General features: G+C 52.2%; 3 protein-coding genes across 3 annotated transcripts; 1 reads left to right on the top strand and 2 right to left on the bottom strand.

Annotated features, from left to right (window-relative positions):
• Positions 1-12,935: 12,935 nt before the first annotated feature.
• On the top strand, positions 12,936-22,792 carry LOC128420642 (interleukin-12 subunit beta-like). Its single transcript, XM_053402321.1, has 6 exons — positions 12,936-13,011; positions 15,631-15,885; positions 17,545-17,656; positions 17,889-18,127; positions 19,328-19,494; positions 21,246-22,792. Exons 1-6 carry the CDS (start codon positions 12,936-12,938, stop codon positions 21,363-21,365), a joined length of 969 nt encoding a protein of 322 aa, XP_053258296.1. The 3' UTR covers positions 21,366-22,792.
• A 5,162-nt stretch (positions 22,793-27,954) lies between these two features.
• LOC128420618 (alpha-internexin-like) lies at positions 27,955-33,368 on the bottom strand. The gene is made up of 3 exons (XM_053402286.1): positions 32,223-33,368; positions 29,845-29,969; positions 27,955-28,930 (listed from the first exon to the last, which is right to left on the bottom strand). Exons 1-3 carry the CDS (start codon positions 33,237-33,239, stop codon positions 28,864-28,866), a joined length of 1,209 nt encoding a protein of 402 aa, XP_053258261.1. The 5' UTR covers positions 33,240-33,368; the 3' UTR covers positions 27,955-28,863.
• A 2,282-nt stretch (positions 33,369-35,650) lies between these two features.
• Positions 35,651-39,076, bottom strand: TLX2 (T cell leukemia homeobox 2). The gene is made up of 3 exons (XM_053403217.1): positions 38,180-39,076; positions 36,569-36,806; positions 35,651-35,980 (listed from the first exon to the last, which is right to left on the bottom strand). The coding sequence occupies exons 1-3, from the start codon at positions 38,580-38,582 to the stop codon at positions 35,764-35,766; spliced, it is 858 nt and encodes a 285-aa protein (XP_053259192.1). The 5' UTR covers positions 38,583-39,076; the 3' UTR covers positions 35,651-35,763.
• Between the last annotated feature and the right edge of the window lie 13,572 nt (positions 39,077-52,648).

Raw genomic sequence — 52,648 nt, 5'->3', positions numbered from 1 at the left:
CCAGCCCATTCTCCAAAGATGCCGGCATCTGCTTTGCACGCAAGGGTCCCCCAGTGTTCATCCAGACGCTCCCACCATCGCTACTGGGGATTACTTGGGTAGGGGGGAAGACCTAGGCAGGCAAACGGTCAGCCGCAGGGAGCCGCGAGAGGGCCAAGGGGGAGAAAGCTCTGGTTTAGCCCGGACCAGCCTAGCCTGGGGCGCCTCTACCGAGGCTACTCCGGCGAGGCTCCCGCCCGGCTCCCCTCCCTCAGCCCCAAAGCGAACAGGACGGGGACGCTGCCCTTCGCGGCCGCGCGCGCAGGAACCGAGACCGAGGAGCCCGGGACGCGGACGGAGGCGAGAGCAGCTCTGACCCCTCGACGCCCGTCGGGGAAGAGGGGCTGCGGCGCCCCGAACCGGGAGCGGCAAGAGTCGGAGCCCGGTGGGAGGCGGCACGGGGGCAGCCCAGCGTCCTCCCCGGGACTCCCCTTTTGCAGGGGGCGGGGGTCTCCCGGCAGTTCCTTCGGGGCTCCGGTGACGCCTTGGCAGGGGCGGCGCGGGGTTCCCCAACCTGAAGCGGGGCAGGCGAGCCTTTCGAGGAATCCCGGCCGAGGGAGCGGGTGAGTCACAGCCGCCGCCCCGCCAGGAAACCCTCACCAAGGCGGAGTCTCCGGATCCTCGGCTGCAAAAGGACGGGAGCGGGGCGGCTCCTCAGGATTTGTGATTTAAGCACCCCGAAGTCTGCCTTGGCCAACACGCGCCCGCACCTTGGCCTTCCGCTCCCCTCGGCTCCTTTCGGGTGTCTTGGAGGACTGCCTCGCTTCCCGCATTGCAGGGGGTTGGACTAGATGACCCCTGGGACCCCTTCCAACTTTTCTTGTTTAGTCGTTTAGTCGTGTCCTCTCTTCGTGACCCCCTGGACCAGAGCACGCCAGGCACTCCTGTCTTCCACTGCCTCCCTCATGCTGGTAGCTTCGAGAACACTGTCCAACCATCTTGTCCTCTGTCGTCCCCTTCTCCTTGTGCCCTCCATCTTTCCCAACATCAGGGTCTTTTCCAGGGAGTCTTCTCTTCTCATGAGGTGGCCCAAGTCTTGGAGCCTCAGCTTCAGGATCTGTCCTTCCAGGGAGCACTCAGGGCTGATTTCCTTCAGAATGGAGAGGTTGGATCTTCTCGCAGTCCATGGGACTCTCCAGAGTCTCGTCTCTCTTAACTTCCGGAGTGAGCCCCTTTAGGCTTCAGTCCCCTTCTGCAAACGGGAGCAGCAGCGTCCGGCTTCCTGCTTTAGGACCACGATGGGCCTCTGACCGCGAGCAAACGGCGGGCAGAGAATGTCTGCCACGTATTGGTTGATTTGTTCGTTTTTTGAAAAAAAATCGCAGCAGTTTTTCCCTGTGCCTGGCAAATGTAAGATCGAAAACTGCTGTGAAATTTCAAACGCAACGGGCAAGAACTCTGCAAAATTCGCTCGCTGCTCCGAAAAGCCTGTCCGAAGTGCGCGCCTTTAAAAAAATGTCAGTGCAATTGGGCCCCGTGAGGAAGTCAGTCTGCCACGGAGGATATTCCTGGAGGGGCGGCTGGGAGTAGCCAAAGGGCACTCTGGGGGGGGGAGGGTCCTCAATAAATGAACTGCTCCATAGGAAAACGGGGGGAGGAAGCCTTCCCTGTCTCTCCCTCCAGTCCCAGAACACTGGGAGCTTCCTAAGCCACGAGTGGGACCTCGAATGGCTCCCAGGGAGGAGGTGGGAGGAAAGGAACCTCTCTCTGGTGAGCTGCTGCCAGTCCAAGTAGGCAATACTGGGCTGGGTGGGCAAATAGCCAGACTGGGTATATTGGGAAACACTGGCTTGCAAGCGCTCCAATTGGAGAACAGCCTTGACCAAAGGTGTCCTGGGCTTTGAAGACACTCGAACTCAGGACGCAAGGGAGAAAGGTGCTAAGAGGAAGGCACACTTGGCAAACCCTCACCATGATCAACTCCCACCTGGAAACCTATGTCTCCAATGTAGGAGGACATGTGGATCCAGAATCGGCCTCCACAGTCACTTACAGACTCACTGCTAAGACCATGTTCATGGAAGACCATCTTACTGGGCTAGGAAGGATCGCCAGAGAAGAAGAAGAAAAGATAAGATGGCATATTCCATGCATGTCTTTAATTACCCAGTGGTAATTAACAGAATGATAATAGGCTAAATATTTTGGAAAATTGTTTGTTTGTTATTAACTTGGACACCTCTTAAGATATAACAAAATTCCAGAAATTATTTTAATCTTCTTAACTATTTTAACCCAGAAATTCCTAGTTTCAGGGGACGCCCAGACTTGTGCCTCCTCCTGAGCCACATCTTCCTCACGTATCTGTCACACAGACACTTCTCATGCATGGGAATTAGGGGGGTGACCTGTCCTGGAGGTGGGCGGGGGGGGTTGTAGAAGAGGTTTGTAGCTTGGGGGCCTCCTGGATTCCAACTTGTCACGGCAGTCCCCATCCTTGGGGCACTTATGCCCAACTACAGTCATTTCTGGATTGGAATTGCCTGGCCTCCGTTGTCCATGTGCTGTTGACCTGCTGTCTGGACCACTTCAAAGCCCTTGAAGGGAGGCCAGAGGCTGCAGCTGGTGCCGAATGCAGCTGCTAGGTTGGTAAGAGGGGCAGCCTGTTCCTTCATGAAGAAGTAAGAGTATGAGACTAGCAAAGCCCTAAAATACTCAAATACTCTTAATGTTTGTGGATGTTTTATTTTATTTTTAATTATGTTGCTTTAGCATGCAATTAATTGGCAGTTGTAGCAATGAGCTCATCTATGTTTATATTCACTTGCTTTGATAAAAGGAAACTGACTTGGGCTCTGAACCCAGAAAGGGGAATTACCTGTAAGACTTGGGTATTTGCCACCTTTCCCCTCATCTGCTCAAGTGAAATGATAGAAAATCCTAGCCAAAGTGACGTCTGCTGCTTTGTGTATCAAGAATGTCTGGATGTTTTCTTGGGCCTTCTCTTGGCCGTGTTGTCCATCCTGTGCCTGGGAGACCTGACAGGCTGAGTGGCTGTAAGTCTTACACCGTTCTCTTAATAAAGCACTAGAACTGATCCCTCTGGCCTTTGTTACATCCCTGCCCCCACCACTCCCATGATGAGTCACAGTTTAAACTATGTCCTGTGTGAAGAAGTTCTGCACTCTGGCAGCCGGCAACTGCACACACCTCTCTTCCTAGCATGGGCCCGTCTGGCTCAGTCTTGTCTGCTCCACGCTAAGTCAGACCAAAGGCCCATCTGGATTCCTCTTTGCTGTCACAGATGCCAGCCAGCGATCCCATGGAGAAGCTCACCAGGGGACAGGATGAGACCTTTCAGTGGCTCTCCAGGGTTTCGGACCTCCAGATCTTCACCAGCTCTACTTTGAGTTTCCAGAGGTTGAATCTGAGACGTTTAGCATGCAAATTTTGGGGGAACATTGTTTTTGTGCAAAAACCATTTTCCTCCCCAGAGTCTCCCTAATTGTTTGGCTCCCCTTAGTCTTGCCATTTGAACGCATTTGTTCTTCCATAACTCCATGAACTCCAAAGAGAATGTCATCCTATTGGAATGTCAGTAATATTTCTACATGTGCCTTGATTATCTTCAATAAATCTATGTATGATGAGAGCTTTGTGGAGTTTTGTTGAGTACTACCCAGTTTGAGAGAGAAGTCTCCAGACAGAACAGTAAGAAGGAATGAATGCTCAGCCCTCTTTCTCTCTGACAAGAATGTGCATCTTCTCTGTGCATGAGGACAGCAGCTGCTTGCATGTGAAACCAGCCCTGTCTTCTTCCTGCAAAGGAACTGTTTGGTCTCCTAGAGCAAATTTGCAAATGCATGCAATCACTCCTACAGTCTGCAAACAAAGTTCTCAAAGTCTCAGCCTGCAAGCATGCTAGCCCTGGGATTTTTCCCTACCCTCTGAATTGAAGAAAAGGGCAAATCTCTAACTCTGCAGACATCTTGCAACTCTGTAACTCTCCTTCACCCAGTTGATTAGCCTCTCTAAGCCTTCTCCCTTGCAATTCCATTGAAGTGCTAACTCTCCACTGCAAGCCCACCCACCTTCTCAAACTGCTAAACTGAAAGATTTCAGGAATACAACCTTAGAGAAAAAGGCCGCACCGCAAATCCAGGGTCTCCGGCTAAAGCAGGGGTGAAAGGCAAACTCTGAAGGAAGGCACTCCTATCTTTCTGCCACAGCTAAGAGCAGGGGTCAGCAACCTTTTTCATCCGTGGGCCGGTCCACCGTCTCTCAGACCATGTGGTGGGCCAGACTATTTTTTTTGGGGGGGGGAATTGAATGAATTCCTATGCCCCACAAATAACCCAGAGATGCATTTTAATTAAAGGACACATTTTACTCATGTAAAAACACGCTGGTTCCCAGCCTGTCCGTGGGCAGGATTGAGAAGGTGATTGGGCTGCATCCAGCCCACAGGCCTTAGGTTGCTTCCCCTGGCTGAGAGAATCAAGGACTTTGGGCAGCAGCTCCACCTTGTGGCTCAAAACTACTATTGCAGCTTTGTATTCTAATATACAATTATATATATATTATATAAATATATAAAACAATATTATATATAATATATAATACATAATAATAATAATAATATACAAGGCTGTATATTGTTTCCCTGCTTATTTAACTTATATGCAGAATTCATCATGCGAAAGGCTGGGCTGGATGAATCCCTAGCTGGAATTAAGAATGCCGGAAGAAATATCAACAACCTCAGATATGCAGATGACAAAACATTCATAGAATCATAGAATCATAGAGTTGGAAGAGACCACAAGGGCCATCGAGTCCAACCCCCTGCCAAGCAGGAAACACCATCAGAGCACTCCTGACATATGGTTGTCAAGCCTCTGCTTAAAGACCTCCAAAGAAGGAGACTCCACCACACTCCTTGGCAGCAAATTCCACTGCCGAACAGCTCTTACTGTCAGGAAGTTCTTCCTAATGTTTAGGTGGCAGAAAGTGAGGAGGAATTAAAGAACCTTTTATTGAGGGTGAAAGAGGAGAGCGCAAAATATGGTCTGAAGCTCAACATCAAAAAAACGAAGATCATGGCCACTGGGTCCATCACCTCCTGGCAAACAGAAGGGGAAGAAATGGAGGCAGTGAGAGATTTTACTTTCTTGGGCTCCATGATCACTGCAGGTGGTGACAGCAGCCACGAAATTAAAAGACGCCTGCTTCTTGGGAGAAGGGCAATGACAGGCCTATACAGCATCTTAAAAAGCAGAGACATCTCCATAAAGAAGGCTGATCGCCAAATAATTGATGATTTTGAATTAACCCTTGTTAGACTCACCCCTCCCTGAGGGGGTGGAGTCACACTGTTGTTTTATCCAATGCCTAAGCCAATACCTCTCACATGCTGTAATCAATAAAGTTGTGGCCTTTTTTTAGCCCATTAACCTAATATACTGTGTCCATGTATCTTTCTTGTCCCTAAGCGGGTGGCGGGTCCTTGAATCACAAAGGCTTCTGCAGCAGCCAACTCACCCAATGTGACATTGCTACCTAGTGTTGAAACATGGTACTGCAGACTTCCAGTTTAGGTACAGTATATTTGAACTCTGGAGAGTCCCATGGACTGCAAGATCAAACCTCTCCATTCTGAAGGAAATCAGCTCTGAGTGCTCACTGGAAGGACAGATCCTGAAGCTGAGGCTCCAGTACTTTGGCCACCTCATGAGAAGAGAAGACTCCCTGGAAAAGACCCTGATGTTGGGAAAGATGGAGGGCACAAGGAGAAGGGGACGACAGAGGACGAGGTGGTGGGACAGTGTTCTGGAAGCTACCAGCATGAGTTTGTTTTGTTTTGTTTTTTATAAAATATTTATTAGGGTTTTACAAAAAACAGAAATTTACAGAATAAAAAAAAAAGAACAAGAAAAAGAAAGAAAAAGAAAAATACTTTGGCCGCCTCATGAGAAGAGAAGAGCCCCTGGAAAAGACCCTGATGTTGGGAAAGATGGAGGGCACAAGGAGAAGGGGACGACAGAGGACGAGATGGTGGGACAGTGTTCTCAAGGTTACCAACATGAGGGAGGCAGTGGAAGACAGGAGTGCCTGGCGTGCTCTGGTCCAGGGGGTCACGAAGAGGCGGACACGACTAAACGACTCAACAACAACAATATTTGAACCAATTCATAAAGGAAATAGGAGACCATTCTGAAAACGTAACTGAACAGGGGATGAGACAGGAAGTAGCTTCTGATACAACTAAGGGTGACAGTCTTTAGGTCAAAACAGACTTGGGAAGCCGACCCCCAAGATGAGAGGCAGATCAGGCCGGAATAGCTCCCCCTCTTTCTCTCTGGGTCGGCAGATGGGCGGCGGGGGGGGGCGGGGGACTAATTTCACCCTGCTGTTGACGCTAAGGAAGTGACAATCAGATCTGGGGTAGCTGAGGGAGAGCGAGCGATCTGTGGGCGGGGAAGCCAGTGATGAGTCGTGACTCAAGCATCCTCGGCAGATCGTTATCTGTTACACATCAAATTCTGCATGCGACATCAGAGCAACTTGGAAAGAGCAGAACGAGAAAGTGGCGACCCAAGAACGAAATATTTACTTGGCTGGCCGCTTGGAGAGCAATCACCAAAAATTAGGAAAGTGCAGAAATTTTGATGTTTTATGACCTTTGACAGGTTACGAAACGAGACTTGAGTGCAAACTCAAGTACACAGCGAAGCACACAGAAAATCTTGGGCAAGAGGCATTTACTGAGCCAGATGAATAACATAACATAACATTTGTTGTTGCTGTTGAGTCGTTTAGTCGTGTCCGACTCTTCGTGACCCCCTGGACCAGAGCACGCCAGGCACTCCTGTCTTCCACTGCCTCCCTCATGCTGGTAGCTTCAAGAACACTGTCCCACCATCTCGTCCTCTGTCGTCCCCTTCTCCTTGCACCCTCCATCTTTCCCAACATCAGGGTCTTTTCCAGGGAGTCTTCTCTTCTCATGAGGTGGCCAAAGTCTTGGAGCCTCAGCTTCAGGACCTGTCCTTCCAGTGAGCACTCAGGGCTGATTTCCTTCAGAATGGAGAGGTTTGATCTTCTTGCAGTCCATGGGACTCTCAAGAGTCTCCTCCAGCACCAGAATTCAAAAGCATCCATTCTTCGGCGATCAGCCTTCTTGATGGTCCAGCTCTCACTTCCATACATCACTACTGGGAAAACCATGGCTGTAACTATACGGACCTTTGTTGGCAAGGAGATGTCTCTACTTTTTAAGATGCTGTCTAGGTTTGTCATTGCTTTTCTCCCAAGAAGCAGGCATAACATAATAAAATGTTGGCAGTGCGGGACAGAGGCCGATGGTGTCGTTAGGAGGGACCCTGTTCTAGTCCTATGTGCAAGAAGGAAGCCCTTCGATTGTGTCATTGCGCAGTTTAGCCACTAGGCGGCGAATGGCAAGCGGCTCTTCCTCCGCGTTCCCGTGGCAGCTGCGGGCGCGAGTGGGCACCACCCGGTGCAGCCCCAGCCGAGAGGGCGCTGCCGCAAAGGGAATTCTCCTCCCCGCTGAGCTTCCTCTTCTGGCAGGAGGCAAAGCCCAGCGGGGCCAGAGAGAGCCGGGGAGCCCCCTTTGGCTCAGAGGAACTCCCAGCGCGGGAGGGAGGGTGCCCGGCCCGCCTGATGGCTCGTCTGTGGCATTTCCAGCCCACCTTTTCCCCCAAGGAGCTCAAGGGGGCTCTGCGTGGCTCTCCCCCCCCCCTCCTGCAACCCCACAACCACCCTGAGAGGCAGAGAAGACAGCAGTTGGCCCAAGGTCCGTCAGGGAGCTCAGGCCACACGCAGCAGCAGCATTGCGGGGGGGGGGCTGCAGTCTCGCCCCTGCTGTGTCAGGCATGATGGGGGGGGAGCTGCCCCTCCCTCCTCTCTAAAACCTCCCCTCCCAGCTGTTTTCTTTGACTAAAACGGCCTCCCAATCCCTAGAGGTTGCCCCCATGTGTTGTGCAAACACACAGAATGGCAAGGACCATAAAGGGGGGGCCCTATAGACAGCCCCTTACTTATTTAAACGTCCTGGCTGCTGTGCAGGTAGAGGCAGTGGGGCTGATTCTTCCAGGCTGAGCAGGATGGGGCCAAGCCTTGAGCTTGGGGGTTTGTCTGCCTCTGCCCTAAGCCCCTTCCCTTCCCACCAAGAACAGGAGAGAGCAGGCCTTCTCTGTGGTGGCTCCTCACTTGGGGGATGCTCTCCCCAGGGAGGCTCACCTGGAACCTTCCTTACGTTTCTTTAAGAGCCAGGCAAAAACATCCCTCTCCTCCCAGGCCTTCGGCTAATTAAACAATTTGTGGCTTTTTAAACTGTGCTGGTTTTGTGAGGTGCAAGTGACTCTCAGGCTTTGGGAAACTGGTAAATAATAAATAATCAGAGCCTGCAGGATCAGGTCATTGGGGGCCCATCTAGTCCGGCATCCATGCAGATGCCCAGAAGCAGCATTCCAGCACACGAGGCCCCTCCCCTCCTGTGGCTTCTGGCCACATTTATTCAGTAGCATGTGCTCCTTCTGACCCTGAGATCAGGGAGTAGCCACCCCAGCCAGTAATCACAATCCCTGACCTGACCTTTAAAGGATCTTAATGGGTGGATGTTCTGCGCTAGGAGCTGTTACCAGTCCAGCTTCACATAAGCCCCCCTCCCCGCCTTGTAGCTGGTCTTGCTGGTCCTTCTTCAGCCGTGGGACCTTGGCCTGGGGCTTGGGGGAGTCACAGGGCAAGTGACTCAGAGCATCTCATGGCCATTGGGCATCTGATGAAGGCAGGAGTGAATCAAGCATCCCTTTGACCCTGGTGGGGGCTGAGCTGGGGATCACACCCTCGTGAAACATGGCACTAAGTGGAGAGATGAGAGAACCCCACCCCCAACCCACTCCCTGTTGCTGCAAAGGCTCAGAGGAAGGAGGAGTGTGGCTCTTTGTTCTCACCCTCTAGGCGGGGGGGGGGGGGCAGGTGTGCTTATTATTTAATGTCATAAAATTTATACACTGAGGTCCAGCATCGAGGGCCTCCCTGAGAGAAGTGAGGTTACAGGGAACCAGGCAGAGGGCCTTTTTGGTAGTGGCCCCCGCCCTGTGGAATACCCTCCCATCAGGGGGAAATAAACAACTATCTGACTTTTAGAAGACATCTGAAGGCAGCCCTGTTTAGGAAGTTTTTAATATTTGATGTTTGATCATGTTTTTAATATTATGTTGGAAGCCGTCCAGAGTGGCTGGGGAGGCCTGGCCAGATGGGGAGGGTATAAGTAATAAATTACTAGTACTGCTACTACGCAATGACAAACCTAGACAGCATCTTAAAAAGCAGAGACATCACCTTGCCAACAAAGGTCCATATAGTTAAAGCTCTGGTTTTCCCAGTAGTGATGTATGGAAGTGAGAGCTGGACCATAGAGAAGGCTGATTGCCGAAGATTTGATGCTTTTGAATTATGGTGCTGGAGGAGAGTCTTGAGAGTCCCATGGACTGCAAGAAGAACAAACCTCTCCATTCTGAAGGAAATCAGCCCTGAGTGCTCACTGGAAGGACAGATCGTGAAGCTGAGGCTCCAGTACTTTGGGCACCTCATGAGAAGAGAAGACTCCCTGGAAAAGACCCTGATGTTGGGAAAGATGGAGGGCACAAGGAGAAGGGGATGACGGAGGACGAGATGGTGGGACAGTGTTCTCAAAGCTACCAGCAAGAGTTTGACCAAACTGCGGGAGGCAGTGGAAGACAGGAGTGCCTGGCGTGCTCTGGTCCAGGGGGTCACGAAGAGGCGGACACGACTAAACGACTAAACACTACTACTACTACTAGTACTACTACTATTACTATAATACACTGCTAGATTAAAAATACAACAACCTCAAAGTGGTTTACAAAAAGATAAAATAATAAAATTGAGGGAAAAGCACAACACTTTTAAAAACATACAAAAAATCAAATACTAAAACAGATTAAAATTCACTGGCTTTCTAAGCGTCTAGACAGGCTTCTCAAAAAAGGAATGTTTTTAGCAGGCACTGAAAAGATACAGCAGGGAGTTCCAAAGTGCTGCCGCACTGAACAACCGAGTTATTACAGATGTAGAATTGGTATTTGTATTTGAAGAAGTGTGTATGCACATGAAAGCTTATACCAAGAACAAGTTTAGTTGGTCTCCAAGGTGCTACTGGACAAATTTTATATTTTTTTATATATATTGACTGAGTCAGAGCAACACGGTTCCTTACCTGAATCTGGTTTTACGTTTGTGGCACCTGCAGCAGTGCCAGTTCTGCTGATCAAAGCAATTGAGTGGGCACCTGTGGGGGGCAAGGCCATCTCATAGATAAAACTGTTCCCACGTGGTTAAGGGCTTTATATATGAACAATAACACCTTGAACTTGGCCAGGTAGCAAACAGGCAACCAGTACAGATCTCTGAGCACTGTGTGCGTTGTGCAGGTGAGGGCACAAAGGGCACTGCAGCAGACGGGCAGCCCTGAGCCACCCACACCCAGACCCTGCTCCATTTGGGGCCAGGGCTTGCTTGGCGTGTGGCTGTAGGTGTGGCAGTTCCTCCAGAGCTGAGTCTGTCCTTCCCCTGGGAAGGAAGGGGGCGATGACTGGCCTGTGGGTGGGTGTGGGTCCAGAAGTGGGCGGTGATGGGTTATCTCTTCCTCCTCCTCAGCTCTGTGGTCTGGGGAGATTTTCCTTGCCACTCACTAACCTCCTCCCTGCAGGACCGGCAATATAAGACAGGTCTCCTTCTCAGCCCTCAGACACACACAGCAGCAGCCTGAAGGTAAGGGCTCTCTTTGGGAGGGGCGGTCCTGGGTCTCTGGGCTGCAACCTGCTTTGGGAAGGGGGCTTTGTGAGGCAGGCAGGGCCGGATTGAGGTTTGATGAGGCCCTCAGCTACTGAAGGTAACGGGGCCCTTTCTATGTCCAGCTGTCCTTCGTCAAAAACAAATTGCAGCTGTTTTTTGTGTTGAATAGATGCTATATGGTAATTGATGGACCTAATAGGTATCTCAAGCCATTTGCACATAACAAAATATGTATTTTATCAAAGTAATTGTTGAGCTGAGATACAATTAATAAGAAGTATATTAATAGTGAAATAATTACTAAACTTTAACTTAAAATGATTTTTTATTCATAACGAAACAATGCAAACACATTGGCATTTGGCAATAACAAAAGTTCCTTTAGAAACACAATTTACAAAGACTCATAATCTATTTTATTTGTCTTTTATCTTATATTTTGGAAATGTACATCCAGGTTTTTTCCCCTATAATTTTTTTGGGGGCCCCCAAAAGAGTGGGGCCCTAAGCTACAGCTTGTTTATCATACACGTAAATCCGGCACTGGGTGCAGGGACTGTCCAGTGGGAGCACTGGCTTCTGGGGTACAGGCTTTGGAGGAGGGCTACCCAAAAGGTTTGGGGGGAACTGGCTCTGTGGGGAACTCTGAGGGCAAAGGTCTGAGCGACATTTTGGAGGCGGGCAGCAGAACCCCAAGCCCCCAGGGAGGTTCATGGGTAACTCAGCAGGACAAGAAGAGGGCAAGAAGGAAGTTGTCTGGGAAGAAAAGGCAGTTGTGGGGTGGAGGCTTAGGATCCGTGGGGCCAGGAGATGAGGCCCCCAACCTGCAGCTGTGTCCAGCCACAGGGAGCCCCTTCAGCAGCCTCCTCTCAGGACAACCAGCCAGAAAGTCCTTCACGCAGCGCAGAGTTAACCTATGGAGCTTTCTTCTCCCGTGGGAAGCAGGGGTGGCCACCAACCGTGATGGCTTTAAAAAGGGATTAGACAAACTCATGGTGTGGTGGGATTGTCTGTTAGTGAATGAATTTTGGAAACAGATTGGTATAGAAATATCGGGAAATGTGGGAAGAACAAGGAAATAACTAAATTAATGGCTCTTATTACCCTGAATAGTACCGAGTTAAAAACAAAAGAGGAATGCAAATGGCTAAAATTGATCTTAATTGCAGCCAGACAGGTTATAGCGAGTGATTGGAAAAATGCAGAAGAGCTAGGCGTGAACCAATGGAGGAAAAAACTGAATAATATTATAATTTTAGAATACCTAACTGTGAAGATAAATAGAAAGGGTTTAAGGTCAGTGAGAAAGAGAAGGATTGGTTTGAGAAGATATTGCATTATTTGAGTAGGTTTGAACAATTTGGGGCAATTAAAATGTTAAAAGTTAAATAAACCTTGTGGAAGGAGGAGTGTTGAGGTATATAGAAGTATACATATGGTTAATTTGAATATGTTATTATTGAATATTATTGAATATGTATATTATTGAATATTGTCTACCCAATGTCTCAGCCACCTGGGGGGTTTCACTGTTTGTGTTTTGGTGGTTGGTAAATATATATATATATATATATATATATATATATATATATTAAAAAAAGACAAACTAATGGTGAGGAATAGGGCTATCAATGGCTACTAGCCAGGATGGCTCTGCTCTGCGCAGCAATGCTTCTGCATGCCAGTCAGTGGGAGCCACAGGAGGGGGGGTGTTGGTCTTGTGCCCAGTCCTGCATGTGGGTTCCCATTAGGCTGGCACTGTGTGAACTAGATGCTGGACTAGTTGAGCAAGTTCTTTTGATGCTCTTAGGAGACTCATTTCCTGAAGGGGGGAGAGGGGGGTGCAGAGCCTTTGCTCCCAAGAGGTGGCTGGAAGCAAGGGCAGGCACCCCGTTGGGCAGTGGGTTTTCCATGCCCCCAAGAGAGACAGACAGGGAGTCGGGTCAAGATGCTGCTGGAAATCTCTGGCCCTGACCCTGGTGGGCTGCTGGTGGTCCCTGTCTGGAGAGATTTGGGTTTCCCCTTTGGTCATTTTGTCTTCCTTCCTGGGCAGGATCCTCTCCCCTTAGCCTTCACTGCCCTCGTCTCCAGCGGAGTCTCTCCTCACGCACAGCCTGAAGATGATGGCCATGACATTGCTGGCCCTTCTGGGCACGGCGCTCATCGCAGAAGCCTCCGTGGCTTTTCCCGCCAACTGTAAGTGCCCCAGAGGCAAGCCCCATCTCAGGGGCCCAGAAGGGAAGGGAGAGGGGTGGAGTGTGGTCCACAAAGGGCTGTGTGTCTCTGCTTGAATCTGCGCACAGAGATGCACAGAAGGAGGGAGAGAAAAGCAGGCTGCACCCGGATGTGCTGTGTAGCTCCTGTGCGTGCCCCCCATTCCAGGAATTTGGGGGGGGGCTGTAATTGCTCAGTGGGACTTCCCTCATACTTGATCTGGAACCTGCAGTTAGGGCAGAATGCTGCAGCACAATTGCTGGCAAGAGCGTGGCCTTGTCAGCATCTAACTTCTGTACTCAGAGGTCTGCACCGGTTTAATAATAATAATAATAATAATAATAATAATAATAATAATAATAATTTATACCCTGCCCATCTAACTGGGTTTCCCCAGCCACTCTGGGCAGCTCCCAACAGAATATTAAAAAATAGAATCAAACATTAAAAACTTCCCTAAATAGGTTTGAGGAATGTGGGTGGCGCTGTGGTCTAAACCACAGAGCCTAGGGATTGCCGATCAGAAGGTCGGCAGTTCGATTCCCCAGAACAGGGTGAGCTCCCGTTGCTCAGTCCCTGCTCCTGCCCACCTAGCAGTTCGAAAGCCCGTCAAAGTGTAAGTAGATAAATAGGTACCGCTCTGGCGGGAAGGTAAATGGTGTTTCCATTCACTGCTCTGGTTCACCAGAAGCGGTTTAGTCCTGCTGGCCACATGACCCGGAAGCTCTCTGAGGACAAACACTGGCTCCCTCAGCCAGTAAAGCAAAATGAATGCTGCAACCCCAGAGTCATCTGCAATCTAACAGTCAGGGGTCCCAGTTACCTTTAAACAGGTTTGGGCCAAGTTCAAGGTGTTACTGTTCAAGGTATTACAAAGCCCTTGAAAACTTGGGACCAGTTTACCTGTGAGATCGCCTGACGCCACAGGTGACCACTCAACCACTTCAATCAGCACTGCTACAGATGCCACATAATACCCCCATTCCTAAGAATGCAATCATTTGGTGTGGCAGCACCTACACTTTGGAACTCCCTGCCTATTGACATCAAGCAAGCGCCTTTCTTTATTCTTCTTTCTGCGCCTTTTAAAAACATTCTTGTTTAGACAAGCCTACCAAAATAGGTAGAGGGTTGACCTAAATTTTAAGCTGCTTTAGCATTTTAAACTTTTTGTATATTTTAAAGCATTGTTGTAAATTTCTTTCGATTTTCTTGTTTTATCCTTTTGTAAACTGCTTTGTGAGTTTGCTTTTGCTTTTTTTTACAGTCAGGAGCTGCATAAATTTTATGAAATAAATAAATACCATATTTTTCGCTCTATAAGATGCACCAGACCACAAGACGCACCTAGTTTTTGGAGGAGGAAAACAAGGGAAAAAAAATTCTGAATCTCAGAAGCCAGAACAGCAAGAGGGATCGCTGCGCAGCGAAAGCAGCAATCCCTCTTGCTGTTCTGGCTTCTGGGATAGCTGCTGTCAGAGGCTCAGGAGCAGAAGAGCAGGGGAGAGAGCAAATAGAGAGCGGAGGAGAGGAATCAGAGGGGAGCGTAGGGGAATATGACAGTGACCCGAGAGATTCCATGAGCTTCTCCAGCGAATCAGAAGATTCCCAGGAGGGGGCGCCTATGGTAAGGAGAAGGGGGGTCCCAGGGGGGACGCTCCATAAACAAGGGACCAGAGGGGACTCCCAAGGGAGTAGCGGAGGATCAGGACCAGTTCCCCCACCAGAGCACAGGGGGGGGGAAGAGTCACATGAGTCAGGACCAGCTTCTCCTCCATCGGGGAGTGGGGAAACGGAGGGAAGGCCAGGTCCAGCTAGCCTCCCCGAAGGAGGGAGCAGTGACAGCAGTGTAACGGTCAGAAGGAAAGTGGGAGGCTGCGCGCGCCAAGTTCAAATGTGGAGGAGCGCGGGACAGCAGAAAACCCGGATTGGGAGCCAGGTCCTAAAGCCCGAAGGAGGGGGGGAGAAGAGTCAGGGGACTCAGCGTCAGAGGAATCTAGGAGGGCTGAGATTCCGACTAGCAGGAGGACCCAGAGAAAGAAGGAACAGAGGAAGAGGTGGAGTAAGGCTAGAGTCTTAAGCTGGTGTCAGGGGGGAGGAGATTCAGATGGGACTTCTACGGTCTAAGGCATAGACGTAGCGTTGCGCGCTGCACGTCTGGAAATGAAACTGAACTTCAATAAAGACTTTTTTACTTGAGGAAGAGGCAGCGTTGGTCTTGTGTGAGCTGGGACCTTGGGCAGCGCTGACAGCTGCACAGCCTGCATTCGCTCCATAAGACGCACACACATTTCCCCTTACTTTTTAGGAGGGAAAAAGTGAGTCTTATAGAGCAAAAAATACGGTAAATAGGGCGGGAGCTGCCCTATAATAATAATAATTTTTTTGTATGTCACCCATCTGATTGGGCTGCCCCAGCCATTCTGGGCTGCTTCCAGCCATTAGAAGACCACAGTGCCCTGGCCGAGGGAGGGGGGCACCCTCAGTGCAGTCCTCCCAGCCTGGCAACTTGGCGTCCCAAACTTCTCATGAAGGGGCGCTTCCCCACCGCAGCCCTTCTGCCACCGCTTCCTCCCCAATTCTCTCTCTTCCCGTCCCCAGTGCAGGTTGGGGACATCAACGAGAAGGTGAACCTGACGTGCGACGCCCCGGCGGGGCAGCGGGTGAGCTGGGAAGTGGAGGATGGGGCCCTGGTGGAGATGGAGGAACTGCCGCCCTGGGGGCACCTTCTGCGCGTCGGCCCGCTGGACCTCGCCTCCGCCCGCAACTACACCTGCCGGGGAGCTGCAGGACAGGTGCTGCACAGAACATTTCTGGCTGTGCGTGACCCGGACTTCCCCCTCTTCCTCCGAAAAGGTGAGCGGGGGATCAGGGGCCCCTTGGGAGCCTTCGCGGAATCTGCGCCTTCGTTGGACTCCGACATTACAGCCGGGGCGGGCGAGTCGGGACCTGTCTTTGGCCATTTGGATCATAGGATGGTTATAAGAAATGGGCTTGGCTTGAACAGCCTAACTCCAGCCAAGGAGTTAGAATCCCTTGAGGTCAGCAATCGCTCAGAGATTTAAACAGGGGCTACGCGGGTGGCACTGTGGGTTAAACCACAGAGCTTAGGACTTGCCGATCAGAAGGTCAGCAGTTCGAATCACCACGACGGGGTGAGCTCCCGTTGCTCGGTCCCTGCTCCTGCCCACCTAGCAGTTCAAAAGCACATCAAAGTGCAAGTAGATAAATAGGTACCACTCCGGTGGGAAGGTAAACGGCGTTTCTGTGCACTGCTCTGGTTCGCCAGAAGCGGCTTAGTTATGCTGGCCACGTGACCTGCAAGCTGTACGCCGGCTCCCTTGGCCAGTAAAGCAAGATGAGTGCTGCAACCCCAAAGTCGTCCGCGACTGGACCTAATGGTCAGGGGTCCCTTTACCTTAACTTTACAACCAGTTGAGAGGAAGCAAGGAATCTTTATTGCACCTGCTGCAACCAAGTCTCCCCCCTCACCCTTGCAAGGAGGTGAGGAGCCCCCAACACACATGTGCAACAACTTAAAAAGCCCATAAATTATCCGCCCCCTGGGCATAAAGACCACCTCAAAATGGAACATCAAGGTAATAGAAAAGGGTTGTCCAAGAAGCCCTGAGCAGGCGCCAAGATCCAGCTTGTCAATGAAGATACTTTGTTAATGGCTCTTCCTGGCCTGTCTGATACATTCTATCCCTTCCTTTACATATGGTAAATACTCTTGGCCCCTGAGCCCATTGACGCAAGCCTTGCCCCAGTCATAAACAAAGGACCTTCATGTTGACAGGGCTGCCCTTCTTGGACTGGTCCAACCAGTTTGCAGACTGGCGACCATCCGCACTACGTCTAGGCCAAAGAGGGCCAGATTTGATGAAGTGAAGGGCCGTGAGGGCCGAAGTTGTTGAGCTTTATAGGATTGAAGTTGTCAAGGTTTCTTTCGGGATTTTACCCCAGGAAATAAAGTGCCACAGGGGCCAAATTAAACCGACCGGAGGGCTGGATTAGGCCCTCAAAACGGACTTTGGACATGCCTGATCTAGGCGTTCCTGCCTAAAGAAGTGGTCAGAAGAGATCAGCGAGTCTAAACATGGCCTTTCCACTTCCTATAATATTTCGGCCCCAGCTTCATTCCTAAATTGTAACTTTTCGTTCATAAAACCCAAGGAAGGGGCCGTAGATGGACTATTTCTCACGGGCGCTCCTGCAAGCCTGCAGTACCAGCGGGCGCTCCTGCAGGGGGCGCTGTTGCGCAAGTGGAGACGCGTAAAAGGCTCTTGGTGAACCTGCGCCACGAAGCCCGATTGTCCTGTGACAAAGCCATAGAACTGTAGCGCTGGAAGGGAACCCCAAAGGTCATCCAGCTCAACCCCCTGCAATGCGGAAATCAGAGCTCAAAGATCCCCGACAGGATGGCCTGACAGATCACTTGGCTCCTTCTCCAGCAGCGGGAAGGGCAAGGCAGTCGCCAGGGTCCCTGTTAACCACTCTGCCCGCTCCCTGCAGCTGGAAAGGCAGAAGCTGAGGTGACCTGCGAGGCGCCGTCGTACAGGGGCACCTTCAGCTGCTGGTGGAAGACTCAGCACCCAGCCGCCTTCCGTGCCCGCCTGCGCCGCAAGTGAGTACCTCGCCTCCCCTCCTCGCTTTGAGGCAGGACCTCTCTGAAGGGCCTGGAACATCTGAAGCATCAGGAGAGATGGGGGGGAGGGCGAGAGGGCTGACCCCACCCCCTCACAGCCACCAGCCAGCCAGGCACCGCCTCTTCCGAGCGGGGTTGGATGCAGCTTGCAAGCTGGCAGCTTTGAGCCCCAGGACCTCTCGCTAGGACCCCCTCCCTCTTAGCGTCATAGGGTTGGAACAGCCCCTCCCAAGGCTCCTTTCTGGCTTTTCTGTCTCCGCAGAGGACCGGGCTCTGCGCGCTGCCCCGCAAGAGAAGTGTCTGCTTCTCCGGGCGAGGTGCGCCTCCTGCTGGAGGACTGCTCCCCCTGCCCTTTCGGGGAGAAGACGGAGCTGGAGCTGGCGCTGGAGGGGCTGGGCGAAGACGGCAGCTACAAGGCTCTCCGGAGGGACGTCGCCATCCAGGACATCGGTAGGACGCCAGACCAGACCAGACCAGCCCTCCCCACCCCGCTCCAGAATCCAAAGGAGGCAGGAGGAGAAGCCCAGCAGCTGCCTTTGGAGGCCAAGCAAAAGGACACCCGCAGAACTAGGGCAGGATCACAGTGTGGGAAGGGACCCCCAAGGGCCATCTAGTCTGACCCCGGCACTGCTGGGGCTGCTAAGTAACTGGGGCAGTTGGGACTGCCTGTATGGAATGGCTCTATGGGCAGGGACATTTCAAAGGGACATTTCCTCATTGAACTTCTGAGCAAGAGCCTCCTGAGGCTTCAGACTGGTCTCTCCCCCCAACACACGTTGGACTACAACTCCCAGCAGCCCTTGCAGCCAGTGCGGCTCTTGTTGGCTGGTGCTGATGGAAGTTTAAATCATGGGGGGGGGGGGCAGCAGCTTGGGAGGGGGCAAGGTTGCTTTTAAGTATGAAAAGCAGACGATGTCAGTCCCTGCAGTTCTGCTGTCAGGGATTTCTCTTGCTGCTGACCTTCTGTACAGCTTATCCTGCAGGGGAGCTGTGGTCTTGCAAAGAGCTCTGCTTCCACTAACAGATCATATTCTGCTTTTTTTTGAGGGGGGATTAACTGACAAGCACCTCACTGGCTGGGAATGTCTCAACCAAATGATCAACATCTGCTGATAGTTCCCAAAGTGGGTGGGATTTTAGAGGGATTCTAAGGGGTAAGGGGGCAGCTAGGGGGCAAATGGCTCTCAGACTTTGAAAAACTGGTATCACACTGGATCAAATGAATTCTGTTGAATTAATCAAACTAAATTTTTAGTTATTAAATTCATATACCACCCTTTGTCCAAATATCACAGCATGACAATACAAGATTAAAACACAAAATACATAATAAAAACTGGGGGCAGGGGAGCAATTGTTGACGGTTTTGAATTTAATTGTGTTATCTTCCTCAGTGGGTTGTACAAACCGCTATTTTGAGAAATGCTTTTCATAGGTTGGGTGGTGCTGGGGATGAGTTTGTGGCACCAAAGTGGCAGCAGCCTGAATAATATTTGGGAACCTCTGATCTAGATGATCTGGGCCTCTCAGTAGTGAAAGGCAGTAGCAGAAGGCTGGTCAGAGGGGCCCTACTGTGGCCCCTCCAAAGGCAGAGGGAGGGAGGGGGCCCTGGGGGAAGCCTGACGGCTCTTCTCATCCCTCCCCTTGCAGTGAAGCCAGACCCGCCAGAGAAGCTGACCATCCACAAGGAGTCGGGGGCCAAGCTGAAGCTCAGCTGGGCTCCCCCCTCCTCCTGGCACTGTGCCTCCGCCTACTTCCCTCTGCGCTACCGCCTGAAACTGGAACATTACGATGGCACCCAGAAGGAAGTCAGCAGCGTAAGTAACAAGCTGGTTTTCAATGCCTGTGTCTTCCCTCATGGGCTGGTTTCCAACCAGATTGGTCAAGGAGATGGAGCTCCTCTCCATGAAGGAAGGTTGCAAAGTTTGGGAGGTTTTACTTTAGAGAAAAGGCAAGTGAGAGACAACATGATACAAGTTTGTAAAATTATGCCTGGTGGCCTGGAGAAGATGGATACAGCTGTTCCCCCTTCTCTCATAACACTAGAAGTTATGGGCATGCGATGAACCTGAACGTAGGGAGATTCAGGACAGAATCATAGTCTATGCAGCACATAGTCAGCCTATGGAACTCCCTCCCACAAGAGCCAATGATGGCCTCCAACTTGGATGGCTTTAAAAGAGGATTGGACAAGTGCATGAAGGAGGAGAGGGCTATGGAGGGCTACTAGTCATGATGGCTGAGCTCTGCTCTCCACATTCAGTAAATGCTTCTGAATCCCAGTTGCTGGAAGTTGCTCTTGTGCTCCAATCCTACTTGCAGGTTTCCTACAGGCACCTTGCTGTGAGAACAGGATGCTGGACTAGATGGGCCACTGGCCTGATCCAGCAGATGCTCTTCCTACGTTCTCTGCTTCTTCATAATGTTACATATCAGGATGAAGTTCCAGGCACTTACCCGGGGTCTGTGCTTCCTTTGGAAAAGATGGCACTGTAGAGTCTGTGGTGTCTTTATAAGGTTCATCTAAACGCATTTACAGGCTGTGCCTAGATGGAGAGAGTTCATTCAGCTTCTGAGATGGTCCTGTTCTTTCCACTGCTGCAGTTTCAGATTCCAAGAGACCCCAGACATCATGTCTGACCTTCTCTAAAGCATAAAACAGACTTCCTGCCTTTGTGCTCCCCTCTCCTCCAACGTGCAAAAGCGACACTTTTTTCCTCTTCAATTCTCTCATTGCTCACTATAAGCCTGGAAATTTCCACCTCCCAAATCCAGATGTGTCTTTTACCCTGTTGATGGCTTTCACTGTGGGCTAATGACAGGCCACCAGCAGCCTTTGTTGTTCCAGTGATGCCCATCTCAATTAGATTTAATTATAATTGTTGAATCCAAGAATTATGGAGGACTTGCACCCACAACATCTGGCACTCAAAACCTACAGCAATAACACAACCAGCCACTTTCCCACATGCTCAAGGGAGGTGAGAATGGGTGAGATCTCCTGACCACAAAGACCGTCCCCTTCCATCATCGGGACTCCCCCACTCACGGCCAAAGTCAAGGGCTCCTCCAGCCCAACAGTCTAATCCCAACATCTTCCAACCAGTTGCCCTCAAGTGAGGCACAGTAGCCTCAGCTGACTCCCCTTCTTCTGTTCTTTGTCCCCAGAACCTGACCTTGGAAGGTATACTGCCCTTGTGCAGGGAGGATATAAGGCAAAAGTAGTCAATGTGGCAGCTTCCATTTGCTGCTGAACTCCATCTCCCAGCATCTAGCAATGGTCAAGAATGATGGAAGTTGGAGTCCAGCAACAGCTGAAAAGCTACAATTCCCCAACCCACATTCTCTGAACTTATCCTGGCTAAGAGCCTCTTGCAAATGGGTTCGCAATACCAGGGCTCAGTAGGTGGCCTGGGAGCACCACAGACTCTAGCCATGGCCAACGAGAGAAGCTGGGACCCCTCTGCTCTGTGGGACCCCCACATCAGAGAGCCTCCCTCCTCCCCCCAGCAGGCCCTGGCTCTGCCCCTCTTCCAGCCCACTCACACCTGGTTTGCCCTCCTTACAGGACCAGCTGGAGGAAACCATCAAAGATGCGGAGGCTGTGCATCGTGTGAAGATTCGCTGCCAGGATCCTTTCACCAATTCAATGTGGAGCCTGTGGTCACCCTGGGTCACCCTCCACTGAGGGCATCTGGGGGGATGCTCCTGCAGCCTCTCTTGGGGGACCCGGCCAGAGGCCTCTCCACAGCAGCCGCCTTGCAAGCCTCTCCAGTGAGCTTCATCTTCCTCCTCCTCCTCCTCCTCTGCTTCTGCACCTCTCCTTTCAGCTGGGGGGCTACTGGTGGGGCAGAATGTATCCTTGTCTCCATCTTGATGCCTGAGAGGTGTGTTTTCAGGAGCCTGTTCCTGGGGCTGCAATCTGTTTCAACTGTTTTTAATTCTGAATCTTAAATCCAGTCATTCATTTATAAATACAGTGGTACCTCGGATTAAGTACTTAATTCGTTCCGGTGGTCCGTTCTTAACCTGAAACTGTTCTTAACCTGAAGCACCACTTTAGCTAATGGGCCTCCTGCTGCTGCCATGCCGCCGGAGCACGATTTCTGTTCTCATCCTGAAGCAAAGTTCTTAACCCGAGGTACTATTTCTGGGTTAGAGGAGTCTGTAACCTGAAGCGTATGTAACCTGAAGTGTATGTAACCCAAGGTACCACTGTAAAAATGTTTTATCTCCTGCTGTGCAGTACAGAAAAATACTAAAACTGTTTACAGCAATAAAAATGCAAAACCTTAACCGTTTTGGAAGCGTGTGCTCTTAATTGCCTGGGGAGGCTGGTGGAATAGAAACTGCTGCAGCACCCCCTGGAGCCTCCTGACAAAGCAGAGGTAATAAATTTACCCCATCCCAGGCCAGTGGGGGGGGGGGGAATCAGTCCCAATGTCAAGAATAAAGAGCTGGTCTTCTTTCGTGGCTTCCAATAGATAAGCACCTCCTTCCGCCAGATAAACCTGGACCCATTAAGTGTGGGATATAGGAATTCTGGAACTCTGAACTCACTACTGGAGGGTGATAAGAGGAATAACAAAGAAATATGGGCTTGACTCCGTATGGTCTTGGTCTATATCACTTATTAACAGCGGTACAAAAATCTCCCTCCCACCTCTGTCCCAGCAGCCACTATGGAGAAATTATCTTAATGATTTAGATGGAAGTAAACTCTGTGGATGGGAGCTTAATCAATACAGTGGTACCTCGGGTTACATATGCTTCAGGTTACAGACTCCGCTAACCCAGAAATATTACCTTGGGTTAATAACTTTGCTTCAGGATGAGAACAGAAATCGTGCTCCGGCGGCACAGTGGCAGCAGAGGGAGGCCCCATTACCTAAAGTGGTGCTTCAGGTTAAGAACAGTTTCAGGATAAGAACGGACCTCTGGAACAAATTAAGTACTTAACCTGAGGTACCACTGTAATGTAAAAGACTTTCCAAATCTGTTTTGATGCCATGTGCATGACTGCGTACAAGACTTATCATCTGTACATGCATTTTTTTCCTGAAAGACAGCACTTTATGCTTGCAATTGTTTTTGAAATTCTCAATAAAGTTCATGCATGAAAGGGGAAGCCTGAGCCCTGAGCTCCAGTTGTCAGAGTGAGTGTGCCTTAGCAGGCTCTCAGCAGGCCCTGCTCCCACCCTCCACCCTCCCACCTCTTTTTTCCTCTCCCTCCTTCCTGGAGCAAGTGAACTGAATCTCTCTAAAAGGGTTGCCAACCCAAAGACTGCATGATCCCTTTTATAAGGAAACAAAGCACTTTTATTTTTAAGTCATTCTGGAAACTTTTCATATTTGCTTTACCACCAGCAGATGGAGACTAGTTCACCGTAACATCTAGAAACTGTAAAATTTCACTTGTCTGCAAATCTAAACGTCTGTGATTTATTCTAGCCTAAGCATTGTTACAAAAGTTGGACACCAGCCCCCACTCTCTGCCAAGCAGTAGCAAGATTCCCGGAGGGTTCCAGGCACTAAACCAGGGTTGTGTTCCTATTGGGAAGATTGAGGTGCAGCAGAGGCTAGTGTCTTTCAGAAATATGGTTTATTGACACGTTTCTACACCTATAAGTCTACAATGGGGGGGGGGTTGCAGAACATTATGCACCAAGAGAGCAGGATCTGGTTCAATCTCCAACCCAGCCATGATGCACAGTAAAATCTAGTGCTCTGAACTGGGGCGGGGGGGGAGTGGTACCCTCTGATGTTTTGTGTCAGCCTCCCTATTGTTTCTGGAAGGCTACTTGGGTCATGAGATAAAATGGGGGTGGGGATGTTTTTAATATTTAACGCTGTATTGTTTTTAACATTTGATTGGGAGCCACCCAGAGTGGCTGGGGAAACTCAGCCAGATGGGCGGGGTATAAATAATAAATTATTATTATTATTAGCACATGACTTTCATGAAGACCCTCCCCCTTTGCCCTATAATTCAAGCAGCAGAGACCTACCTTGTCAGACTGTTGTGAGAATAATGTGAGATTTCTCCTCTGCTGGAAGGATGAGTTGCCAAAATCAGAGCTCATGTGATGCCAAGGCACAGAGAGAGATTGTTCTCAGCAACCAGATGCAATGACAGAAATATACCAGGAGTGGGCAGGGCAAACCCACACAGCCCAGCCAGAGGGAGAGAAGAGGGGACCCCTTCAGGTGGTCTGCACAAAGAGCAGCCCCTGGCTAGCACCCAATTAATGGATTCTTTTGTATTTTTACTGCAAAGGAGGGGATGGAGGACTTGGAGTTTGCAGTGCCAAAAAAGCTCGCATGGCCTTGGGTAACTCTGTACCTGCTCAGAGTGTAGGGACTTTATTTGCTGCTGCTGCTGCTGCTGCAGAAAAACCACCTGAAGCCAAGCCTGAGCAACAGAGGCATCTCCCACACGGAGGTCTGGCAGCAAGAGAAGCTCTTGAGGGCCACACTCTCTCCAGGGCTGGGCTGCTGTGGTTTGTGGGGACGGGAGCCCCTCACCCGAGGGGCTGCAGCTGCTTGCAGCACTGCAGGAGAAAATTAATTTTTAATAATAATAATATATTATTTATACCCCACCCACCTGGCTGGGTTTCCCCAGCCACTCTGAGCAGCTTTCAACAGAATATTAAAATACAATAGTCTATTAAACATTAAAACCTTCCCTAAACAGGCTGCCTTCAGATGTCTTCTAAACGTCAGATAGTTGTTTTATTGCCTTGACATCTGATGGGAGGGCGTTCCACAGGGCAGGGGCCACCACCGAGAAGGCCCTCTGCCTGGTTCCCTGTAACTTTGCTTCTCACAATGAGGGAACCGCCAGAAGGCCCTCGGAGCTGGACCTCAGTGTCCGGGCAGAACGATGGAGGTGGAGACGCTCCTTCAGGGATACTGGGCCAAGGCCCTTTAGGGCTTTCAAGGTCAGCACAAACACTTTCAATCTTCAAATGTTGAATTGAATCGTCAGGAGGCACCCTGAAGATTTGATCCTGTCTGCAATGCAGACACTGGGCAAGTTCCTCCAGAGAACTGGGGAGACCAAGAGTTAGAAGAGATCCTAAGGGACATCTAGTCCAACCCCCAGAAATCCAGGAATCTCAGCTATAGATTTCCTGGCAGATGGTCCTCCAAACTCTGCTTTAAAACCTCCAATGAAATAGAATCACAGACTTGTACGGTTTCCAGGGAACTGCAGTGGACTAGATGACCGGGGGGATTTCCAGGGATTCTATGAAACCCTGGAAAGCTGCTGTCTGCCAGTGTAGGAGACACTGGGTTAGATGAGCCAATGACCCCCCCACTCTTTCACCTCCCCCTCAAACCTCGGGTTCAAGAGCCTCAGGCACACATAATTTCACAAATATTTATTGATCCGATTCTGTCACAGACATAAAATGGGAGCAGCTGGTGAAGCGAAGGGGACTGCAGGCCTGATTCTGCCTCTGTGTGTGTGTGTGTGTGTGTGTGTGTGTTGTGTGTGGGGGGGTCTTCATTCCTTGCCCTTTGTATTTAGCTTCACCTCCCCCTCCCTTGTGCAAAAAGAGCCCCACCTGCCTCCCACAACCCACCTCTGACAAATTCCCTCCCCCACCTAGTTATGCCCTTTTAAAATGTGTTGAAGGATTAGTGGGTTTCTCGTTTTTGTTTTTATTATGTATTTTGTGTTTTTATATTACCGTATTGACCTGAATATAAGCCACACCTTTAAAATTGGAGGCGAGAAAAGGATATATATATATATATATATATATATATATATATATGCCACTCCCTTCCTCGCTACTTCTGTGTTGCCGGGGGCCTTTCCCTTTCCTTGCTCTCTCCCTTCCTGGACCAACAGAAAAATTATATAACAAAATAAAAAAAAATCCCTTCCAGTAGCACGAAAGCTCATACCAATGACAAAATTAGTTGGGTCTCTAAGGTGCTACTGGAAGGATTTGTTTGTTTGTTTGTTTCGACTACGGCAGACCAACACGGCTACCTACCTGTAACTTAATTAATATTGATATTGATAACAACAATAATAAACCACCCCCCTTTCCCATAATCCACATCCTTTGCTTGGATCTCCACAGCAATTATTCAAGGCCAGCCCATTTTTCTAAGGAGTCCCATCCATACAGCCCAGCACCCTGTTCTCACAGTGGCTGACCAGATGAGGGAGCCCACAAGTGTGGCACAAAAGTGAGGGGTGGGAAGAGTGTGCAGAAAGTGCTTTGGAGAAGGGAGACCCCAGGAAAAGAGGGTCTTGAGCCAGAAGCAGCCCCTAAGGAGTGGGAGGATGTTCCTTGACAGCAGGGGATGTGCAGTGATCAGGTGGGATTGCTATGAGGAATTAGAAAAAATATGGAGCAAGCCATTTGTGTCAGCAATGAAAGCATTGCATTGACTGGGTTTGAGCCATTTTGATATGATTTCTGATCAATCCACGCCTCTGCATCCCTGTCCTATTTCTCTTGCTTGACAAGTCACGTACACAGCCCAGGAGGAGGAGTTTGGATTTGATATCCCACATTATCACTACCCAAAGGAGTCTCAAAGCGGCTAACATTCTCCTTTCCCTGTGAGGTGAGTGGGGCTGAGAGACTTCAGAGAAGTGTGACTGGCCCAAGGTCACCCAGCAGCTGCATGTGGAGGAGCAGGGAAGCGAACCCGGTTCACCAGATTACAAGTCCACCGCTCTTAACCACTACACCACCAGTTGCCAGTTGCTTCATCAGGCATCCTCAGTGCATAAAGATCGTAGGTTACCTTGATGTAGTTTAATCTTTAGATAGATCTTAGAGGCCAGGAAGAGAGTTCACAAGGAGATGGCAAATACTCTTTCCTTGCCATCCTTTCATCCTCTCCTGTTTATGACCTTCCTAAAAGCATTCCTCTTCGCTTCCTCTTTTATTTACTCTGAATTGCATATGCATGCTCAAGTAGGAAATTAGCTCTTTGTAGTTTTAACTTTAACTTTGTCCCCACGTGGGGTTTTTTTTAATGCTCAGCGGAAATCTGATTGGTTCTTACGAACACTGTGTAAAAAGTTCTTTTGTGAATAAAACGACCTGGGCCGGAGGGTGGACAGGAATTATTATCATACGCACTCTTCCCAGAGTCTTGCTGCTTCAAGCCTCTGTGTGTATTCTTATTATCAGAGTCCAATCCTTCCTTTACTTTGGGAGCGCCTCAGGGATGGGAATGGAAGAGGCAGGGGTCTTTAGGACCACTGCAAATCCTGCCCCCAGCACACGTTATTGAGGAAAGGGGTGAGGTGGGGTGGGAACGCTGTATCCAGGTTTGCAAGCTTCCTGTGCCGGGAACTGGGTTTCCCTGTGGAAGGTCAGCCTGGGGGGGGGGGAGAGAAAATAAAGGGGAGCTCTCCTCACCCTGCCAGGGTCAGCAGAGGAAGGGGCTAAGGGACCTTGCAGGTTCCCCAAACAGCAACATCCTCACACACACCCCCCCCCGCGTTAGGAGGCTGCAGCCTCACTGGTCTGCTGGCAGGTGGGGGGGCATTGTGGGAATAGAGGGCAGCTTCTCATCCCAAGGGTGGGGGGCTGCAGCCTTCCCAGAGCACCCCTGCTATTGGGGTGCTTCTAAGGACACAGCCCCAAACAGGGCGGTCTGGGGAGCAGGCAGCATCTCTCCCTCAGCCCCGGCTGCATTGCCTGGGAGGGGGCTGGGGGGGTCATTGCGTGCAGTTTCACCCCCCAGTATCCGGAGGGGGCCAGGGTGCGTGTTTATATTTGAGGCTCTGGTTTCCCAGGGCGCAATGCTTGAGCAGGAGAGGGGGCAATGGGGTCATCCCACCCCCATTGATCTTGAAGGAAAACTGGGCAGAGGTGGGGCTGTTTATTCCAAGTTCAGGAGAGGGGAGGGGAGGGGAAATCCCAGGTTATTATTATTATTATTATTATTATTATTATTATTATTATTATACCACCCTATATCTGCCCCATGCACGTATTCAGGGGTAGGAGCAGCTGCTTCCAACTTAGAAAGAACAGCAAGTGTTGAAAACTCCCTTTTCTCAAACCTTTGGCTCTTCAGTCTGAGGAGGGGCTTCTTAAAGGTGGGGATTCCCTCTTAAGAACAATCTGTGCCGTGTTTCTCTTCCACGCTCAGTCTCAAAACCCCTTGAGCAGGTGAGCCACTTTCACCAACACATTTTACACATTCTGCAAAATGAAAACTGTGTGTTTCTGTCCTCTTCCCTTTTTTGTCGTGTCTCTTAGATTATAAACCTGAAGGCAGAGAGAGACTGTATTGGTTTTTTGTTTGTATACAGATTTGTGACCAGTTCTGAGAGCCTTTTGGACCCAAGAGCTGGGCTGGATTAAGCCCTTGGCTAATGGCAGGGGGGACCAGTACTCCACCCTCAACTCTGAACCCACACATATGAAATATTCCTAATAATTAAATGCCCTTCTTTCCCTGGAAGCCCTGCTAGCCCCCCCCCATCCCAATTCTGGGCAGCCCCTACTGGCCCTGTTCCACAGTCCCCATGGCGTCCACACTGACTCCACCCACAGGCACTGGGGGGAGCCATGCAGCCCTCAAAGGGGGAGCAGCAGTGCAGCCCCTTCCCCTTACAGAGACCCCTTCGCCCAGCTAAGGCAAGGAGGCAGCCCCGACCCTGACACAGCCGCCCCCCCCCACTATGTGTCCCAATTAGCCCAGACCTTGCTGAAAACACAACATTAATTAAGTAGTACAAAACGTAAGACCCCTCCGCCGCGCACCCAATTTCAGGTGCAAGGCTGCTTGTTTCCTGCTTATTATCCTCCAAAGGTGAGGGGCTTAAAAGTGGGGGGGGGGAGGCAGCCTCACTGCAGGGGAAGGGGCTGCCTCTGGAGCCAGGAGGGACACACACACACACACAGAGAGAGAGAGAGAGAGAGAGAGAGAGAGAGAGAGAGAGAGAGAGGCGCATCTCATGGTGGATGAAAAGAGCAGAGCCGGATGAGCAGGGGGTGAGGCTGGCCTGGGGAACCGGCTCCTCCACCCTCCCTAGAGCCATGGGGGGGGGCCAGTTCCAAGGCCAGCTGGGCACCAGCCCAGCCAATGAGGGCGCAAGCAACTTGATGGGGAGGCAGGGAGGTTCAAGGGGCGAGGACGAGAAGGAGGGTGGTCATCAGAGAAGGTTCCTTCGCTCCCGACAGAACCATCTCTCACTTCATCAGGGGTGGCAAGGAGGAAGAAGAGGTCCACCACATCTCCTCCCCTTCCAGCAGTTTCCTGAAAAAGAAAGGGGGAGGGCAAAGGGGTTGACTACACCTCAGCCTCGGACAAGGAGCTCAGCCACAGAACACAAGCTTTGAATGCAAAGGATTCTAGATTGTATACAGAGTAGGCCAGAGCTTATTTTGGGGTTCAGGGACAGATGAACTCCAGTCTCTTATTAAGTGCACCATTTGAGGCTGTTTTAAACTTTGGCGCACAGAAGGAAGGAGACGGGAACCAGATTCAGCCTTCTTGGAACAATTTGACTGCCCTATTAGATATTTCCTATTCTAATTAATTCAAGAGGGTCCTGGAAGCTTCTCTGTGTGAAAGAAATAAGCAGAAGGTTCATGATGTTTGGGTTATCGCTTCAGAGAAGCTGAGTGCAGAAGCTGGCTTAAACTGGTCCCGTTATCTTTTTCTGTCAAGGTCATGCTGACCATAATAGTAAGGCCAGAAAACCGGGGTTTCACTTGCTCTTTCTGTCTCTCTTGTTCTGTGTGGTGTTCTGTATGCTTAGTGTTAAGGTTTAGTCTTCTTATAAGTTATTGTAAGTTAAGTTTGCTGCAACTGGATTTCTTATGGACAGTGCCAATCCTGAATGTATATGGATTTGTGACCACTGTGCTCATTTACTAGCAGTAAAGGTCTGCTGGATGAAATATTCATTGCCTCTGGTCTATTTTTTGGGAATCCTGCAACATGTTTAAGTTTTTGCTCTGATAACTATACGTTGGAGTTCTGCCCTGGATCAATATTGAGTAGAACACATGACACTTTCTCCGTTTGCCACAACGGAGAGCATATTTCATTGCCACTCATACACAGGTGGGCAAAGGCATGGGACACCCAGGGAGTCAAGGAGCACCCAGCCCTGCAGCCTCAAGCTCAGAGGTGCCTGATGGGGGTGGGACTCCTGCAACCCTTACCTGTATGCAGCGATCTCTATGTCCAGGGCCATCTTGACGTTCAGCAGCTCCTGGTATTCACGCATGTAGCGAGCCATTTCTTCCTTGGCTTCCGAGATCTCCTGCTCCAGTTCTGCCACTCTCTCCTGGGGGTGGGGTCAAGGGAAAGGGGGAGACTGTAGGCTGGAACTGATGAGAGCCACCCCCTGAAAGAACAGAAGTCCCCACCTCTCCCGCTCTCTCACACACAGCCCTGAACCACAGCTGGAAGCAGGAGTTTCTCTTTTCCCATTCCTGCAAGACTGCCAGGACCACCTTCTCCAGAGAGATCACCACTGTTGCAGGAATTTATCTATAGGTTGGGGGGGTTGCCCCTCCAGCAGATATCATGCACATGCAGCCCACTACCAAAATCAGCACAATCCCTTTTGTGACTTTTGTAATTTGTCCCCACAAAACACTTCATCACAGTTTCTTCCTATCTATTCAAAGGGCCTTTGCTGCATGATACCAAATGTAACAATTCACTGATAAATGTCTCTATGTACTGGCTCACTGGGGAAACTTCAGAAATTCATCTAGACATGTGAGCTTAGCTACTCAGCAGCCCCTCTGCCTGAGGGATAATCCCTGGCCTCCTGATACCTGAGTGCCAGACAGGTAGCCATTCCAGAAATAACAAACCCAGAGGAAGACAAAAGGGTGTGATGAACTTGGCTGGGAAACAGGGAAATGTAATTATCTCTTTTGTTTCACTTGATGGGTGTTTGGTGGAGGGCAAGGGGAACCATGGGGCAGGTCCAGGATGCTCAGATTACGGCCACCAGACCTCCCCTTTCATGATGCAACCATGATGTATGAGTGATGTAGTTTGGGGGGGTGTAACATGGGGATTACAGCCGCTAATAAAAGTTTGGGGGCTCTTTTGTTGGGGCTTCCATCTTGTTCCACCTTTTGACAGGTGGCAGTCCTGTTGCGAGAGTCTTCAATAAGGATCAAGCCTACTGGCTGCTGTTTTGCTCTGGTCTTCCTGGCTGATGTCCTTGTTTCTTGTCCAAGGGAGCCCTCCGATTTCTCCGCTAACACCCCACCACCACCACCCTGCAGTCCCTAAGAAGGAAGGGTGGGAGGGGGACGCCAGCCTCTTGCACTCCCATAAACACAGAATCGTAGAGTTAGAAGGGACCCCCAGGGCCATCTAATTCCCTTGTCTCCAGGATATGTGGGAGACCTCCCAGACTCATTTCTCCCCTTGACCTCCCCCCACCACACACAACCACCTGCCCTGACCTTCTGATTTCTGCCTCTTTGCCTGCTCAGCCACTCTTCTTTCCTCCAGGTCCTGTGGGAGATTTTAATTTCAGCCAAACTAGCCTCTCATTTCTCACCTTGGCTGGGCATTTCATGCCAGGCAATTTAAATGTTAAGTGAAGGTACAGAAGCCCAGGCAGCATTGCAGGAAGGGGGGGGGCATTCAAAGCCAGCCAATTCCTAACCTAATAGCCACTTAATCTGCTACACATGGGAGGTTTAACCTGGCAGGCCTTCATCATTAAATCAATCTGCCTATTAATAATAGAGGAGCTGTAAGTGGTTTCGGGGCCATCCTGCCAGGGCACCTCTGCCTTCCCGCCCTGAACAAGCCAGTCCACAGAGGCAGTGCCATTCCCATGCCCTCCCATCACTCAAGGGCAGGAGCAGGACTTATACTGAAGAAGAGGCGAGTGGAGGCAGGAGAAGGACCCCCGCACCTTCACCAAACTCTGAAAGAAACTGGGCAAGGGCCTAAGAACCGCCACAGACACTGAACAGGAGTCTGGCATAAGGAACCCCCTCCCCATCCATGAATCTGATGTGCAGCAAGGGAGACAGAGGGACAGAAGAAGGAGGGGGCAGAGAAGAGAAGATGCCTGGAAGACAAGAGCATCCCCAAGGGCTCCTGGAAGGAGGACCTGGGAGCCATCTTGGACCGACTGTTCAAACCTCTCCTCCGAGACGTTCATGTCATCGACAGCTTTAAAATGCCCCACAGAATTGTGCTGGCTGGAGATTTTGGCGCTAGCGAGGCCGAATCCGGAGGAGGCAGCAGAAGGGGAGGCCCTTCTAGAGTTGCCAACATGGCGCCCTCTAGATGCTGCTAGGACTCCATCTCCCAGCATCCCAAGCGTCAGACATATGGAGCCCCCCCTTGACTCCCCCTGCCAGATGAGCAGGGTTCCCAGCCCTTCCGGCGGAGATGGGGGTCAAGTCGCCGCTTTCTCTTCCCCTGGAGGGACCCCAGGGCAGGCGCCGAGAGCAGGAAGAGCGCCAGCCGGAGCCCCCGCCGCAGAGAGAGAGGCGCATCGTGACCCGCGGGCTTGGAGACGAGAGCGGCGGCCCCCTAACCCTCCCGGCCTTACCTGGCAGCGGGCCACCTCGGCTCCCTGCTGGCCCTCCAGGCTCTCCAGCTGCTTGTGGAGGGAGTCGATGGCGCCGCGCAAGGTCTCGATCTCCGCCGAGCGGGTCTGCAGCAGTCGCCGGTACTCGACGGTCTCCTGGCGGATGCTGCGCACGGCCTCCTGGTTGCGGCTGGCCAGCTCGGCCACGGAGGCGAACTTGGAGCGGTACCACTCCTCCGCCGCCTGCATGTTCTTCGCCGCCAGGCTCTCGTACTGGGAGCGGATGTCCCGCAGCGCGGCGGAGATGTCGGGCCGAGCAGCCGCCCCCGCCGCCCCCGGGGCGCCCTCCACCGCCACCCGGGTGGCCGCGGCCAGCTCGGCTTGGGCCACCAGCTCGGCCCGCTCCTCGTCCAGCAGCTTTTGCAGGAAGGCCAGCTCGGCTCGCAGGGAGCCGGCCGCCCCGTCGGCGTCGCAGGTGGCCAGCGCGGCCCGGGCGGCCTCTTCGCGCACGCGGCTCAGCGTCTCCTCGGCCTCCAGGCGCCGGCGCGCCTCCTGGGCGCAGCGCTCGCGGAGCTGGCCGCAGGTGAGGCGCAGGCGGTCGCGCTCTGCCTCCAGGCGCGCCTTGTCGCCGGCCTCGGCGTCCAGCAGGGCCCGCAGGGCGCGCGCTTCTTGCTGGTAGAGCTGCGGCAGCCGCGCCGGGGTCCGCTGTTGCCGCCGCAGCGCCTCCAGCTCCAGCAGCAGCGCCCGGTTCCGGTGCTCCAGGTCCCGCACCCGCTCGATGTAGGTGGCGAAGCGGTCGTTGAGGTCCACCAGCTGCTCCTTCTCCTGGGCGCGCAGCCCCAGCAGCTCCGCGTTCAGGTTGCTCACCTGCGCCAGGTCCAGGCGCTCCAGGGGGTCAGTCCAGGGGCCGAGCGCGGAGGCCGAGAGGCGAGCCGAGCGCCGCGGCACCGGCGAGCAGAAGCTGACTCGGACGGAGCGCGCCGCCCCGCCGCGGTAATCCTCCCACGGCTTGCGCCAACCAAAGCCCTCGGAGTCCATCGTGGCGCCCGGAGGGACAGAGGACGCGGAACTGCCCTCCAAGCGCGGCGATCGGAGCCTCGCGGTGTCCCTGCCGCGCTACCCACTAGCCCTCCCGGCCCAGCTCTGCGCCAACTGCGAACTGCGGCAGAACGGGCCGCCTTTATATAGGGGCAGAGGCAGCCTGGGCAGCCAATCAGGGCGCGCCGCAGCAGGGGCAGGAGAATTCGCTGGTTCTCGGAGCAAAGGCGCTGGAAATGGGAGCGGGAGGGAGCCAGAAATCTTTTAGGATCCCCCATCTCAGAGAGGACACCTGCCGACCGCGGGCGGGCACGTGTTTCTGCCGCCCACCCATCCTCAGGGAAATATCAAGCGCGTGAAGAAGGCGGAGGTTCCCTCTCCTCCGAGCGCCGCTGTCACATCCACGCGGCTTCTCTCGGCGCCTGAGAGGGGACTGCGGGCAGGGGGAGCCAAGAAGACCACCTCCTCCAGGGCCGCCAGCAGAGGGCGGTGGACCCGCGGCAGTCAGTGCAGGGCGGGGTGCGAGGGGCCCTTAGGTGTCGCTCTCGAGCCGCGGAAGGAGCCTGACTGCCGCCTTCAGCCGCCCTCGGCCCTCTGGTCACTTCCACTGACCCGCCCCCTCATCACCTGGACAATGCAATGGCCCGCCTTGGGGCGAAGCCGGCAGCCGAGGCCTGCAGGAGACCTCGCTGGGAAGCCGGGCTGGGAAGAGAGAAGTGGCAGCCACGTAGCCCCGCCCACGAGCTGGATGTACCGGATTGGGCCCGCTGGGTGCGGGGACTGTGCCTTCAACCTTGACCCACGTCCAATGACAAAAGTGTAACCGCCCTGAGACCTCTGGGTATAGGGCGGTATATAAATTCTATTATTATTATTATTATTATTATTATTATTATTATTATTATTATTATTATTATTAACCACCACCACCACAAGAAGAGGAAGAGCCCTAGAGTTGGATCTGCTCCATCATCCTGTTCTCGCAGCGGCCAATGAAGCCCCACTAGGAAGCCCGACAGCAGCCCTCTCGCTCACCCGCGGGGCGCGGCAGCTGGTCTTCCCGCAAGCCAGAGCTGCAGAGCTGCCCCGGCTGTGGAGATAAGACATAGACATGGCGGCTGGTAGCCACCGGTCCCTCCGGGTTTTCCGTGAGTCGGCGGGCTGGAGTGTGTGTCTTTCGCTTCTTCAGCGTGTGGGCAATAAGGGGAAGAGACGCTTAACAAGGGGGTCGCTGAAATGCCTCAGCTGACCTAGAGATCCCCCCAGCCTCGTTTCCACCACAAACGAGGGGAACCAGGATCCCATGAGCTCCCGCCCTACTGCTCTTTGGGCCTGTTTGGGCTTGAGATTCATGGCCCCTTGGGCCCTACCTCTGGGGTCTTCTTCTCCTGCGGCCCCTCACTGCCCCTTGTTCTGACTCTGAAGCAAGAAGGAAGGCGAGGCCGCTTCCCTCGGGCCTGGCGGAGCCTCCAGCACCATGGACAGGTCCCGCCGCGCCTGCTCGGCTTGGTCTGAGCCAGAGTCACGAGTGGGCCAAGGACAAAAACCTCACCGACAGGGCGAGGGTGGGCTGCGTGGAGTGGTCCAGCCCCAGTCCTGGGGCCAGTTTGCCCGACTCAATTCATCGCAGCTTGACCTCCAGAGACCACTCTGGGTGCGCGCGCCCGCCCGCGAGTTCTCCGCTAGGGGGCCCTCTCTGCAGGTTTCAGAAGGGGATTGACAAGCTGGAAGGTGTGCAGAGGAGGGCGACCAGGACGACGAAGGGTCTGGAAACCAAGCCTGATGAGGAAAGGTTGAGGGAGTTGGGTATGTTTAGCTTGGAAAAGAGCAGAATTGGCCTCCTCCGCAGTCACTTAAGGACACACCTTTCAAACTCATGGAACACGATCTTACTCGCTAAGAGTAATCGCCAAAGAAGCAGCTTAGACAAGAGCAGAGGGAGAGGTGATGCGATGGCCACCTTCAGACCCCTAAGGGATGGAAGAGGGAGCCAGCTTGCTTTCGAACCAACCCATTCAAATGGCAATAAAGGAGATTCCGACTAACCAATGGGATGAACTTTCTGCCCGTAAGAGCTGTTCGCCAGTGGAACAGACCCCCAGGAGATGTGGCGCCTGCCTTGGAGGTTTTTAAGCAGAGGTTAGATGGCCGGAGATTTACGACCCCTGCATTGCAAGGGGTTGAACTAAATGACCCTTGGGTGTCCCTTCCCATTCTACAATTCTGTGAAGCCCAAAGCTCAGTGCAGGTGATTCAGGGGGGAGAACACAATGCGCTTGCAACAACCTTTCCGCCGCCGAGGAACAGCTAGATTGGATCCCGGAGAGAGACTTTGACACTTTATTGTGGAAAGAACCAGTCACTATAAATTAGCGGCGGGGAGGGGGGCAGAGGGGGGGGCTGTCTGGTGATGCCTCTCCGGGGTGAGGTCGCAGCACCGAGCGGCGCTCCGCGTGAGGAAAAGGCTTTTCGGCCAGTCCGTGGCGCCCTTCCGCGCCCCTGAGCTTGCGGTCCGTCTCTCCGCTCACACCAGGGCCGCCGCCCCGGAGACGGAGGTGACCTTGTGCTCCTCGGCCCAGGGCTGCAGGTTCTGCAGGGCGAAGAGCGAGGAGTTGTGCAGGCAGAGCGGGTCCTGCTGCAGCGGCTGCCCCAGGCTCTTCTGGAAGGCCTCTTGCTGGAGGTGCAGCATCAGCCGGTTGGCCTGCTGGCGCTCCGCCTCGCGCTCCTCGGCCGTCTGCCGCCTGGGGGGTCGGGGGAGAGGAAGCGGGGGGGGGGCGTTAGCGGCAAGGACGGGCGAGCGAGGAGGGGGCGCCCTGCCTGGAGCAAATGGAGGAGGGGAGCGCCTCCCTTTCTGAGCAAACAGCACCGGCAGGTGGGGAGGGGTCGTGTCTCTGGCAACCTCCCACCTGGGGTCCCCTCCCACCTGCCCGGGCCTCTCTCTACACCCCCCTCCCACCCTCTTAGCGCTCACAGTGTCCGGAGCGCCTCGCCTACATTTCTCACTCATTCGCACAACAACCCTCAGAGGAGGGCCGGTATTATTAGCATCCCGGCCACTTTGCAATCAGGGTGGGGCTCCCGGCTCTCCTGAGCCCCCTCCCCCATCACGGGGCTCAGCTGGGATCTGCGTGGCTTGCAGCCTTTAAAGTTCTCATTAATTTATGGCCAGATAACCATCTTGTATTGTTGAGTATTTTACATTTTTTCTGGTTTTAAATTGTTTTATGGGCTTTTTTGGGGGGGGTAGGCTACTGTAAAAAGCTACTGATAAATGAAAACCATCATCACAACAGTCACAACGGCAGCGACCCTCTCTTCTCGCCTCGTACCTCCACTTGGTGCGGCGGTTCTGGAACCAGGTCTTGACTTGGGCGTCGGTCATCTTGAGCGCTTTGGCCAAAGCGGCTCGCTCGGCGGATGCCAGGTACTTCTGCCTGTGGAAGCGCTTCTCCAGCTCGCAGATCTGCGCCCGGGAGAAGGAGGTGCGCGGCTTCTTGCGCTTGGGCGGAGTGCGGTTCTGGTAGGGGTGGCCGATGCGCCGGGCGACGGAGAAAGGCGGCAGGGCGGCTGCGGGCAGAGCGAGAGAGCGCGAGCCTGGTCATAGAATTATAAAACTGGAAGGGGAGCCCTAAAGTTCATCTAGTCCAACCACCTGCCTCGATCAGGGCGGCGGTGGAGAAGTCTCCCTCCGGGGACGCCCTTCCCGGGATCACCGACCGAAGGGATCGCATCCCCCACTCAGACCCCTGACGTTCCTGCGGCTCAGCTGGGAGAAGAGTCTTACCAATCCGTCTCGCCTATTTCCCGGGTCGGAGACGTTTGGACAACCTCTGGGGACCCCATCCCGCCAGGGGGCAGCTGCAGGGACCCCTCCCGTCTCAGTCTGAACTCTGGAGAGCCAGGCTGCCGGCACCCCCACCCGCCCAGAATGCCGGCGGCAGGAGAGAAGGGCGCAGCGCAATGTGGGGGCGTCCTCAACCTGAATCCCGAGGAAGGAGTCGAGGTGGGAGGGAGTCCCGCGGGCAGATCCTGGCCGCGCCCGCCGCCCTCCTCTCTTGTCCCTCTTCCTGGCAAGGCAGGAGGGCAGGGAGGGGGCAACCGCTTTCGCTCCCGCTGTATCTTCACAGCAATGCGAGCCGGGACCAAACCTTCCCCCTCCTGCTCCCCACCGCCTCCCCCGGCTCCCCACTCACAGAGAACAGTCGGAAGTCGCAAGAGGTGGAGCTGGAAGCGAAACTCTTTTGAAGGCGGTTGGCCTAGTAGATGATCCTTGAGTTCCTTTCTAAATCTATAATTCTATGAAAGTCTCCGCCAACTGCGAGGCGAAGAGGTCTCCCAGTGAGTAGCGGGGGAGGCAGAGGCACTGCAGAGCGAGGCGGAGATTTACGGGAAGGGCCCACCGACAGCCTTGCCATACAAGCCCCTCTGCAGCCTTCGTCTCCCGCCTGGCGAAAGTTATTGCGGAAACCTGAAGATCGCGCTCATATTCTCCTGCCCCTTGCGAGGAATTCAGGTGTTAAAAAGGTTTGGGGCAGGAGACCCAGAATGCGGGGAGCCCTCTGGGTTCGGCGCCTTCCTTTTGGGGCTGAGCCCCAGGAAGTCTTGGCTCAGATCCAGGCACTTCTGGGCAGGGGTGCCAACTGGAATAAAATGGGGGGGGGGGTTGAGGTAAGCCCCGCCCTGAATAACTGATCACATGACGTGGTGCACGCACACCATTTCGATGGCAATGCCCACCAACTTTAGGGGGCGCCCCCCTCAAATATTTTATTGGGGGCCCGAAGACCCCGAAGAGTTGGCTCCTACGCTTCTGAGGAAAGCTGAACAGGGGAGACTCCGCGCGCTGGAGCCCCGGGCTCCCTCTGGTAGACCTCGACGCGGAGTGGGGGGGTGCCCCAAGTCTGCGGGAGGGCCCTGCCATCGTGTGAGGCTGTTCTCACCTGCGATCCGGTCCTTGGTCAAGCGCCTGTTGCTCTCCATCCAGGGAAAGGTGAGGCTAGCTCCCCCCGGCTGGGGATGGGCCGCTGCGGAGGGCACCGGCCTGTGCGCGGGCACACGGATGACGCCGCCGCCACCGTTGCCGCCAGCCGCTGCCCTGGGAAGGCCGTAAGCACCCAGCGAGCAGGCCGGGTTGTATTCTGCTCCGTAACCGCCGCCGTAGAGCGCCAGGTCGGGCTCCCCGAGGGCCCCGACGGCAGCTCCGCAAGCGCCTTGGTGCTGCTGCTGCTGCTGCTGCTGCGAGCAGCCGAGGATCTGGTCGATGCCGAAGCGGATGGGCTCTTGGGGCGGCGGCGGCGGCGTGTGGACGGTCCCCTCCAGCAGCTCCAGGCCCGAGGGCTCCATCCTGCCCTCCTCAGCAGCAGCGGCGGCCCAGCTGCCGCATGCCGGCGCCCTGCTCCGGGTCCGCGCAGGGGCACCTCGCTCTCGCTGCCTCTTCCCGGGAGCCTTCCCCGACGGCGCGCCCCGGACGGGCCTCGCAGAGCTCACTGCGAGGGCGCATCGCCCCGCGGTGGCCCCATGAGGGGCGGCCGGGTGGCCGAGCGGCCCCTCCGACGGGCGCGGAAGCAGCGGCGCTCTCTCCCGAGGCTGGGCGCGCTGCCGCCTCTGCTCGGCGGCTGGACATACCCGGAGAGCGCCAGAGGCCACGAGGCTACGGGCACTTTTCTCCCCGTCTCCATCTCCGCCTGCCAAAATCGCTGCCTCCAACCTTCTGATTGGCGGCCTCTGGAAGTGATTGACAGGCGGACATCCAGAGGGGGCGGGGCGGGGATGATATCAGAAAGAAGCCGCCCAATCCCTGCGCTTCCTCCTCCTCCTCCTCCTCCCGCCCTTCCAGTTGAGGGGTGTCTGGGTGGATCCTGAGGGTGGGGGAAGGTGCTTCCCCGCCGCCACACCAGGGAACTGACGCTTCGGTCACCCGGGCCAGAAATGCACACACACAAAATAAAATATAATACTTCATTGGGTTGCAGAATCCGGACCACTCCAGGCGGACTCCGACAGCGGGAGGGGGGAAGGGCGGGGATGCCCTCGGGGGTCTCTTCTGGGGTCTCCGTCCGCCTGGTGTGATTCGGAGCGGGACCCTTTCTCCCCGCCCCTCAAGAGACAGCCTTTGTTCCCCGGGTCCCCCGTCGGGTCCGCTGCCCTTTCCAGGCGTCGGTCGGGGGAGAGTCTTGACCTTTGGGTCGCCTTCCCAAATGAAGCGCTTAAATCCGCTCCGCAGGCCTGAAACCGCGGCCCGACACCGACTTCTCGGCAAAGCACCCGGAGCTGAGACGCAGAAAGAGGCCCGAGGGGGCAATTCGGGCGCGGTTCGCCGTCGGACCAGCAATGAAAGCAGGCAGGGTTACCTCCGAGTAAGCGCAGGCAGGGGCCAGGACCGAAAGCCTAGGAGAGGCAGGGCGGAGAAGCTGGAAGGAATCGCGCGACCTTCCGCGTCGTCTACCGCGCAAAAAACCCCCAGGAAAACCCGACGAGAGAGTCCCGCTGCCTCGCGCTCCGAGGGCGACGGACGTTGAAGAATCTGAGCTGCCCGAAGGAACGATTCCTTCCGCAAACCCTTAAATATGACGACTTGTTGACTGAACGGAGGAGAATTCTTTGGAACAATTCGTGAATTAACCCCCGTCGGTCTCTGGGCGCGCATCCCTCCTGGCCCCGCGCCTCCAGTCCCGGTTTTCTTCGTTCTCCTGGTCGTTCTCCGCCGGCCCGACGCCCCCTGGCCCCATCTGGGACGGGGGAGGCTGTTCCCTGCCAAGGCAGCTGTGGGGGTTTTGACAGTTTTAGGCGTCAATCGCCTGGACTTCTGGGGAAACAATCTCAGGGATGTTATTTAAGGCTGCAGCAGCCAGATATTAACTTCCCGGGGACTAAGTCCCATTTAACTAGAAAAGGGCTTCTCTATTTAGATTATTTATATTTATATTATTTATATTTTCTACCCGCCCTGCCCGTTAAGGTCCCAGGGCTGTTTACAGCATTAAAAGCAATATATACAAAGCAAGATACATATTGCATATTACACAGATAAAAATATAACATACAGGCACGGGGAGGGGGATCTCTAATCCGCGCTCTGTTTACAATAAGATCTGAAGCAAACGGCCCTGAGCGTTTTCCCGCCTTGGAGAGGCTCTCGTGGATCCCGGGGGACGCGGAGCCGGAGCCGGGAGCTTCTGGTTACCGAATACAGTAGAAACCATTTCAGCAACGTTCATGTAAGAAGGAGGACAAAACCGCCGAGGCGGCAGTCAGAAAAATGCCAGAAAGCCAGAGTGGCGCGACAGGAGGAGACCACCAGGCCAAGAAAAATGCGATTTTTTTTTTTAAAAAACTATATCACGTTTATACTTTTTTCTTTTCTTTTTTAAACCAAATTCGTACACAAGTCATCTCAATTAAAAGACCACAGTCACACGAGGGCCGATGAGATAGAAAAGGAAGACGCGGGAAGAGGAAGGAGGCGAATCGGCAGTCTGGCCCTGATCCGCCGCGCCGGGAGATTCAGGTAGAGTGGGCCTTTGCGGGAAGGCGGAGAAGGAAAGCGAATTCTGTCTAACTGAACTCTGCATTTAAGCAGCCTGCGAAAGAGGAGAGAGGCAGCAGCCGAAGTAAGTTATTTCATTTACTGAAATATTTCTAATCCACACTTTAAAGTATATCGAGTCGATTTACAGCATATGAAATATAATAAAACCAGGGGAAAGAATCCAAACGCATAATTAAAAACATCGGTAGGTACTGTTTCGTTTAAAAGAGAAAATTCGTATTTATTGAATGTGAAACTCGGCCCGATTTCGTAAGAGAAGCAGAGATATACCGACCCGCGGAAAGAAGCTTCCCGCGCCCGGCGCTGAAAACGGGGGGTGTGTGTGTGTCGAGGGCAGGAATGCGGCGGAGGGTCGGACCTGCGGTCAGCAGTCCAGCTCAGGTCCGCTGCCCCCCCCCCGTCCTGCCATCTGGAGTCCCGGGGGGAGGAGAGGCTCGCTTCTGCCCGAGGAGAGTCTGGCGCAGGAGCGAGATCCGCGGCGCTCTTCGATTTTGGGGGGCACCGTCGGGTGAGCTTTTGCACTCGGCCTCTGGTCGTAGCACCCTGCGTGGGGAGAGATCGGGGGTGAGGGGTGAGGGGTTCACCGGCCCCCCAGCTGACTTGCCCAACTTCAGCCGGGGAGTCCTTCGGCCTGCTCCGAGGGCAATGGAAAGGGCCCTGGCTTTTTCTTCCATCGGTGCACGGACGGCCGCGGCTGAGGGACCCGGCAGGAGAGCCGTACTGGGGACCCGCTTCTCCAGCGCGTCAGAACCTCTTCCTCGACGGGGAAGAGAAGAAGGAGCCCGCAATCTTTCTCCGAGGGCGCGCCGGTGGAGCGGGAGTCGGTTGCGGGTCTCCTTTTTCTCCAGGTCCCACTTTGGCCCCGGCCTCGAGTCTGGGCTCTCAGGCCGAGCCGCCATCCCTCCACCGCGACCTTGAATGCTCGCATCATTCCCGCCTCCCAAGAGACCGTCCACCATCTAGGAACAAAATGGGCATTTCGACGGGACAGGCGCGTGCCTTGTGACGTCACATGCCCCCGTTGTGGCGTCTGGCACCCACAATCCTGAGGGCATGAAGGCGCCCCTGGTTTTGACGCTGGTGATCTTTGCTTCTTCCAATACACTAACGTTTGTTCACCTGTCTTCCCAAGTAACATAAAAAATAATAATCCTAAAACACCATTGATGGAATCTTTCAAGAAGCTGGAGATTACATTTACAGTATAAGTGGTCTATGTTTTGAAAACATACAGTAAAGTTGGTAGTACAATGGCTTTGTAAACAAGTATTTGGGTTTCCCTGCGAATGTCCCAGTCCTCAAACACTCTGCACTTCAGTCGGGAGAAAGCTGCACTTGCAGAACTCAGACGATGCTGGATTTTGGGGTTCAATGTCGGCCCTTGTAGAAAGATAACTGCCTGGGTCAGAAAAGTGATTGACAAATAATGATCCAAAAAATCCTCAATGGCAGAACAGGCAGAAGATAACAAGATAACAAGAATGGAGCCTTTCTGCAAAGACTGCGTTGGTCAGCGTGTGCGGGTCTCCACGCATAAAACAAATGCGCGCACAGGCAACTTCCAAAAACCCACTATATGTTTATAATGTGTAGGTGTGGATGGACAGACAGACAGACAGACATGACTCCATGACTCCCTCTTCGTGTCCTGTTTCCCTGGAATGAAGGAAGCAGGCGGAGGCGCATTTTGTACTTTCAAAACCACATTCCTAAAGTTTGCTGCTCCCTCCCCTGTCACTGAACCGAGGAGGTTTTCTTATGACAAGTTGTCGGATTCTGCCTCATCAGATGTTAGTGGCCCGGTGAGACCTGGAGCTGGACTTGAGGTGTGGGAGAAGTTCCTGGGGAGAGAATGGAGTCCACGCAGCTTGCAGTGGAAGCGGGCGCTCTTGAACTCCAGTGGATTGGTCCTACCTAAGTGGGAGATCTTTATCCAGTTGTTGTTGGAGATTGGCAGCCAAACCTAATAAATGCATATTCTTCCTAGCTAGCACGACAATACCACAGTGCTGTATTGCTGAAAGGCAGATATTTAGACCATAGAAAATGTAATTGGTAGAGAGGGCTCTGTGTGATGTCATTTCCCCTCTTCTCCTGGGAGGGAAAGAGCAGTGTAACTTTCTCTCTCTCTCTCTCTCTCTCTCCAGCATGAGAGGAGGTCCAAACACAGGAAGAGTAGGAACCCCGAGCAGGGGTGAACTTTTAAGGCCTCTCCCCATTTCCCATAATACATTTTTCAACAGCATCATCGATACATCACAAATATGTCACAAAGTGGAGGCGTTTGGCATGTAGAAACATGAGCCCATCACACACCCCGTCAATAGCCCCAGTTCCCGACACCCTCTTCCCCAAAGAACAGTAAGAGTATTTACACATCCCCCTAGCTCCAAGGCTTTCGCTTCTTCTTCGAAAGTATCAGGATTCAATCCACCATCCCGATGGGTTTCTGCCTGGAATATGGGCTGCCCTTGATGGCCTCCTGCCTCTTATTGTGTGGCTAAGTTCACACCTTGTGAAGGGAGAAGGAGTATGTGAGCTTATGCTTAAGGGTTTATGGATTCCCCTCTTCCAGAGGAGTCATTAGCCTTGGAACCAAGGAAATGGGTTAAGCCATTGAATTTTGGCGATTATCTGAAGTTTCTACAGTTTCCTATATTGCACAGTCAGAGGAAACAGTACGATTCATGGTATTATTGCTACAATATTATAGACTGCCTTTCTGAGTCTCTTTGCTCTTGTGTATGTCTGGTGCCTGTGTCAACAGTCATTGTCCTGGCCTTAGTTTGAGGCTGTGGTGGGGTCTTGGGATTTTGGAGGACTCGTTTAACTGCCCCCCCCTTCCTGGTTTTGACAGGTAGGATATAAAATTATTAAACAAATATGTGAATCAATATGGAGGCATTTGAAACCACTTCTGGTGGAGGCAGAGGCACAAAACTAAACCCCCTTAGAGCCCAGGAGAGCCCCGGCCCTGGCCTCTTATGGGAGGAAGGGCACAGTCAGCTAGCCACCCACGCAGCCCACTGGGTGCCTCCTCTGGGTCCAGGGCTGGGGGGGGGGGTTGAAGGGAGGCGGAGGAGGAGGAGGAGGCGTCTTCCCTTCCTTGGCAAGTTGACACAATGAGTGGTGTCTGCCTGGAAGAGCCCAAAGGGCGGAATGCACACTGGCTCCCAGGGAGATGGATGAGGGGGCGTGAATGGGAGGCCTAGGGGGGAAGAGGCCTTGGCTCCATCCCAGGCCCTGGAGAAGGTGCTTGTGTTGGAGGTGCTGCTCCAAGGATGCACCGCACTGCCAATGGATGCCTGGCTTCTCCCCCTCTCGCTCTGTGGGTCCTGCCCTCCTTCCCTGCCTCCTTGGGGCCTGGCCTGGAAGCGCAGTCCACGTGCAAAGCCCAGCACTAGTGGCTGGGCAAATATCCTCCTCTCCAGCTCTAAGGAAGCCCAGCCTCAAGGACATGAGAGTAGACTGCTGGATCAGGCCAAGAACTGCCTGATCCAGCCTCACAGTGCCCAGCCAGATGCCCATTAGGCAAAGCTATCATAATAATTTATTATTTATACCCCACCCATCTGGCTGGGTTTTCCCAGCCACTCTGGGCGGCTCCCAACAGAATATTAAAAACAAGATAAAATATCAACCTTTAAAAACTTCCCTAAACAGGGCTGCCTTCAGATGTCTTCTAAAAGTCAGGTAGTTCTTTATTTCTTTGACATCTGGTGGGAGGGTGTTCCACAGGGCGGGCGCCACCACCAAGAAGGCCCTCTGCCTGGTTCCCTGTAACTTGGCCTCTTGCAGTGAGGGAACCGCCAGAAGGCCCTCAGCACTGAACCTCAGTGTCTGGGCAGAACAACGGGGGTGGAGACGCTCCTTCAGGTATACTGGACTGAGGCCGTTTAGGGCTTTCAAGGTCAGCACCAACACTTTGAATTGTGCTCGGAAATGTACTGGCAGCCAGTGTAGATCTTTCAGGACCGGTGTTATGTGGTCTCGGCGGCCGCCCCCAGTCACCAGTCTAGCTGCCGCCTTCTGGATTAGTTGTAGTTTCTGGGTCACCTTCCAAGGTAGCCCCACATAGAGCACATTGCAGTAGTCCAAGCGGGAGATAACCAGAGCATGCACCACTCTGGCCAGACAGTCTGCGGGCAGGAAGGGTCTCAGCCTGCGTACCATATGGAGCTGGGAGACAGCTGCCCTGGACACAGAATTAACCTGCGCCTCCATGGACAGCTGTGAGTCCAAAATGACTCCCAGGCTGCGCACCTGTTCATTCAGGGGCACAGTTGCCCCATTTGGAACCAGGGAGACCTTCTCACCTGCCCACCTCTGGTCTCCCAAAAACAGTACTCAGTAGGACTGGAGTGAACTGCCCTGAGATCTACAGATGAAGGGTGGTATACAAATTTTAAAAATACCTACTACTGCTGCTGCTGCTACAATTGAAGGCCTGTCATCAGCGCCATGAGAGCTGGACCATCAAGAAGGCTGATTGCCGAAGAATGGATGCTTTTGAATTCTGGTGCTGGAGGAGACTCTTGAGACTCCCATGGACTGCAAGAAGATCCAACCTCTCCATTCGGAAGGAAATCAGCCCTGAGTGCTCACTGGAAGGACAGATCCTGAAGCTGAGGCTCCAAGACTTTGGCCACCTCATGAGAAGAGAAGACTCCCTGGAAAAGACCCTGATGTTGGGAAAGATGGAGGGCACAAGGAGAAGGGGACGACAGAGGACGAGGTGGTGGGACAGTGTTCTGGAAGCTACCAGCATGAGTTTGACCAAACTGCGGGAGGCAGTGGAAGACAGAAGGGCCTGGCGTGCTCTGGTCCAGGGGGTCACGAAGAGTCGGACACGACTAAACGACTAAACAACAACAACAACATCAGCACCATGCTGAGAAACCTATGAAGTCTAAGTGCCACCCCCCCCCATTTCATCTACATGAAACTTCTGGGGTGATTGGGCTGCAGAAGCAGGTGTTACTCGGCTCCACATTTCCATCAATCCTGGTCAATCAGTGAGAAGCTTGAGCTGCGATTTGTTTGGACAAAACAAGCTGAAACTTAACCCTGACAAGGTGGAAATCCTGTTGCTCGATGAACCGCCTGACTTGGGGTTAAATGTTCAAGCTGTCATGGAAGGCGTTGCCCTCCCAGCTCCCCTCCCCCAAAGAAGATCAGGTCAGTAGTTTGAGGGCAACCCTTGACCAGGCAGTCCTCTCTCTTTTCCGCTTTCAGTTGGTTCACCAGCTGTGTCCTCACCTGATTAATGAATAATAGATCTGTAGAGTTGGAAGGGACCCCCAAAGGTCATCTAGATGCAGGACCAGGCAATGGCCAGATGCTAGAGGGCCCACCTGAAGGCTAGGACCTCCTTGGGGGCAAAGGGCTGCTTGTGCAGAGCAGCTTCCTCAAATTAAGCCTTAGGAAGAACTTTTGGGAGTTAGGAGCCATTCAACAGAGGAACTCTCAGAAGGTGGCAGACTCCCCCTCATTGGAGGTTTATAAGCAGAGATTGGGCAGCCATCTGTCATGGAATATTTAGCTTTGATTCCTGCATTGCAGGGGGTTCGACTAAATGATCCTTAGCTTCCCTTCCAACTCTACAGTTCTATGATTCTAAATAGAAAGAAAAGCCTTGTGTTATTGTAGGAAGATGCTGGAACAGAGCTGGGAGCACCTGGCCTGTGTGATGTCCTCCTGGCTAATAAATAAATGGTCAAAACCTGTTATCTCAGAAGGCCTTCAAATGAGAAAATTATCTCTTTGTTGTAAATGTGATAATATTGTTTTCCTTTCTATGTACCTTTACTTTGGATTTTGGGGGTGGGTGGCGTTAAGAGTTGCATGTTTTTAAGTTATTATAGTATTTTAATGCCGTCCGTGGAGTTGGTTTTGTTGCATTCAGTGCTTTTTTTCTAAAAAAAAAATGTTTAGGGGTACTCTCATTATCCTACTCATATTGAAATACTGCCCCTCAATGAGGCCAACTTAGATTCACAAAGCGTTTAGGGGTATGCATACCCCTGGGTCCGCCCAGAAAAAAGCACTGGTTGTATCTATATGTTATTGTTGTGGAAGCCGCTTTGATATTTTTTTAAGGCAGAGCATAAGATTTTAAGCAAATAAATGGAGCAATTTCTGGCCTGCCTGGCAGAAGGCAGGTGCTTCCATGCCTCTCCCCAAAGTGCCAATGGGTCATTCCTTTAAGGTGTGTTTCCTCAAGAAAAGAGTTGTGCCACCTGCCTCCAGCACCAACCCTGGAGGAGAGCTGAACACCTTTGGAAAAGCTGGGAGGTGGGCTGTTCTTTCCTCAGCGGGTGCATCAAGAATTTTGGGGGAAGGCTCTCTGCCTGGACATGCTGGTGACCTAGAGACGCTGGGCAGCCTTGCAGGCAGGCGGAGGGCAGAGCTGCCACGGGAACACCACCAAAAGAGCTGGGTGCCACAGGCAGCCACCAGCCCATGAAATTTCTCAACTCCAGAGTACATTATTCCTGCTTTGAGCAAAATGGGATGGGGAGGCTGCTCCCTGTTTAGACAGGCACATCTGTCTGAACAGTGGAAACTCGACTCCGTCCCCCGTTCCAGATGTCTTCAGGGCAGACAATGCAGCTTCAGTGAGCATCGCAGATGCTTCAGATCTCGACTGACAGGCACATGGCAAACAATTAGTGCAGTGGAGGCCTCTGGCTATGACACCAAGGGCTGCATTTGTTTCATGTTCGGAACCCCTGGGGTGTGAGCTGCTTGCTGAGCACAGCTCCAAACAACAAAAATGATTTAAAAAATAAAATAAAACCACTGCTCTAATGGAAAAGTTAACAAAACATACCCAAACCCGACAGCATCCAAAAATTAAGGACATATTTTCTAAAGTTTGATATCCATTTATTGAACACATTAAAGTAGAGGGATGTGATTAGCGGGTCCCCTTGGAATCTCATAGATTCCTTTAGAAAGATATCCTTATGAAGTGCCATTGTGTGGAACTGTAATTCCGTTTTTGGAAAACTACTGCTCCCTCCTTTCCTCTCATTCATTTTGTTTCTTTTCCTTTCTTGTTTGACCTTTGATGTTGTTGTTGTTTATTGAATCTATATACCGCCCTATATCCGGGGGTCTTAGAGTGGTTCACAGAATAAAATCAAGATGTAAAACCACAAAATACCTAATAAAAATAAAAACAACAACCCAGTAGTTTTTTGCGTATTTGAAAGTGAAAAATTACAGAAAATATTTAAAAACAAAACAAATGCAGACATAATTATTGGTTTTATATCAAGCCAGCTTCTCCCTCTCTCTCACACAGCCAGACCAGGAGCCCCAATGGAGACATACAGAGAGAGAGAGAGATTATTTGGATTCCAGCAATGATGACTGTGCCTGCTCTCCCCACTTCTAAGCCACCACAGAGACCATGTCCTTGGCTGCCTGGGGTCAAGTTTCTCCTTCCATCCCAACAGGTCTCTGCCTAATGACTGGTTTGTCTGATAGAAAGATTCACTGGCTTGCCCACTATCCTGTGATGTTTTGGGTTGGGCACAGCAAAGGGACCTTGGGATTTTTCAGAATAAAAGTGGCAGTTTAACCCTTCGCCACGCAGCCGGGCATCACCTGCCTCCTCTCCTCCTCTGAGGAGCTTGTCTGGTGGGTTTCTCCCTGAGAACAGCTGGCTGTATTTGGCAGGCAGAGGGCTGGCAAATGGCACCCTGGGAAATGACATCACCATTGAGCAGGGTGTGACATAAGCGGTGGCGCTGCATCCTGCCCTGCCCTGCCCTGCTGGGGGCTGCTTTGCAATGTGTTTGGTGTGGCAAACACTTATCTCCATGGCTCTGTGCATTTCCATATACTTTGAGATCTGGATCCATTTCATATATATAGTTTTATTGATTTCTAATATATAACAATAATTACGAAAAATAAAAAAATGCAAAAACAAAATCCCAACTTACTTTCACCTCCAGGACAGATCAGTCTATTTTAGTTTGCCAAAGTCCAGTAAGTTATTTCGGTGGTTGCCATTCTTCATGGTTATCAGTGAAATATTTTATAAAAGGACAACATATTTCAACAAAATTGTCTACATCATTTGTATTAGTAATCTCCTTGTTAATTTTTCTGATACAGCAATGGGCTGTGCGTTCTGGATGAATTTTAATCTGGTTTCAGAGCTTCTGTTCCTACCTGACTGTCCAGTTCCATAGGTCAGTTCACAGAGGCCGTTGATTTTTTAAAAATGGTACCAGACATCAATAATGGATCATGACAGTCCATACTGGAAGATAGCATTTGACAGCTGACATGTGACTGACGTTTTGATTACATCATTTATTAACACCCACCCCTTATGGCATTCTAAAATCTGTAAGGCACTATTTCCAAAGAGTAGGACATAATCTACAAATTCTAACAGCATCAATAAAAACACCGCCCTACAGCTTGAAGAGGAGGTTGCTGCCAGTGGAGGAGCAGACCCACGCCAGCCCCTCCCGAAAGCCTTTCTGAAGAGCCACCCTCTCTTTCCACAGCAGGACAGAGAACAACTTTTATCCATTTGAATAAAAAGTTTTGGCATAAAATTTCACATCCAAAACTTGAAAGACACAACGAGAGATTACGGCGAATGGCAAGGAATTTTTTTTTTTTGGGGGGGGGTATTCATTTCCAGTCTGTCAAGATCCTTAAAACAAATAAAATAAAACTTTTAAAATGTTTCCAAATTCTCGCTCGCAGGCCGTTTCCTGTGCAGCCCGCTTTGACGAAACGCGATCCTGGTTTTCTCAGTGGCGGCTCCAGTTTTCTGAACGAGCTCGGCCGGCCTTACCTGGAACCGGGGCGCGAGCGCGCAGCCTGGACAGGGGCGCCGCTTCTGTCTGTTTTTAGGCGTCTCCTTCTTCCCGCTGAGGCTCCGCTTGCGCGTATATTCGTAAGCCAAGCCACGTTTGCGCGGCCTCCTCTTGCGCAAAGGGCCGGGAGGCGCTGCGCGGCGTCTCCTCTGCTTCCACAAGCCGGGAGCGCGGGACGAAAGCGGCGAGGAAGGGACGGCAAAGGGCGAGTCGCCCAGGGCCACCAACCCAGGCGGGACTTTGGCATTCTCCGAGGTGCCTCTGGAGGCACCGCGTCTTAAGGCAGCGCCTCCGCGCAGGATCAGGGCCCGTCAGCGAGCGGCGGCTGACGCGGCCTGACGGAAACGTGAACGGTCTGTCTCTGGGCGGCGAGATCTGCTGAAATTATGTTTAGTGTTACATAAAATGCTGTATTTTAGTTGCATGGCATTCAAGTGCTTTAGGCATGTAGCCGGTATTTTTCCATAGGGCTGGACGTTCCCACAAAGGTGCGATAGGCTGCCTCGTGACCGAGTTTTGTGCTTGGACCACGAGTTAAATCACAAGGCAGCGGTGAGAGGAGATGAAACCTGAGGCTGTTTGTTGGTGGTGTTTATATATGCAAAATGAAAGTGCTTCCATCACGCAGAGACGCACAGAGTTGCACGTAGCCGTTAGTCTTTGGGTGTTGGCCGGGTGCGCGCAGGAGGAGGAAGGAGACGTCGTATTTTGATTTTTAGCTGGAAAGCTACTTTTTAGTAAAATAAGTTTAAGGGCTCACCGTGGAACCAGTGCAAGAAAGTTTTTTAACTGAAAATAATGTATCTTGTTATTTTGTCACATTTGAATCTGACTTCTGCAACTAAACGTTTGAAAACTTATTTCTAAAGTTGAATTTTTATTTCTGCGCAAAAATCAGATCAGAGATCTCCAGCTGTTACAATACAGTATCTAACAAGAGTCAGCTCTTATTTTCTAGAAACAAGTTTCTTGTTATTATTTGTCCTCCCACCCTACCTGACAAAAGCATTTTTAAATTATGTTTAGTAGGTGTGTGTGTGTTTTCACTACCCCAAAGCAAGTATCCAAAAACACAACAAATAAGTGACCCTCAGGGTCTCTTGCAACTCTACAGCTCTATGAAATGAACTCTCTTCAGGGGTGAATCCAAACTAAGGCTCACATTCTATAGTACTGTGCATTGATTTTGGTAATGTATCAATTAATCTTAAATCAACCTTGCACATATTATTATTATTATTATTATTATTATTATTATTATTAATTCTATACTGCCCTTTATTCGAAGATCACATATAATAAATGTATATGTATAATATGCCTATTTAATATATGTATAATAAAATATAGAATATAAAAAAGCCATATTTCATTCCGAAACAAGCAGCCCACTGTTTTCTTGATGTCTTGCTGCGAAATGGTTCCTCCCTTTAAGCGAGGCGAATGGTCGCTTTTATTTAAATGTATACAGCATTTTAAAAATCTCCCGCCCGGCCCTGTTTGATCCGGCAGCTTTTAGTCGATTATAATTGTAATATATTCATCTCGCTCATGAATCGGTTTAATGAGAAAAACAGGGAGGCAATAATGCTGGAAGGATCCAGAGGTTTTCGGAACATCGATTATACAAATGTTCTATTTCATATCCGCCCTCTTCTGCCTGGCGGGTTGTGCCCCTCTGCCCGCTCTCCCACCAGCAAGGTGCCCCACGCTGGGACCTTTGAAAGAGCCCCGATTCCGAAAGGCACACGTCATTTAACGTTCAGACACGTGTTTAGTCTCCCGAATTCGTGGGAACGAGCTTTATTCGGTTGGAAGCTCAGAGGGAGCTGGAGGGGGACCTCGTTACGTGCGATCTAATTCAGCTCCACTTACTATTCCCTGCAAAATGGAAACTCTTTCTTTAGATTGCACTTGCCCCCCCGCAAAATCCTGACCATAATCATCAAACAGCGAAGGATGACGTCCCTGTTTCCTCTCCAGCGGACTAGGCTGGACCCATTTCTGGTGTTTTCGTGCGTTTAGGCGTCGCGTCTGGCGCGTCGGCTCTCCCGCCGGGTCTCCAGCGAAGTCCGCGGCTTCCCAAGCAGGGCTCTGCAGGCTCTCCAAGGACCCGGCCGTGTCCCCTGGCGCTCAGCAGTGGCCTTCCTTCCTTCCTTCCTTCCTTCCTTCCTTCCTTCCTTCCTTCCTTCCTTCCTCAGGGGGATTTCGGGGCTGCAGGTTCACAACTCTGACATTCCTGTTTTCAGAACTTCTTAAAGCGTTTGAGTCAGCGGTCTCGCCTCAGGAAAACAGCGGCTTTGCAAAGATGACGGCGCTGTCCCAAACGTCTCCGAGGCTCCTCTGGCTGCCAAACGCCACTGGCCCCGATTGCGCGTCAATTTACCAGTTTAGGGCACCTGTACTCGGCCTAGACCTCGACGACCTGTCCTCTCCGCCTCCCCACTTCTTCTCCAGTGTAAAAGGGGAGGACAGTGGTCACTCGGGCTGACGGGGGGCCGTCGGAAGTGTGGCGGTGCAAGTCAGATTGCAGTGAGGGCGGCTGTTTCTGCATGGGAAATGGAGGGGAGAGAGGCCTCCAGGTTTCCTGGACAGTCCTTCCTGACCCCAAGGTCCTCTAGTCCCACCGCCTGCAATGGACCGATGCCTCTTAGGCTGCCGCTCTCATTTCCTCCTTCCAAAAGGGAGAGTCTGCTGGAACTATCAAAGGTCACCGGCTTTTCCACCTGCCTTGCCCCCCAATACTCCGGGGGGGGGTACTGTTTCTGGTGCTTGTAATTTATTGTCAGGCAGTGTATATTAACATGATAAGTTTGTTTGCCCTGTTGGTATTAGGGCGGCTTTTTAAAAAAGTGTTCTGCTCTGTAACTGGTCGTGCATTATCTTGTTTTTAGATTTTATTCTGTCCCTAGCCCCTTTGAAAAAAGGCATGCAAATGAACACAAGAGGATGATGCCCCTCCCCTTCGGAGGCGAGTCTTTGTGAGCGTCTCCTGCTCAAGCCCCCCCCCC

This window comes from Podarcis raffonei, chromosome 9, assembly GCF_027172205.1.
Source record: "Podarcis raffonei isolate rPodRaf1 chromosome 9, rPodRaf1.pri, whole genome shotgun sequence".
NCBI classification, from domain to species: Eukaryota; Metazoa; Chordata; class Lepidosauria; order Squamata; family Lacertidae; genus Podarcis; species Podarcis raffonei.
The sequence above is the reverse complement of the archived record's forward strand: the minus strand, read 5'-3'. Positions and strand labels throughout refer to the sequence as shown.

Excerpts from the sequence above, each read along its gene's own strand:
- LOC128420642 (XM_053402321.1), top strand. The coding sequence starts at position 12,936 with ATGATGGCCATGACATTGCTGGCCCTTCTGGGCACGGCGCTCATCGCA. Across the intron at positions 13,012-15,630 it reads CGTGGCTTTTCCCGCCAACT|TGCAGGTTGGGGACATCAAC; the intron begins GTAAGTGCCCCA and ends TCCCGTCCCCAG. Across the intron at positions 19,495-21,245 it reads CCCAGAAGGAAGTCAGCAGC|GACCAGCTGGAGGAAACCAT; the intron begins GTAAGTAACAAG and ends CCCTCCTTACAG.
- LOC128420618 (XM_053402286.1), bottom strand. The coding sequence starts at position 33,239 with ATGGACTCCGAGGGCTTTGGTTGGCGCAAGCCGTGGGAGGATTACCGC. Across the intron at positions 29,970-32,222 it reads CCGAGGTGGCCCGCTGCCAG|GAGAGAGTGGCAGAACTGGA; the intron begins GTAAGGCCGGGA and ends CCCCACCCCCAG. Across the intron at positions 28,931-29,844 it reads ATAGAGATCGCTGCATACAG|GAAACTGCTGGAAGGGGAGG; the intron begins GTAAGGGTTGCA and ends TTTCTTTTTCAG.
- TLX2 (XM_053403217.1), bottom strand. The coding sequence starts at position 38,582 with ATGGAGCCCTCGGGCCTGGAGCTGCTGGAGGGGACCGTCCACACGCCG. Across the intron at positions 36,807-38,179 it reads GACCAAGGACCGGATCGCAG|CCGCCCTGCCGCCTTTCTCC; the intron begins GTGAGAACAGCC and ends CTCTGCCCGCAG. Across the intron at positions 35,981-36,568 it reads AACCGCCGCACCAAGTGGAG|GCGGCAGACGGCCGAGGAGC; the intron begins GTACGAGGCGAG and ends CCGACCCCCCAG.